Genomic DNA, 72089 nt, shown 5'->3' on the forward strand with positions numbered 1-72089 from the left:
TCAATTTTCCACTTTGTTACCCCATTTTGTTTTTATTATTTATGCTTGTTGCTTTATAATATGATGACATGCTATTTTGTGATATTTAACATATAATATTGTTTATTATATAATAGGTTAATTGGCATAGCCAATTTAATATGCTGCATAATTAACTAGGGTGTCAAAAAAAATTTCTTATTTCAAAATTTGATTTATTACTCTAATTCCTTTGAATTTTTTTAGTTCATAAAAAATTAAATAATAACAATTAATTATATGAGTACTTCTCTATCTCCAATAATACTTTTGTGCAGTGAGTATATTATTAATCAGAAGCTTATTTTAAAAAATAAGTAGCAATCCCACTTCTACTATTAGAAATTGGGCTCAGCCTGGCCTAATATTGGGGTGCTCATCAATTGGGTTCGATCTCACCTAGCCCATATATTTTCAGCGTTTCAGGGTCCAGAATTGCAACAAGCTTGGTTTTTCCTCTAATTTTCTTCTCTCAGTATTGGTGGTCGTTGTTAGTGTGAGCGACAGGCTCGTTCTTTTCTTCTTCTTCTTCTGGTTTCTCGATTTTTTTTTTTTTGGGGGAAATCAAAGATTTCACAATTTCAGTTAGGAGTGAGGACGGATTGAATAAGGGTTTGATTTTCTTTGTTCTGTTTGGTTGATATCAATGGATTTGATTTATAAACTTTTTTTTAGGGGGATTTGATTTATAAACTTGCACAAACAAAAATAGCTTTGATTAACCGTGGACTGCCAAAGAATTAACTTCGAGATACATTCGAAACTTTAATGTAACCCAATACTCTTCTCAAAAAAGGAAAAAAACAAAAAAAAAATGTAATCCAATACAATTACATTTGATTTTAATTTGACCTTATTATCATCTAGACTTCTTCAATCTATTAGAAATTAAATGGTCGAGAAGTGTGGACTTAACTGTTGGATTTATACAAACCTTAATGGAGAGTGTCATTTTAATGAATGTTAACTGTCAAGGGAGAGTGATATAGTCTACTCTAGATTTTATTTTATATTTCTTTAAACTTTTGGTAGTAAAAGTTGGGGTAGAATCTTAAAATTTTTGAAACTTAGATAATAGAGTTTTGCCAAGAGAAAACTACTCTAACAACCAATGAGCCACTTATATGTGAAATGAGACAACACTTAAGTAAAAAAAAAAAAAGGGCAAACTTTACTTTTGATTCATTTTCAATTGGACAAAGCTAATGGCTATAGTTCCACTCACTTTTTTTTTTTTAAATTGGACGTGAATTTTAACAAATTCATTATTGTATTATATTTTCTTTCTATATCCTTCATGTTTGCAAAATTTCTAAAAATAAAAAATCAATAGCTATATTATCAATCAAATGTTTAAATTTCAAGTTTTTATAGTTTAAAATTATGCTTAAAAAATACGTTGATGGATCGAATATTAAATAACATTTCATTGACACGAAATTTAACATGTGTATGAAGAACATAAAAAAATATATAATCTAATGGTTAGATTTTTAAAATATATAATCCTATTAATTTGTTTTAGTAGAAGCTATATCCAAACTTTGTCCTTTTCATTTTTTTTTTTTTTTTTTTTGAGAATCTTGTCCTTTTCAATTTGATCCTTCCAAGTTCTAAAAGTAGAAATCAAATTCTTAAAGTTTGTAAGACGATCCAATTTGGTCCGCACGCTAATGTAAATAGTAATTTGTCATGTGTTGGTGCGTTTATAATAATAAAAAATAAATAAAAAATTGTGTTGCCTAAAAATTAGATACTAGTTAAAAGTGCCACATTGCCACCATGACTCACTATTATCCTGAAAAATTAAAAAGAGAATCCTACTTTTCTAAAATTAAAATGGTTGTTCCATCCCTTAAAAGTTATCATGATTTTTTAGTAAAGTTTGTAAGGTCCCTTTATATTAGAACTTCTTTCTATCTCCTTATATGTTTGTTTCTAAAAAACAAATGTTGTTTCATAAGCGTTTTTAAAACAATTTTTCATCACTGGAAATAGAAATTAAGGTGGAAGTGGAGCCCGCATTAAATGCTTGCTTGGCTCATAGCTCTAGTTAACTAGAAAAGAGAAGACCCGTTGTGGGTATCTCTCCCTCTATCAACATAGAGAAACGCATGAGACGTTACTCCAAGAGGCTGTAACAGCCATTTGGAGTATTGGTCGGTGTTGTTCAACTTGGAGGTGTGGCTATAACAGACATAGGAAATCTCTCTCTCTCTTTGTATTTGTGAGTGTGTGAGGTATCTAGATTGTGGGAATCTTATATATCACTCTTGTAGTGTACACCATTGCCGAGAGAAATTGATAGCAAAGTTGAAACTGTGAGAAGCCGTGTAAGATGAAGCTTGAGTCCTTAGTCCTCTTAAGTGCTAGATTGTGGGGAGAATCATTCTACGTAATGTAAGTGACAAAGTTTAACTACAAAATTGGTTGTACCCTAAAACTACAATCTCCTTTAAAAAAATTAACATTACTACATATTTTGTATCAATCGGATATTATTTTCTATATGATCTATAAATTTATATTTTATGTATAATTTTAAACTACAAAAACTTGTAATTTATGAGTTTCTCTAACCTAGGAAATGCTCCCAAAACCCTAGCAGTCAGTAGAATAGAGTTCCACCTCTCGTAGTGTGGTTGTTAACGTTGGGATCAGTATGAGTTCGAATAGTTTTGTTTCCTGGTTTCTTTTTACGAGGGGAGTTATGGAGGCTATGTCAGCTTTATGGGAAAAGCTATCTCTCACGGAGTCAGAAGGAAGTCAGTATGTTGTGAAGGATGAACCCGTTGTGGGTGAATACCTTTTGGCTGTGAAGTTCTTTACCAGGTGAGTTCTTAGTCTAGCGGCGATTGCTAAGACTTTTAAAGTGGTCTGGAGGACTAAAAAAGTTTTTGAAGTGAGAGATATGGTTAACCATCTAGTGCTATTTTCGTTTTTCGATTCCTCGGATGTGACAAGAGTTATGGAGGGAGAACCTTGGTCTTTTGATAAGCATTTGGTAGCCATCAAACCAATGGAAAGGTATGAGGATATCACCTCCCTGGACTTTAGCAGAACATGTTTCTGGGTTCAACTTCATGGACCTTCTATTGGACGTATGTCTCATAATACAGCAATGGAGATCTGTTCGGTAGTGGGAGAGGTGAAAGAAAGTGCGAGCGGTGAAGGGGAGAGAAGGGGTTTCAACTTCCTTCGAGTTAGGGTGAATGTCAATAACTCACAACCCCTATGTCGAGGACGACGGTTATCTTTGGCAAATGGGAGTGAAAGCTGGGTTCGTTTTATGTATGAACGACTCTCGAACATCTGCTATTGGTGCGGGAGACTCACTCATAGTGACAGGGAATGTTCTCTATGGATAAGCAGCAATGGGACACTAAAGGATGATGACAGGCAATTTGGCTCATGGTTACATGCAATGACCCCGAATCCATCACGCAAAATGGTGGTAAGAGTGGGGGGTTTTGAGGAGGAGTTTCTTTGCAATGGGCATCGTGGTAGTGAGGTTGATGTTACCGAAGCTACAGAGGTGACTGGAGGGGATTTGGGTAACATTCCAGCACCATCTGCTGATCCGATGACGGTTATGACCATTGTTGGAGTTGACTCTGAGAATCCTGTTTTGGAAAGGGCATGTTTTTAGGGGACAGTTGGCGATACTCTTTCAATTAAGAGTAATGCGTATCCCGTAAATGGTGCTTCAAATTTAGAAAAGGGGACGAATGACGTTACTTTCCAAAACCAGTTGGCAGATATTGATTCTGAGCTGGCAAAGTTTGAAGTGGAAATGGGCCCGAGTACCTTGGGTGTAAATGGGCCAAGTGCTAGACTTATTGATGCCTTTCCTTTGACCAACGGCCCAGTCCTAAACCATGGGCTCACTAAAACTTCAAGTCAGCAACCAGTGACTGTTAAGAATCAGATTGTGTATTTTAACCGAGTCCAGCAGGAAACTTCTAGTGCTGACCCTGTTAGCTGTCAAAGGATATACACGGCAAGGAAAATAAAATACTCAGAGAGTTTGACAGAAGAAACAGAGGATGGGAGGCGACAAAAGAAGGAAGCTTTGGAATCTTCAGAACCAACGGCGGAGGCTGGCCACCAGCCTCGCTAATCTCAATGAGTGCTTTGGCGTGGAATTACAGGGGTTTAGGGACCCGCTGTGCAGTTCGAGAGCTTGTCGAGATGGTACAAGCGCAGGGTCCCAAGATCGTGTTTCTCTCGGAAACGTGGTCTGATATGGAGCATATGAAAAAGGTATGTTATGATTTGGAATTTGATGTTTTGTTTACTGTTCCTAACAATGGTAGAGGTGGAGGTTTGGCTATGATGTGGAAATCTGAGGTAGTTGTGTGGGTGGACAGTTTCTCGAAATTTCATATAGATGCGATTGTGAATGGTGGTAGAGAAGATGCTTGGAGACTAATGGGGTTTTATGGGGAGCCGAAAACTAGCAGAAGGAGTGAGGGATGGAATATGTTACGGATGCTAAGCTCGAAACCAAAGTTGCCGTGGTGTTGCTTTGGAGATTTTAACGAGCTTTTAAGGGTTGAAGATAAGAAGGGAGGTGTGGCACGTCCTCATTATTTGATGCAAATGTTTTGGGAGGCATTGGATCATTGTGATTTTGTGGATTTAGGTTTCTCAGGTCCAGCCTTCACTTGGTATGGCAGAATGTGGGGGAAGTTGATTTGGGAAAGATTGGATCGTGGGGTTGCCAATTACGAGTGGCTTGCACGATTTTCGATAGGGAGGGTGCGGCATTTGTCCTATTTTACTTCGGACCACAGACCGATTCTCTTAACATTGGATGCTAAAGGAGAAAAACAAAGGTGGAGACATAAACCCTTTAGATTCAAAGCAATGTGGATGACTGATCCGGGCTGTCATAATACGGTGGTTCGTGCACGGGAATCCAACCAGGATGGTTTACCAATGTATAGAACAACAAAGAAGCTGAAAAAGTGTAAGAAGATGCTCAAGAAATGGAGTATAAATCACTTGGCAATGTTACAAGGCAGATTAAGAAGGTAAAGGAGCTTTTGTGGAAAGTAGAGGAGGAAGCAGTCAGAACTGGGGATATTCAAGAGGTAGTGAGACTGAAGTCTGAATTAAATTTGTTGATAGAAAGGGAGGAATAGATGTGGCATCAGCGGTCTCATGTGAAATGGATTCAAAGTGGGGATCAAAATACGAAGTTCTTTCACAGTACAGCCACTCAGAGGAAAAGGAGAAATTTTATAGGGGGTATATGAGATGAAGGTGGGGTTTGGCAGAAAGATGAGGAGGTATTCTCAAATTTGTTTATTGATTATTATACTAGATTGTTTACTTCATCTAGTCCACGAGAGCTAGACCGAGTGTTGGAGGGTGTTCAGGAAGTGGTAACAGGGGAAATGAATGCTAGTCTTATGATGGAGTACAAACCTGAGGAAGTGGTTGTTGCTATTAAGGAGATGGCTCCCTTAAAGGCACTGGGTCCAGACGGCATGCCGCCACTATTTTATCAGTCATATTGGCCAGATGTTGGTACGGAGGTAACTTAAGCTGTTTTGTCCTGTTTGAATTCTGGTTCTATTTTAAGGTCAATTAATCATACCTTTATTTCTTTGATTCCGAAAGTTAAAACCCAGAGAGAGTTACTGAGTAAAGCATACGACAGGGTGGAGTGGTTGTTTTTGGAGAAGATACTTCTAAAGATGGGTTTTCAGGCCTCTTGGGTTTCTCTTATTATGGAGTGCATTACAACGGTATCGTATTCTATCTTAGTAAATGGGGAGCCGAAAGGTATGATTAAACCATCAAGGGGTCTCAGGCAAGGCGACCCCCTCTTTCCCTATCTATTCCTGTTCTGTGCGGAGGGACTTAATGCTATTTTAAGGCAGGTTGCTGAAGTTGGGGACATTCAGGGGTTTTCGATTTGTAGAAGAGGACCCAAGTTAACCCACCTCTTTTTTTGCAAATGATTGCTTGCTATTTTGCAGGTCAACACTTGAGGAATGTGAAAAAATTCAGGAATTATTAGCACTTTATGAAAGTGCCTCAGGGCAGATGGTAAACAAGGATAAGACTACATTGTTCTTTAGCAGAAATACTGAGGAAGATATCAAAGAGATGATAAAATTCTCTCTTGGGGTCCTGGCCATCCAACACTACGAGAAGTATTTGGGGTTACCTTCCTTTGTGGGAAGAAATAATAAGGCATATTTCACTCAGACAAAAGAGTGGATTTGGTCTCGTATGCAGGGCTGGAAGGAGAAACTCCTCTTTCAAGCTGGGAAGGAAGTCATGATTAAAGCTGTCATCCAGTCTATTCCGGCATACTTTATGAGTGTGTTCAAACTTCCTATTGGGCTTTGTAAGGATATTGAAGCAATGATCAGAAGATTCTGGTGGGGGCAGGGGGATAAAAAGAAAATACATTGGGTGAAGTGGAGTACTCTATGTACTTCAAAGTCTATCGGTGGCATGGGTTTTTGGGATCTACAGCAGTTTAATCAAGCCTTACTGGCAAAGCAGGTTTGGAGGTTAGTCCACCAAAAAGACTCTTTACTATTCAAGGTCTTTGAGGCGAAATTTTTCCCTGGTGGAACTATTTTTGATGCTGGGGTGCCAACCAACTGCTCATATGCATGGAGAAGTATTCTCCAAGCTAGGGAGGTCATTCTAAAAGGGGCTATTTGGAGGGTAGGTAATGGTGCTTCGATTAAAATTTGGGAGCATATGTGGTTGCCATCAACTACTCACAACAAAGTACTATCACCAAGAGGGAATTCTGATGTAGTTTGGGTCAAGGTGCTTCTAGTACCTAACACTGGAGTTTGGAATACGGGTTTGCTGGATAGGATTTTTATTCCTTGGGAGGTTGAAGAAATTAAAAGAATCCATGTATGTGTTCCTGATCAGAATGATGCTTTTATATGGCCTCTCACACCAGATGGAAATTATTCTGTTCGTAGTGCTTATCGATTGTTGGCAATGGAAACATCCAATGGTGAACCAGCTTCCTCAAATCCGGACTCTACGAATCAGGTCTGGAAAGGTGTGTGGAAGATTCGAGCTCCGAATAAAGTTAGGCACTTCATATGGAAGGCAATGAAGGACTCCTTACCCACGAAGGAAAATCTGAAGAAACGGCAGATTCAGTTGGATGTAACTTGCTCCCTCTGTGATGATTCCAAGGAGAACATGATGCATGCATTGTGGTTGTGTGATCAGGCTCAGTCGGTATGGAAGTATGAAGCTAGCTTTGTCTATCTGTATCAAAGGAAGTTCAGGACCTTTATGGACTTGTTTGAGGCTGTGCTTGACAGGGGTTCGGTGTTTAAGGTGGCTTGGTTTTCCACAATTGCATGGAATTTGTGGCAGAGACGAAACAGAATTAGAGAGAGGCAGCAGACGTGGCCTCTTCATGAGGTTAGTAGACGGGCAAAAGAGATGGTTCTGGAGTTCTTTGAAGTCACTCAAAAGCCTACTCAGTCAGTGAGACGATCTGCTCCTATCTATTGGCAACCCCCATAAGAAGGTATGTACAAAGCTAACTTTGATGTTGCCATCTTTGAGGGTCTTGGTATGGCTGGTCTGGGTGTTGTGGTGAGGGATTCAGCAGGGCAAATCATTGCTGCCCTTAGTCAGAAGATTCGTAGCCCTCACTCTGTGGAGTTGGTTGAAAGTCTGGCTTGCAATCAGGCTGTAGCTTTTGCCCAGGAGTTATGTCTTTCACAGGTGGTGTTTGAAGGTGATAGTCTTCGTATTGTTCAGGCAATCAACAGTCAGGAGGCATGTTTAACCTTATGTGGTCATGTAGTTGGGGAGATTAAGAGCTTACGGAGAGGTCTTAGATTTTCTTGTTTTCAACATGTTAAGAGGGATGGTAACAAGCTTGCCCACTCTCTCGCCCGTAGAGCAATTTCATCTGCTGACATTGATGTATGGGTAGAAGAACTACCTAGTGATTTGGAAGATGTTTTCCAATTTGATTTTTCTCATCAATAAAACTCATTTACCTTTTTCTCAAAAAAAAAAAAAAAAACTTGTAATTTAAACAATTTATTGATGACATAACCATTAATATTTAATTTTTTAGAAATTTTACAAGCATTAAGTATATAAGAAGAAAATGTAATTTAATGATAGATTTGTCAAAATTTACCTCTAATAAAAAGATATTGAGTTTGAAGCTAAACTTTGTCATACCGTAAAACAATTCTGTTTTGATGAATTTTCAAACTAAAAGAGATAAGTCCGAAATTGAAATTTCTTTTGTTCTGCATATAGTTTCCAACATTGCTACTAGGGTAGCTATAATGGTTTTTTTTCGTTCTCTAGTAATGCCTTTGAGTTGCCTTTAAAGAAAAAAATATGATAGCTTAATTATTTTTTTGGAAACAAATTTTCTTTATTCACCTCACATGGCCTTCAAAGCTTTAGGTGAGGTGAAAATAGGGAGGATGGAAAATAGGGAGAGGAAAAGAGGGTGAAAAATGCTATTTTTCACTGTTTGGTTAAGAAAAGAAAATAGGAGAGATAAAAAATATGAGAGAAAGTTTTCCCTCCCGGGCCCACTTTTTTTATCCTCCCAAATTGGGAGGAAAATGGGGAGGGAAAAGTGTTATAAAATGCATTTTACATAAATACCCTTTCACCTACCCCTCACTTTATTCATGACCTGATGACTTTTGCCTCTTCTCATCCTTATCACTTTACCTTCTCATAGCACAGCAATGCCCAGGTTCTCTTCTCTCCTTTTTTTTTTTTTGGTGGGCTGAATGTAGTGTAAATTTACTGACCACGTTTTTTCTGGTTACAAAATCTTTTGCCCAATTAAATTTATATGTACATTATTGTTGTGGGGGGAAAAAACCCAGAGCTACTTAATGGGCCCGAGACACCCTGTTAAGGACTATTATATTTCCGAGGAGCAATAGGTGGTTGGGGCGGCCCATCTGAAGCAGGAAGCCCAGAAGTAAAGGGAGAGTACCGTCCAAAGAGGTCACTACTGGTCCGAAGACGTCTTACTCCTCGGCCACAAATAGCCTTGATCAAACAAACGTGTGGAAGGTCTGAATAATCTTCCTAACAATCTCAATGATAATAATAAGTTCTGGGTGGATCTGGAGATGATCAGAACTAAAAAATATCTAAAGGAAAAGCTGCTACCACCGTATTTAATGCACTGCAACAGCTTTTCTAGCCGCATTTATGTGGAGAAGACCCCTGAACAGTGTAACCTAGGCTACCGCTACTCATAAAGAACTAAAGTAGACACATGACGTGACTGCACTTGAGTAGATATGCAGATGAAGAACAGGTGGACGATGGAGATGATAGGAGAGGATGCTATATAAAGAAAAAGGGTCCCTGATAATAAGGGACGGAGGAGAGAGAAAAAGAAAAAGAAAGAAAAGCTTTACTGTAGCTCTGAATATTGTAATCACTGTTCACTTAATAAAACATCTCTTCTGACATTCATTCATGGAGTTGTTCAGGCATTATTTCATGTTATCATCACTCCAATTAACCTAGCCAACCATTGTTTACTTCATAACCAGCCTAGCTCTTTTGCCCACTCTCTACAAATTTATTGTCCTGAGTACGCTGGGCCTTCAACCCATACCTTTTGGGCTTGGGCTACAAAAACTGACCCTACAATTGGCACTGTCTGTGGGAAGAGCTTGTGCAGGGGTGAAGACAACAGTAGGTGATGGCTGGACACGATCAACAAGAAGCCGAGTCTAGGGCATCTCAGCACGTGGACCCTTTTCTTAACCTGAAGCGAAGACAAGACCGCGAGGGTAGCGTGCACACCGTGCCCCCTGGTCAAAACCAATCACATGGGGGGAGTCACATGTCCCATGCAGAGAAGAATCGAGATTTGCAGCGGGAGATTGAAAAGCTAAAAAGGGAGTTACGCCATGCAAAGAGGAAACGGGCTCCCTCGTACTCTGATGAGGACCCTGATGACGAGCCGGACGTCACTTATCAACATAAATCCAGGACACCAGCCAGCGAGTCCTATACCTATGTAGAAGAATCTCATTACAAGGGGTAACGCAGAAGTCCATCACATGGAGACGTGGGAAACGACGCCATGAGCAGGGCTTTAAACCAGATTTCTAGGTCACCCTTCACGCGTAGGATTGAAGAGGCGAGACTTCCTCGGCGTTTTAATCAACCAACGTTCACCATCTACAACGGTAAAACAGACCCCGTGGAACATGTGAATCATTTTAACCAGAGGATGACTGTCTACTCCAGGGACGAAGCGCTGATGTGTAAAGTCTTTCCTTCCATTCTTGGGCTAGTTGCCATGAGGTGGTTCGATGGGCTGAACCCAAATTCCATCAGCTCTTTCAAAGAGCTCACCCAAGCTTTTGGTTCACGATTTGTCACCTGCCGAAGAGTGGCCCGACCTTTGTCTTCTCTACTGTCTTTGAGCATGCAGGAAGGAGAGACATTGAAGGTGTATTCGGACAGATATTGGGAGATGTTTAATGACATGGAGGGCAATTTTGATGCAATGGCCCTAGAAACGTTTAAGCTCGGCCTCCCTACTGATCATGGTTTAAGGACATCCTTGTCTGGTAAACCCATTACTAGCATGCGTCAGCTAATGGACCGCATTGAGAAGTATAAGAGAGTTGAAGAAGACCAACAACAAGGAAAAGGCAAGGAGAAGGTTATCCCCCAAGAGATGAGGAATTTCAGGTCGGATCGATACACCAACAGCAAATCGAGGAGAGATTTTCCTGCGCAGTCAGGAGCAGCCAATCCCCAGACTGTCAACACCGTATTCAGAGACCCAGTCCATCAAGTTTTAGAAAAAGTCAAGAACGAGCCGTTCTTCAAGTGGCCGAACAAGATGACAGAGAATCCTGACAGACGTAATCGCAATCTCTACTGCCAATACCACCAGGATCATGGGCACACGACTGAGAACTGCAGGAACTTGTGGGTTTATTTGGAACAACTAGTCGACGAAGGGAAATTGCAACATCTCCTACATCACACTAGTGGCCGAGGAGGTCCGATGAGTGCGGAGTCCCGGAGGGATGATCCTCTAAAACCCCCTCTGGGAACTATCAATATTATCTTTGCAGCCCTTGGGAGAACAGGATTCTGGCCATCCAAGGTCATGTCGGTGGGTCGGTTACCTGCGGGGGAATCTGGCCAGGGTCCGAAGAGGTGCAAACTAGATGATCAACTAGTTTTAGGTTTCTCGGACGCGGACAAGGTGGGCACTATCTAGCCTTATGATGATGCGTTGGTCGTCACCCTCAGAATTGGGAGGTATGATGTGAAACGGGTGATGGTTGACCAAGGTAGCACTGCAGAAATAATGTACCCTGATCTCTACAGGGGGCTGAACCTCAAACTTAGTGACTTAACACCATATAGTTCTTCACTGATCAGTTTCGAAGGAAGAGTTGTTACCCCGAAGGGCCAAATATGACTACCTGTGCAGACTGGCTCAGAGGTGGTCGAGGTGGATTTCATAGTTGTGGACGTTTTTTTACCCTATACGGTAATTGTAGCCAAACCTTGGCTGCATGCGTTAGGGGCGGTTTCTTCCACCTTACACCAGAAAATTAAATACCTATCCAAGGGCCAGGTTTGCAAAATTCAGGGGGATCAATCCGTAGCTAGACAATGCCTAGTGGCTGCCATTCAGCATGAGCCAGGAGCCGAGTCGTCAACCAGGGGCTTATAGCAACCAAAGCACTAGTCATCGCCCACTGAAGATCCGGACAAGGGCGCAGGGTGCGAAGATTTGACAAAAGTCATCATTGGGGATAATCCCGAAAAATTCTTTCAAGTCGGATCCCAATTGTCGTTGCAGGAAAAAGAGGAGCTAGTGCAACTTCTTAAGGAAAACCTCGACGTATTCGCTTGGAACGCTTATGAAGCCCCTAGGGTGGATCCGGAATTTTTATGCCACCATTTGAAAGTAAACCCCATGATCACCCCTAAGAAGCAGCCTCCTCGGCGTCCATCTAAGGAACACGCTGAAGTAGTCAGAGAAGAAGTAGCAAAGCTTAAACAAGCTGGGGCTATTAAAGAGGTTTTCTACCCAGAGTGGTTGGCAAATACTGTGGTGGTGAAGAAGAAGAGCGGGAAATGGCGAGTATGTGTGGACTTCACCAACTTAAATAAGGCATGCCCCAAAGATCCATTCCCCATGCCTAAAATCGATCGGCTAGTAGATGCCACCGTCGGACACCCCTGAATGAGCTTCTTGGATGCGTTCCAAGGCTATCATCAGATACCCTTAGCCCTGAAAGACCAGGATAAGACTGCTTTTGTGACTCCCACGGGTAACTACCACTATAAGGTGATGTCATTCGGTTTAAAAAATGTGGGTTCTACTTACCAAAGGATGATGATGAGGATGTTTGAACCACAGCTGGGAAGAAATATTGAGATTTATATAGATGACATGGTGGTGAAGAGCAAAGTGATGACCGAGCACGTGAAGGACCTAGAAAGCACCTTTGAAGTTCTTAGGAAGTACAAGCTACGCTTGAATGCTGCTAAGTGCTCGTTTGGTGTGGGGTCAGGCAAGTTTCTGGGATATATGGTGACTCATAGGGGAATTAAGGTCAACCCTGATTAGATAAGGGCCATCAATGAGTTGCAAGCTCCTCAAAATCCCAAGGAGGTTCAAAAACTGATAGGGATGACCGCAGCCCTAAATCGATTTATCTCTCGATCAGTGGATAGGTGTCGACCCTTCTTTTCCCTGATTAATAGGTGGAAAGGGTTCAAGTGGACAGAAGAGTGTGCTATGGCCTTCCAACAGTTGAAAGATTATCTAACTCGACCACCAATCATGTCCAGCCCTAAGCCCGACGAGGTCTTGTTTGCGTATATCGTTGTAGCTACCCATGCTGTAAGCTTGGTACTGATCCGAGTAGATGGCGGTGTGTAGAAATCCGTTTATTGTGTAAGCAAGTCGCTGCATGAAGCCGAGGTCCGTTATTTACCGTTGGAAAATGTTATTTTGGCAGTGGTGCTCGGTACACGAAAGCTCCCGCATTATTTCCAAGCCCATACAGTCGTCGTTCTCACCCAGCTTTCGCTCAGGGCTATACTCCAAAGTACAGACTACACTAGAAGAATTGCAAAATGGGGGACGATCCTAGGGGCTTTTGATATCAAGTATATGCTACGCACCTCGATCAAGGGCCAGGTGCTTGCTGATTTGGTAGCCGAGTTCACGGAGCCCTGATTAGAAGAAGTAAAGCTAACATTAGACATAGATGAAAAATCGGTTGGTATGATCTCCCAACAAGGCCCTTCCCATTGGGAGGCGTACGTGGATGGTGCTGCAAACCAGAGAGGCTTTAGAGTGGGGCTAGTGCTGATATCCCCCGAAGGAGTCATTATTGAAAAAGCATTAAGGCTGGGCTTCTCGGCAACAAATAATGAGGCAGAATACGAAGCCCTATTGATGGGGATGAGTATGGTCCAAAAGATGGGGGGAAAGGCAGTAAAGTTATTCTCGGATTCAAGGCTGATTGTGGGTCAAGTACAGGGGGAGTTTGATGCAAAGGATGAAAGAATGCAGGGATACTTGAGCCGAGTTAAACATCTGCAATCAGGGTTCAAATCTTTCAGCTTGCTGCATATTCCTAGGAATAGTAACTCACACGCTGACTCCTTGGCCACTCTAGCCACCTCTTCGACACAAGATTTGCTGAGAGTTATCCTCGTCGAGGACTTGCATAAACCTACCGAAGTAGGAAAAGAAGTAGTTCAAGTATATCAGGTCAGGTTGGACCCAGTTGGATGGACCCTTTAGTTAAGTTTCTAAAGGAAGATATCTTGCCTGAAGAGAAGGGAGAAGCCGATAAAATTCGGAGGAAAGCAGCCAGGTTCTGGTTGTCTGAAGATCAGAAACTATACAAACGTTCCTATTCAGGACCGTACTTGTTGTGTATGCATCCTGAAAGGGCTGAGCTGTTATTAGAGGAGCTGCATGAAGGAATCTGTGGAAGCCACACTAGAGGTAGATCCTTGGCTCACCGAGCCATCACTTAAGGTTATTGGTGGCTAAACATGCAAAAAGAAGCCCTGGACTATGTTAAAAAATGTGATCAGTGTCAGCGATTTGCCCCACACATTCATCAGCCGGGGGGACTCTCAACCCGCTATCCAGCCCATGGCCTTTTGCCCAATGGGGCTTGGATATCGTGGGACCATTCCCTAAGGCTGTAGGAAATAAGAAATATTTTCTGGTCGGCACTGACTACTTCACCAAGTAGGTCGAAGTAGAACCTCTTGCCAACATTCAAGACGTAGACGTGCAAAGGTTTGTGTGGAAGAGTATAGTTACTCGATTTGGAGTCTCATGTATTCTCATCTCGGACAATGGCTTGCAGTTTGATAGCAAAACATTTAGGAGTTATTGTAGCGAACTGGGGATCATGAATAGGTACTCCACCCCAGCTTATCCCCAGGGTAATGGCCAGGCCGAAGCTATCAACAAGGTCATTGTGAATGGCTTGAAAAAGAGATTAGATGACGCGAAGGGTAAATGGGTAGAAGAATTGCCACATGTGCTTTGGGCTTACAGAACTACTCCACGCAGGTCTACTGGAGAGACTCCCTTCTCAATGACCTACGGGGCTAAAGCTGTCATACCTTTGGAAACTGGGTTCCCAACGCTGAGAACTAAGTCATTTAGTCCGACGGGTAACAATGAACAGCTAGAGAAGAGTTTGGACCTAATTGATGAAAGGAGAGAATATGCAATGGTCCGACTAGCGCATTAGCAACAAAAGCTTAGACAGGGCTACGACGCCAACGTAAGGCTCAGACCTCTGGAACCTGGTGATCTGGTACTAAGAAAGGTGGTTGGCACTGCAAAGAACCCAGCTTGGGGAAAATTAGGGCCTAATTGGGAAGGACCATATCGTATTACTTCAGGAGCTGGCATCGGGGGCATATTTCCTTGAAGACCTGGACAACCATGTGATACCACGCCCATGGAATGTAAATAACCTCAAAAGGTATTATTATTAATCAAACTTTTCTTTTAATCAGCATATCGATCCGCTACGATTTCTTTAAGTGTTTAAACTTAAATCCATTCATGCCTGTAGTCCTCGGACCAGATGATATGGGTTAGTTAGCACTTTGTCGCTTTTTCTTTAAGTGTTTAAACTTAAATCCATTGATACCTGTAGTCCTCGGACCAGATGATATGGGTTAGTTAGCACATTGTCGCTTTTTCTTTAAGTGTTTAAACTTAAATTCATTGATGCCTGTAGTCCTCGGACCAGATGATATGGGTTAGTTAACACTCCGTTACGATTTCTTTAAGTGTTTGAACTTAAACCCATTCATACTTGTAGTCCTCGGATCAGATGATATGGATTAGTTAACACTCTGCTACGATTTCTTTAAATGTTTAAACTTAAATCCATTCATGCCTGTAGTCCTCGGACCAGATGATATGGGTTAGTTAACACTCCGCTACGATTTCTTTAAGTGTTTAAACTTAAATCCATTCATGCCTGTAGTCCTCGGACCAGATGATATGGGTTAGTTAACACTCCGCTACGATTTCTTTAAGTGTTTGAACTTAAACCCATTCATGCCTGTAGTCCTCGGACCAGATGATTTGGGTTGGTTGGCACCCCCTTACGGTTTTCCTAAGCGTTACAACTTAAGCTCGTTCATAGCTTATTAGTAAGTTTTATACTAGCGGTTTCTCTTAATACTAACTTTTGCTTACATCTTCTGCATGATATGATGAATGAGTTTGGCTATATTATTATCTCAATTAAAAGTAACAGTCATGTGCAGCAATAACGAGTCATAAAGAATGTAACAGGAGGCACAAGAAATAAAAGCAAAAGGGTCTTCATTAATCAAAAGGGAAACAAGTTTACAAAATCCTCACCAAACAAAAAATATATAGTAAACACAAAATGAGAGGCCCCTAAGTCCCTAGGCTTTCCACTGCGTGACCGAGGAGTCAACAGCTTAGTCTTTGGACTCTAGGAGGGTCTTCTTCTTCTCTATCAAAGCTTTGCCTTCATCCTGAGGAGCTTCAACAGGCACGTTAGACCGACCAGATTCCTTTGCAACCTCGAGGCTATCTGGGAGGAGTTGGCAGATTGTGGGTTGCTCCGAAGCCTCAAGAAGCTGTGTAGGAGGAGAAGGATTAGACCCTGGGAGCACTTGGATTTCAGGATCATAATAAACGCTCTCAGGTAACCTCAGGTTGGAATCGAGGGGGACTCCAGCTACGTCCAATGCCTTTTGCCAAGTTACATCACAGTAATCTCGGGCAACTGTGGCAAATTGCTCTGTAAGCTGGTTCCCGACCTCTTCTACCCCCAGCTGGTAGGCTGCCTTCCTCTCAGCCTCAACTGCCTCCTTTGCTAGCCTAGCATTCTCCTCAACTACTCGGGCGCTCTCTCTGGCTTTTTGGAGTTCAGCCTTGAAACCCTTCACTAGCTCCCTTTCGGTCGCCAAGTTGATCTTTGACATGCGCAATTGTTTGCGCTGCTCCTCGGCCTGGGTCTCGGTGGTTTGAAGGCCGGCATTGAAGTTATCCCTCTGCCTGGTCACGACTTTAAGCTGCTCGGACGTGCAAGCATACTCCTCCTTCAGCTGGCCAAGAGCTTTCTCCGCCTCGGATTGAGACTGGGCTGCTGCTTGGGCCTCAAGGTAGGACTTTTTGTTCCATTCCTCGGCCACATAGATTTGCTGAGTAATCTGCATGACAACATTTTCAGTATAAGGTGAAGAAAGGAAGCAAAGCAAATTGAAAACAGAACCCGAATTAAGAGAGTGAGTCCATTTACCATGGTCATTTCCCTCTTAAGGGATAAGAAGAGCTCTGCTAGTTAAAACGCCTGTAGGACTCCATATCATGAGGGAGGAGGAGTGGCTGCTGCAGGGCCTCAGCAACATATCATGCCCTTCCCCTATCATAATTCCTGAGGGATGTATCCCAAGGAATGGAGGCGCCATCCAGCTCTAGCCTTGGGGACCAGATGCGAGGTCCCCCTCCTTGGCGGACCTCAGCCCCGAGGACCTCGTCTCGGCTTTCAGTGGAAGAGGCCCTTTTTCCTCGAGGATCTCTCACCGTATTCTGTTGTTTGTTTGTTTTTGGTGGCACCCCCTGCTCCCTCTCCTCAGGTTTGAGGGGCCTCTTCTTCTGCAGATTTGGCATGAGCTTCAAGCCGACGTCAGGAACCTGAGGAGGCACTGGAGGCAGGGTCACTGTTGGTTGAGAGGTCCCAGCGCCCTTCTGCTCGGTCTTTTGGCCCCTATTCTTCATCAGACGTTTCAAATCCGCCATGTCTTCGTCCGAAGAGTCGTCGGGGAGGGCAGTTACCAAAAATGGGTGGACACTGGACTACCTGTCACCTTTTTTCTCAATGTCCGAGACCTCTACCACTTGATTTGCCCCTGAAGCTTCCCCCTCGAAGTGGAACTTGTCTATTTGTTCTTCTAGTGAGGACGTGGAGGAACTAACCTTTTCACCCTCAACCTTTGGTCCGAGGGGAACTTGCTGGAGTGGCTGGACGAGAGGAGGTATACCCTGAGGGTTTGGGTGTGGTACAGGTGGAAGCTTGTGCGGTGCCAAAAAACCTTAAACACAACGTCAATACGGTTGAGACATTTGTCTCCTTGGATTATCGTGTTGCCGACCGGTTGGAAGTCTTTTAGCTTCGCTTTGTACCCTAGGATGAGGGGAGCCAATCGGAGTTGTCCATCCTCGCTTACAAAGATCTCGGACCGTAGCAAAAAGTTAAGCGCGGCGAAGTTAGTGAGGCTGAGCTGAGGAGAGATGTTTCTTTTATCTGTCACAAGTCAGCAGAGCTTTGTTAGAAACTGGAAAGTAGCAACACAAGAAAAATCAAAAACTGTTAAAAAACGAAGATCCTGAGCCTATGGTTAGTGTGCCTAAGTCTAATGTGTCCCACCTGGCTCTCCTGGCTTGGTTGGACAGTGAGGGCCGTCATGCCACGCGCCCGAGATGATCACATAGTCATCCTTCATCCTTTTATTGGATTTGGGAAGGCAGAAAATGAGCCTAACAATGTCGGACCGGGATTTTAAATAATATCCTGCCCCTTGCTGGCTGTGGAACTCATACATGTGCACCACATCGAGCCAAGTGAGTTTCAATCCTAGGTGACGGTTAAGGTCCTCAATCGCTCCTAAGATCCTAAACATATTAGGCGCACATTGCCAAGGGGTAATCCTATGGTTTCGAAGGTAGCTAATGGTGATAGGGCCCATAGGAATTGTCATTCCCCCTTCTAGGAAGGCAATGACAGGAATCACGACTTCCGCCGTTTTTCGATCAGTTAGTATCTTCTCGGAGGGCAATACCTCACACCCACGTTTGGAGGTATGCGAATTGTGGCCCTAAACTTCTCCAACTGGGCAGGGCTATCTACCAAATACTCGAGTTTTCCCATCACTCCTCAACGGAAAAGTGGAGGTATGATGCAGCAGTGAGGAAACGGTCGCTCAAAGGGGAAAAAGGATAGCCGAAGAGAAAACTGAAGGATTGAGATGATAGAAACTTACAGGAACTGAACTAGACCCCGGTCTCTAAACTCGCAGAAGGATTCTTGAAAACTCTGGGAAGGATTGAAATCGGCGATTGGTAGAGCTCGGAGCGTTTGTGTGCTTGTTCTTGTGGAATGATCTGAAAGTTGCAAAATAAGGAAGAAATGTCTACCTCTGAGATTTTATACGAGGTCAAACGAAGGGGCAGAAGTTATTTCGCCAAAATCCCGAGGAAGAACCCCGTCCGTTGGATCAATAGCCCACCGTTGGATGCAAAGGACAAGGCGCCCCCTGGATTAATTAATGTAGCGCTTCGGGAATACGGAAAACAACGGCAGCAATGATGGAGCGCGCGCATCTATACCTACACACGTGCCAGGCCGAATTTTTGTCTGTTTTCAAGCTTTTACCCCGTGATAAGTCAAAATCTCATTTTTTTTTCTTCGGATGCGAGGGAAAAATTAAGATTTTGAGGGGCTATTGTGGGGGGAAAAAACCCAGAGCTATTTAATGGGCCTGGGACACCCTGTTAAGGACTATTATATTTCCGAGGAGCAATAGGTGGTTGGGGCGGCCCATCTGAAGCATGAAGCCCAGAAGTAAAGGGGGAGTACCGTCTGAAGAGGTCACTACTGGTCCGAAGACGTCTTACTCCTCGGCCACAAATAGCCTTGATCAAACAAACGTGTGGAATGTCCGAATAATCTTCTTAACAATCCCAATGATAATGATAAGTTCTGGGTGGATCCGGAGATGATCAGAACTAAAAAATATCTAAAGGAAAAGTTGCTACCACCGTATTTGTTGCACTGCAACAGCTTTTCTGGCCGCATTTAGGTGGAGAAGACCCCTGAACAGTGTAACCTCGGCTACCGCCACTCACAAAGAACTAAAGTAGACACATGACGTGACATGCACTTGAGTAGATACGCAGATGAAGAACAGGTGGACGATGGAGATGATAGAAGAGGTTGCTATATAAAGAAGAAGGGTCCATGATAATAAGGGACGGAGGAGAGAGAAAAAGAAAAAGAAAGAAAAGCTTTACTGTAACTCTGAATGTTGTAATCACTGTTCACTTAATAAAACATCTCTTCGGACATTCATTCATGGAGTTGTTCAGGCATTATTTCATGTTATCATCACTCCAATTAACCTAGCCAACCATTGTTTACTTCATAACCGGCCTAGCTCTTTCGCCCACTCTCTACAAATTTATTGTCCTGAGTTCGCTGGGCCTTCAACCCATACCTTTTGGGCTTGGGCTACAAAAACTGACCCTACAATTGTAATTTTTACATTATAATAATAAAAATAATAATAATAATTTATAGGTATGATGTGGTAAATTTTATATTATTTAATGAGTACAAATAAATCTATTTCTTACATATTATGTAACAATGGTATAATAATCAATTTATATAAATTACATTTTTCATCCTTCCTTTTTTTCTCTCCAACCAAACAAAAGAGTTTTCTACCCTCCCACTTTTCCACCCCTCCAACCAAACACACAAGAGGGAAAAACAAATATTTTCTATCCTCTCACTTTTTCATCGTCTCACAATTTTCCATCCTCTCACTTTTTCACTCCTCCAACCAAACAGACCATTAATCACATATGGTACTCAAGTGATGAAGAATGAAGGAAACCATTCCACCAAGAAAGTGACGATCCACACGACACGACTAATATGGACACGATTAAAGTTGTTAATCTCCAAACATCATTGAATATCAGTCCTCAACTTCAATGGAAGTTCAATGAATTGAATATGATCATGATTGAGGCCTTAGAGAGACTTCAAGCAAATGGTTAAGGCTTAACGGGTTCGTGTCATATTCAAGTTAACACAATTAACTCGTTTAATAAACACGTCGTGTTCGGGTCCAATCTAGGGAACCCGATTGATTATTTGTGATATATAAGATATACTTTAGTTTTGAATGATTATTTGTGATGTAGTTATTCGTTAATTCTAAATTTTATATTAAAAAAATCTATTTGTTTTGTTTTTCATAGTTTAGAACTTTAGATCAATTGGGTTAAGGACAATATTTGGCTACAAACTTAAATATAGCCTAAGGATACAATTTCACTAAATATCTTTATATTGTATGTGAATATTGACAAATCTACCGTTGGATTATATTATCTTTTTATGCCCTCCATGCTTGCAAAATTTACAAGATATCAAAAATCAATAGCTATGTCATCAATAAATTGTTTAAATTACAAGTTTTTATAATATAAAATAATGCCAAAAAAAAAAAAAAAGCTTATAGATCATATAATAAATAGAATTTGATTGGCACAAAATTTGACAAGTGTGTTAAGAGCGTAAAGAATATGCAATTTAACGATTAGATCTTCAAAATATGTAGCAATGTTAATTTTTTAAAAGGAAATTGTTGCCTTAGGCTACAACTAAATTTGTAGCCAAACTTTGTCCTTGGGTTAATACTAAAATTTGTTTTGTTTTTTAGTTTTCTTTTTTTTGATAAAACATGATAAATAGGTCGACACGACTGACCAGTTTTTTTTTTTTTTTTTAAAGAATCGATTGACCCGTTTAATAAACATATCGTGTTATGGTTTAGAAATTCTGACCCGTTTAATAAATGTGTTGGGTTAGTGTCAACCCATATAGTCGAATACTCATGAGTTGATACGACATGAACTCGACAGTCGACACACAAACTTGAATTAGCACCCCCAATTATAGATGCTATTCAAAACCTTATTGATTGACAAGTAATTTCTCGACCATCATCAGCCCTTTTTATTTGTTCATTTTTTTATTGCATTTTGTCCCTCTTTTTTTTTTTTTCCAGACGGTCTCTCTCTTGGCGAACTTGTCACTATTTGATGTAAATATTGACAAAACCAGTAACCAATTGAGATCTTGACGCCCATTTGCCATAAATCTTAGCAAAATTGGTTGTGGATCTCTGTTTCAACGTTATTGAGTTTTATGGTCGCTAACTTGAATTGGTTGTGTTGACGAGTGAGATGACTCACAGTTGCTTGCTGGGTGATTGATATGCTTCTTCTTGTTGTTGTTTGTGCTTTTTTTTGGAAAAATTGGTTGGTGATGAAATAGCCAAAGAAAAATTGCTTTTGGATTTTTTTTAATTAAACAAGCTTTCATATTTTTATATTCTCAAATATGATTTTAAATAAAATTTTCCAAACACATTTTAGTTTTAAAACATTTTAAAATAGAATCTTGATTTCCATCTCAAAAGCACAAAAGACCAGATTGAATTATTTTACAAATTTTAAAAATTTGAATTGCTTCTTTGAAATTAATGGGACCTAGGCACTGTTTGTTTATTTGTAAAATATTTTCTGAAAACATTTTCAACAGATTGCTACCTCATAGTCATTGTTGGTGCCTCTTAGTGGTGTAGCATCGCCTCCCAGCTGCCATTGGCTCTGCCGACCACTATAAGCCCACCTCTCCACTAAGCACGACAAAAATGGGCTACTGTGATTAAAGATGACAACTTTGCCCTGCCTATCCCACTCTGTCTCGTGTGGGTTTTCTCCGCACTCTCGGACGAGGTGAGGATGGATTTAGGCCCGTCTCCATACTGCCCCGCCTCACACTATTAATGTTAAAGACTTAATTTGTATTACTAAGTACTCAAATGCATTGATATTATAAATTTTTGTTTTTATTGTGATATTTTCTTATTAAACACTTAGAATAATAATATTCAGTCCTTACTAAAAATTAGTTTGATTTAATGTAATAAATTCAATTTGAATTTCAAGTATATCCATACTAACGAAATATTTATTAAGAAAAAAATGTAATAGATGTGGGATGAGGTGAGAAAAATTAATACGAAGTTGAATTTTACTGGGCATAATGGGGCCTCACAAATCCCTAAGGAACGGGGGTGAAGACCCCATCTTTTGGTCTCGCCTCGCCTCATTATCATCCCTAACTATGTCAATCATCTATGCGAGCAAGAAAGAGAGAAAATATGTTTTCCATTTTGGAAAACATTTTACCAAAATTTTTTGTTGTAAAATGTTTTACAAGTTTTTATATAGGTTTTTCAAGTCAGGTAAGTTATAATTTCAATCTGTAACATCCATTTTATGCTAATTACTCTTATTATCAAGATGAGACAATAATCAATTTTTAATATAGGCGGAATTTGAACCTTAAACTTATTATTCAATGATAAAAACCTTTACAAATTACGTTAATTGGAACCCATAAATTTAATCATATTTTACTGCAAAACAAACATTAGGAGAATATAGGCAAACAAATGAAACATTTTACAGTACTTGCCCTAGACAATGAAGTGCATGGTGCTAAAAAAAGAAAAAAGAAAAAAAAGAAGAAGAAGGTGCAGCACAGTGGGGATGAAGCTGACCACAGAGGATCCGGATTCCATAAAAATCTTAGCAAACATTTTAATAAGTAGCAGCCTAAACCCTTGTAGCTTTTGCTTCATCACTCGAAGAGGCCTTCTTCACTCCTGACCTCATTTCCTTGGTGTATTGCATGCCCCCAAAACCCCAAACCCTATCCTAAAACCCTAAAACAGCCTCCACTACCCAAACCCAAACCTACACACACTCTTCTCTCTTTCTTCCTCTGCAAATCACAAAGATGATGACAAGTATTGCATCAAGAAGGTGTTGTTCAGTACTCTCCAAACGCAACATCGCCGCCTTCGCTTCTTCTTCCTTCGCAACTAACAACAACAACAACCTTTCCTTTACCCTTCAAACCCAATACTTTCACCATTCATCAACCCCATCTTCCCACCCTGTCAATAATGGAGACACTGCATACCCATTTCTTTTTCCTAAAAACAGAGCCTTTCATTTCAAATCAGGGCCGTTGAATTTCAAGGCCTCCTCGCCTTCTCTCGCCGAGTACGCTGCCATAGCCGATTACGAATCCGAAGCCTCATCTTCGTCTTCGTCGCCTAAAGCCGATGAAGGGTTGGAGGTCGCTAAGCTTGGAATCGCTCAGGAGATTATCTCTGCTTTGGCCAAGAGGGGTATCACCAAGCTCTTCCCTATTCAGGTCTCTTTGGCTCTTACCCTTTATTTATTTTCACTTTTCCTCTTATGGGTTTCTCTTAATTTTCAGTAACAAGTAACAAAAATCATTTCTTTTTAATTTCAAAAAAAAAATTATGTCCTTGTTTGTGCGGCTAGTGATAATGGATACCCATTTCATAACTATAAACAAAATTTTTGATCTTGTTTTAGAACCTGTGTGCCTTGCCTTTGATAATGGGGTCTTTAAATTAATGAGTTTTTGTAGTGGTGAATTTTAGTGAAGTTTGGCCTTCAATGGCCTAGATTTTATGAGGGTTTTTTTTTTTTTGTTTTGTGTTGTTTTGACTCTGAAGCTTAAGACCTATGTTTTTGTTGTATAGTGTGTTTGTGCAATAAAATTTTTGGTTTACATCTCAAAAATGTTATTTATGGCTAGATATTTTGCTTGAAAATGTGATTTATTCTGTGTAGAGGGCGGTGCTGGAACCAGCAATGCAAGGGCGTGACATGATCGGTCGTGCTAGAACAGGAACTGGCAAAACTCTTGCTTTTGGAATTCCCATTTTGGATAAAATCCTTAAGTTCAATGCCAAACATGGGTTTGTTTTATTTCTTCACTTGCTTCTCTTTGTGTGGTTGACCAGCGTGATCCAATTCCAATTGTTTCTTTCTTAACAATTTCATCATACAGGCGTGGAAAGTATCCTCTGGCCTTGGTTATGGCTCCAACTAGGGAACTTGCTCGCCAGGTCGAGAAGGAATTCGCCGAGTCTGCACCAGGCTTGGATACCATTTGTGTTTATGGTGGTACTCCAATCTCAAGCCAAATGAGACAGCTTGATTATGGTGTTGATGTTGCTGTTGGCACACCCGGTCGCATTATTGACCTTCTTAACAGAGGTGCTCTCAACTTATCAGAAGTTCAGTTTGTTGTTCTTGATGAAGCTGATCAGATGCTTCAAGTAGGCTTTCAGGAAGACGTTGAGAAAATCTTGGAGAGGTTGCCACAGCAACGTCAGACTCTGATGTTCTCCGCAACCATGCCAACTTGGATTAAACAGCTCACCCAAAATTATCTTAAAAAGCCACTAACCATTGATCTGGTGAGTACGCGTCATCGTTTTATTCAGTCATTACTCATTGGTTATGAGTTTTACAGAATGACTACTCTGTCACCACCTTAGACTTCTGTGTTGAAGGATCCGATTCTTTGCTTCTTATGTTTTTAACTTTTCTGTGAATTTGATTTGGTTGCAGTGGTTATTGTCAATATCATTATAGGAGTAGGAGTAGTAGGGATGGAAAAGAAAAGTCTCTTATTTTGTTTATTTCATAATGGTTTTTGTACTTGTTGCTGCAACCTTGAGGTTTGTATTTATGATAATATTATTTTTGAATCCAGTGCACTTATTGCTCAAGTGTTCTGTAGGTTGGAGATTCCGATCAAAAGTTGGCTGATGGAATTTCTTTATACTCAATTGCCTCGGATAGTTATGGAAAAGCCTCAATTATTGGCCCTCTGATAACAGTATGATTCCAAAACTTTTTTATTTTTTTCAATTTTTCTTTCTGTTTGATGTAATTATTTAATAACATTATTTATTTATCAAAATCTTATGAAGCTTCATTGTTTCTTGATGTAAGAGAAACTTTGTATGTATTCTTGTTCTATCGCTCTTTCAATATTGCTTCCATTCTCACCATCAGATTTGTTTGTCAGGAGCATGCAAAAGGAGGAAAGTCTATTGTTTTCACTCAAACAAAGCGTGATGCTGATCGATTGGCATATGCCATGGCAAAAAGCCTCAGATGTGAGGCTTTGCATGGTGATATCTCACAGGCTCAGAGGGAAAGAACACTTGCAGGTTTCCGAGAGGGGCATTTCAATGTTTTGGTTGCTACTGATGTTGCCTCTCGTGGGCTTGATATTCCTAATGTTGATCTGGTAGGACTATTCTCCACTTTTCTTTCTTATTTCCTATGCTATCTTTTGTTTTGTTTTTGTTTTGTTTTTTATTTTTTTTATTTTTTTATTTTTTTATTTTTTTTTTTGGTGATTATGAATTCTCCTTTGTTTGCAATCAACTAGTGTGTTTCTTAATTGACAACTGAAAATAGATTTATCTCCTACATGGTGTGTAATTGATGATGTTAAGCATGTGCTTCTATTCTTACATTTCTCAACGAAATTTGTTTTCCATGTTATACACCAAAATAACTTGGTGCAAAAACCAGAATTTCTAGTTTTCTAGTTGCTATCCATTTTCTGTATGCATTTTTATTTCTCCTGTTGCAGATTAAATATACAGTGATTTCTACTATACAAGACCATTTTGCAAGCAGTTGTGAAAGAACCTCTAGCTGTTGGGTTGACTGACTTTATGTGCCGGAGCTGTTTTTAATTTTATTTTTTAGGTTCCCGTCTATCCGATCAGTTAGTGAGATGTATTATTGTGAGATCAATGAGTAATCATACTCTCTCTCTCTCTCTATTATGTTATTAGCAATAAGGTCTATGGACTAAGTGTCTAGACACAACTCAGGGCGTTGCAGCCCTGCATACATATATTCTTGGTGATTATACTCATTCTGCCCTACCTGTTTATGGGGAGAGGAGATGTTTATTTAACAACGATTCTCTTTTGTTTCTCTGGATTCTCCAACCTGCTTTTCTAATTAGTGGATGTTTTGTTTGCATGTAATTGTTTTCTGGTGGTCCTATTCATTTTCTTGCTCAATATTTTAACTCAACTTTTGCTTAGGTAATACATTACGAGCTTCCCAACAATTCCGAGATATTTGTTCATCGGTCAGGGCGTACAGGTCGTGCTGGGAAGAAAGGAAGTGCTATCCTGATTTATACATCAGATCAGACAAGGGCTGTCAAAGTTATAGAGCGAGATGTAGGATGCAGATTTACTGAGGTCAAGATCCTTTGCCATTTGCATCTTCTTATTTGTTCTGAGTTTAAGATCTATTTGAAAGTTAGGCTGACGCAAAATTTTATATGCATTGATAATGAGATAGAATATAGGCTTGCTTTTAAGAATGCAATGCAAATCTCTGGTCAAACCATTGGGGTTGATATGCCTTAACTCAGAATCATACACACACTTGACATATATATATGTGTGTGTCTGCGTGTGTTGTATTGGTAAAGATAATGGGGAGGGGGAGGTGGGGTTTGATTTAATACAAGTTGAAGAGATTATACATGTTACAAGGTCCGTAAAAAAATGCATATCTGGTAGCGAAGCTGTGTTGTATGATTAGATTGACAAAAGTTAAAATCATCGAAAATATAGCTTGGACAGTATCGTGATAGGATGTTATGAATGATGTGAATTTGTTGGTTTACTCTGAACTAAAAATGAGCAGCAAACTAACTTTTTCATGATCATATATATGCATGTTCAAGTTCTACAAAATGCACTCATAAAAACAGTTATGGCTATGACTGCAATACTCAGCAGTAGAAAAATTTACCACGCTAACAAGTACGTGCCTTTTCTGCATATGACTCTAATCCTACTGCTGGTCTGTCCTACAGCCTTTAGATACAAAACAGAGATTTGCCATCTAAAATCTATAGTGTGGTTTTGATACTGATTTCCACCTACAAAATGTTCCGTGTTAGACTGACTTCTTGATTACTTGTTGATGATCAGCTACCTAAAATTGCTGCTACGGGTGGAAGCATGGACATGTTAGGTAGCATGGGTGGTGGTGGTGGTGGTCGATTTGGCATGAGAGATCGTCGGTCTGGTGATTCTGGTTTTGGCCGGTCAGGAGACTATGGGCGTCCTGGATTTGGTCGTAGTGGTGGTTATGGTGATTCTAGCTCTGGACGCTTTGGTGGCTCTGGCTCACGACAATCTGGTGGTTTTGGTGGCAATAGCACAAACCGACCTGGGAACCGTTCTGGTGGTTTTGGGGACTTTAGTGGTTCAGGTCGTTCTGGTGGTTTTGGGGACTTTGGTGGTTCAAGTCGTTCTAGTGGATTTGGCGACAGTCAATCAAGTCGAAACAGTGGTGGCTTTGGTGGTGGCTTTACTAGTCGTTTTGGCAGCTTTGGGGATGACAAAAGGTTGGAAGTTAATGTAGATTGTTCTAGTTTTGTTTTATTCTCTTGTTTTGTTTAAGTATTTTTATTTATTTATGGAGCAATAGCCAACAATAACACTCGAATGCTTGAAATTGCAGTTAAGGAAAGAAAAGGAGACAGCTCCCAGAAGGAAGAAGATTGCCAAGGGACAACGATTCAATTTGATTAATTGAGTTTCATGGAAGGGGCATGGCTTATAGGATTCTCCACCACAAGAAGTACTAATATTTCTAGTTACTCTTAAGACGTAGCGTCCAAGATATCTTCTTGTTTATATTAAAATTATATTCTTAAATGAAGAGAATAATCTTATGTTGGTAGTTGAGGCCCATGTAATTTATTCTGAAACAGTCTGTTTTCGTTCTTCTTTTTGTTCCCCCCCCCCCATTTTTCCCCCCCCCCCCCCCCCCCCCCTTCTCTATTTTCCTTTTTATCTTAGTACTCAAAATCTGAGTGTACTTCTTTCCTAGTTAATATTTAGATAAAATTATTAAGCATAGCAATGGTTGGAACATTGATTTCACTAAAACAAATAATCCTAGTTTGGATTGTAAAATGGTGTTTGATTCATTTTGAAATTGTTCTTTACAGATAACTGTAATGTGGGATGCAACAGGAAAAAAAGTGAGAAAAATCGACACGGTGGCAAGTTGATATTTGGAAAATTATTGCACGCCAATGGGTTTTATGAATCTCTTAACATTTAAAGACTGGTTGGCCTTTTTGGCAGTCGTGCCTGTACTAGTTGTTGTAATAAAAATAATGTCTCCTATTGTGATTAAATCTCTCATTCTATAGCTAACATTTATTTAACATTCTTAACAATCTGACCAAAGGTTTGAATCTGTATAGGGGAGGGAACAGAATCGATTCCTGTAAAGTCTGGAGGTAAGTTGTGAAAGTCTTTTTTTTTTTTTTTTTTTAAACTCACGTCTGCTCTCTAGATTGCCTACTTCTGAACATTTTATTGGATGCCAATATGTCATTAGCAAAAGGTTCTACTCAAGCTTTGATATTTTTATGGTTTTTACATTCCTTCCAAACTCCTACAAGTTACAATAGAGCAATTTAATTTTGGTCTACTTGCAATCCCTAAGAAGGGAAAAATGAAAGAGGTGGTAACTTGTACTTCGGCTCCCAAAATCATTCTCAAAACCAAGGCATGAACTTTTTCTCTAAACTGATTAACTGATACTATTTCATCTTTTACTCAAGTGGCTCCACTATTATATATTGAAGCAAAAGGCCAACTACAAGTACAACAGCTTGTTTGGCTTGGAATGGAATGGTTAGTAGAGAATCCTAATTCCGCTATATGTACTTGTACTTGTTTGGCTTGGAATGGAATGGTTAGTAGAGAATCTTAATTCCATTATATGTTCTTGTAAGCATTCCTCACAAAAATGAATAGTACTTATTCCTTTAATGAAATAAAGGTTAAATATCAATATTTTCATATCATGAAAATGACAAATAAAGTGGGAATGATATAGTAGTAAAATATCTCTTTACCTTTTATTCAGTCTTTTATGAACTCTGAAATACATTAGAGAAAATATACACCATTTATTTTTTATATAAAAAAAAATGATTTCATTCCATTTTTCTATAAACTTATAAACTTCCAGACATGATGAAAATAACATTTGGGAAACTGCAAACTATCATTCTTTCTATTATTTTAGCCAGTTGCTTGGGCACTGAGCATGACTACGATATTTGACACCAAAACTTCAAATTTTTGCTTCAACTAACTCCCAACCATGATTGATCAGCAAGACTGTTTCTTGAGATCCAATCTGAAACCTTGTGCAGAGAGAACCACTCTACTGCCAATAGATACCTCTTTCCTTTGATCTGATTGGTCCTAGGTTGAACATCTTGAGGTAAGGAATTTGAAGATAAATAAAGTGGAGTTAATGGTAAGTTCATGTGAAAGTAATAATACTCCAATCACAACTTAAAGCCTTCACAAATAGTCAAAAAATCGTAATAAATGCTGTCCCTAACATTGTTCTTAGAAGAGAGCAAACTCTGAAGCCAACACAAGATTGAAAAAAAAGATGCCACTATTAATAACATGCACCATCAGAAGACGTGAGACAATTTACCAAAGAAAGTCCATAAATTCTGAAGAGTTGAACAGATCAGTCACAAAGGGAGAGTGGAATAGGCAAGAGATTTAAAAACTCAAATTCCTCCATATATGAGAATAAGCATTTTCTTATTACATCATTGAGAAAGTAATACAAGACCCTTTTTTTTTTTNTGCCTCTATAGCTTTATGCATCCTTGACTGTGCAATATTTAGTTGACTACTAAACTTTGTGCCTATTCAGTTGAATGGCTTACGCTTTTTCAAAGAATCTGTCTTTCAAGTTTTCGGCTCAATATTCTAATTTCTTTCTTATTCCATGCAGCTTGCATCTTCTCTTGGTCCTCGATTTTATGCAAACATCTTTAAATGCAAGCACATATCAGAAACTGGAGCCAACAGGTATGGGCTATTTTCATTATTTTATTTCTGTTTCTTTTTGATAAAGGATGTTGACATCAAGAAAGACATGTTTTAAGACCTTATGTTTCAAGGAAAGTAAAGTTATATCTTTTGGCTGGCTGGTGGGTTATTTATGAATGATGCCCCTTAAATTTTAATTCTAAGGAGGTTCTCCTCATGTTCAGGGTATATGCTACTCGTGAGTCACATATGCACTTTGAAGTTTGCATTATTTCTACTATTGGGCGTGATGCACTATGCATAACAGTCTATTTCTTAAAATATTTTAGTTGCTATCACTTACTCCTACACTGCCCAGTAGCTCAAGAGTTGTGGAATATGGTGTTCACTATTTGGGGTTCTTTGGGCCATCTTGTGTAGTGTTGTGGAACTTCTAGCATGTTGGTTTGGCAAGTTTAATTGAATCAGAACTAAGGCGCTTTGGGGAATGATCCTTGTTGTCATATGTGGGTCAATTGGAGGGAAAGAAATACACGCACCTTTGAAGGGAATGAAGATCGATTCATGAGCTGAAGCTTCTCTTCTTTAGACTTTGTTTGAAAGGGAAAATGTTTTGGGTGTTTTTACTCTCAATTCTTTGCCTGATATGCTTGATTTTTGTACTTCATTGTTTTCTTGTTGCCTCTAGCACACTGCCTGTGTGCTTCATTCCTCTCTATTTTTTTACCTCTTTTTTCAATTAAGTTTATTACTTATATAAAAATAAAAATAAATAAATAAATAAACCATTCAAATTACCAGAAAAATGTTGACTATGTATTTCACTTGTAAATTGCCTAATTTGGAGCTGCTTGCCTAGACCTTTAGTATTCTTTGCATTCTTTCCATTGTTTTAAAGTTCTTAGTTCCATAGTATGAACAAATTCATGAGAAGAATGTCCTTTGTATCTTTGATAAAAAGCTTTTTGAAAAGTTCAAATTCCCCTTCCCTAACTATCAAATTATCAACAAACAAAAAATCTATTTTTTTCTTGAACGTAATCTTGTGGTTGATTCATGTAATTGCCATGTAAATGAATGGTTTGATGTTTTTGCAGATGCTATTGGACACTCAGCGGTAAAGACAATTCTTCTAGAGATTCCTGCACTTGGTCGACAAGTGAGTTACTGCTTTTCAATAGAATAAGTTTCATGTATTTCTCCCACATGATAGATATGGAAATTCATGTTTGGTGAGAAAGTTTATGTCTGTTGCACTCAACCCTTATCTTTTATTATTTTCCCAATTAAATGTCATATTGTTATATGTTCACTTTTCTAGAGTGAAAAATGTTTAATAAATTTTGACTACTACAGAATTTATAATATCTAATTGATATTCTGATTTAAATTTGCTTCCATTATATTCCATTACAACTATCCACTTTTGTGGGCAACATTCTAATCCAGATAATTCTAGAAGCTCAACTCTATCATTTGGCTGCTAAGCATTGTAGCTCTCATTTGAAAATTCTGTGTACTCTAGTGTAAGGGCAGGAAATTGATAGTATAGATCGACTGGTTATTGTACTTATTCCTTTTCTTTTTGATAAGTAAAATCTTTATTCAATAGAGAGAGAAAATTACATCCACTGTACACAGGAAGTGAACAGAGGGTCTGAAAAATCTAGACAGAGTACATAAATCTAAGAATTCCTGCAGATTAGAAAAAGAATGGCCACTCAGTACAGCCATCCAGTCGTACAGGATCCGTAGCAATAACAGCTTCACATCTGGAATCAAGCACTTAACTCCTTAAAAAATACACTGGTTCCAGCTTCACATCTGGAATCAAGTGCTCAACTCCTTAAAAAATACACTGGTTCCGTTCTCTCTATGTAGTCCACATCACACAGAGAAAAGCATCCCAAATATCCACATAACAATGCCAACCAAAACCCATCTTTCCAACATTCCATCAAAGCCAATACATTCTAAGGCATAACCCAAGCTCCCAAACATGTCAAAAACCATAGACTACAGATCATGAACAAAAGAACAATGAAGCAGCAAATGATCAACAGACTCCCGGCTCAGCTTTCACATACAACAGCAATCCACCACACACAACTGCCTTTTACAGAGATTATCTATAGTTCAAATTTTCTCCGTAGCGGCTGTCCACACCAATCCACCCACTCCACTTGTACTCATTCATTTAAAAACATGGCTTCTGATTGAGTGAAATGGCAAGCAAACTTGTGCAGCTGACTTGGAACAACTGGGTTAATATTGTCATGTGATTTTGGATGTAACAGCACTGACTATTCATGAATGTTTTATAAGTATAGACAAGAAAACGTATCATTTACCATCTGCAAACTATTCTAGACAGTTGGTTTCAACTATCGGATAAACATCAAAGTATTGCATTCATTTGCTGTGTTTTCTTTGACTACATATGATTGTTTGCTGGAGTGTATTTATTGTCTCTGATTATGAAAAGCAAGCCTGTTAAATATTTCATGTTACTCTTTTTTAACAGACATCAGGTGCTGCTAGCTATTCAAAATTTGTAAGCCGTGAGATGAGCAAAGCTGAAGCACTTCTGAAGGTTGGTTATATATTTTGCTTCCTGGAAAGTTTTAGTTTTATTTTCTGATACAAATTTATGTATATTCATTGTTCAGGTTATACTGTCCCCTGTTGATTCTGTGGCGGATACATATCGTGCATTGCTGCCAGAAGGAACACCAATGGAGTTTCAGCGCATTCTGGAGCTAAAGGTTATAGTCAATTCTTTCTGTTCTTCAATATATGGTTTAGTCATACACTGCTGGCTGAATGATTGGTTAACTCATGTACAGTGTCAAGCACCACCTGCCCCACACACCCACCCACCCCCCCCCCCCCAAAAAAAAAAAAAAAAAAAAAAAACTTGAATGGAGATAGGTCAAAGCCATGAGAGCTGACTCAATAAGACTACTGATGGACTTGTGAAACTATTGGGGTTTTCTGAATCCTTGAGTCGTGAGTCTAAGTTGTACATAAAACAATCTTCATGTGGACGTGTTCTTAACAATTGAATTTGTGTACCCCACTTTGTTTTAATTATGCTGGTCAGTTTACCAAAAATATTTTAAACTTCTCTAGGAGTGTTAGGTGCTGGAGTTGAATATATACCTCGAATGAGTTATGCTTTTATGTAGAATTAATTTTTGCATGGCATTTGCAGGGCCTTAAAAAGGCTGATCAGCAAAGTATACTAGATGACTTGAACAAACATGGGCCAGGGATCACACAACCTTCCGTGGTACCATCAGTTGTCCCAGCTGCCCCTCCTGCCCCTATAGCTCCTGCAATACCCAATCTGGCTTCAGTTGGACTAATTGGTTCCCGAGAGGATGTGCTAGCCAGAGCTGCTGCACTTGGAAGAGGTGCAGCTACAACAGGGTTCAAGAGGTTCCTTGCTTTAACTGAAGCTGCAAAAGATCGGAAAGATGGGCCCTTCAGAAAGCTCTTTAATGCTTGACAGCATTAGAATCTCATTAACGACGGTTTTGGTACTAGTCACCGATTTTTTTTTTTTTTTTTTTTTTTGTGGTAATATTTTTTTTGTTTTATCACTGTATGTCCAGCAATAACAAAAACATATTGTCAAAAAAAAAAAAAAGGGTCTTGTATTACAACCCTTGTTGCATTAACACAAAATTGGTGTTTGCTATGTGTCTACAATAAAAGATGTGTGAGGAATTAATGACTTGCTATTAATTTTTGGATTTGGCCTCGTAATGGTATGCACAATGTAGGCCTCAGATCATACGCACATGTGAATTTATGCCAGTAATGTGATATATCCTGTATGCAAAGGTGCAACAGTACTGAGAAATTAAATTTTAAAGATATGCATGTCTATGAAAGTATTTATATGGTACCAATGCAAACATGTATGTCTCCTTGATTTTATTTTGAAACTGAGGTTGAAACTTGTGGATGACTCCTGAGCTTACTCAATCACAAAATATATGAGCTATCATTGTTTATGAACCTACAGAAAGTAGTTGGGTTTTTATAATCTGTGTACCAAAGTTAATGAGAAACTTGACCTTATGGGTCCGTCTGGAATTTTGTTATGGTTACATTCTTTGTAGTTCTTGCTCTCTCTCTCTCTCTCTCTCAATTATTTTGGTCCTTACTATATATTTTTATAACAGGGCAAGTTGGATATGCATCTATTTATGGAGAGTTACCGGAGTTTAAGAGAAACCAGACTTCATTGGTCCCATCTGTTCCATCAGAGAGGCCTTGGGAGACGATATTCAGTGGGTCATCACATAATCTTCCACCCCTCACCAAATTGTGTGCAGCATTTCTGGAATCATTGATGGAAAAGAGGACTGCTGCTGTTGAGTGATCCTTAACTTCCTCTGGTTCAGCTCTTTTTGATGGTAAGATGATGGGTAGAATGTTATACATTTGATTTCATTATTCCCTTTTTGCCTCTGCCGCAAATATATTTTGACAAGACGGAGAGAGTATGCATAAATATAAAGAAGCTGTATAGCTGATATGCAGACATGGTATTAGGAATGACATGTTTGGTCGCCGGTAGGGTGGAACAGAAAATCTATCAGCTTTGTACATTAGCTTCTGGGAAGAGAGATTAATGAAGCCATGATGGGACCACGATCTCAACTTTTAAGATTGGTGGAGTTTGATTTATACTTTAAAAGGCCATTTAGGGAGAGATTCTATATTAAACTGAAGGTGTCCAAGTTTTCTTGGCTCAGAAAATTTTGTAATTGTAAGAGGAAGGATGCTGTGAAAATTTTGTAATTTTATTTTTTTGGTTAAGGTAAATTTTGCATTTGAGATGAGCTTGGTGGTCAGAACTCAGAAGTACTAAAAAACCTCAACCAATTCTTCTTTAAGGTTTGCTGGCAAAAGTATCTACGTAGTGTTTGTGATTCCAAAAATTTCGGATTGTTTGCATTTTTTCTTTTTCTTCTTGTTTATAGTCAATTTCAGTTGAAGTTGACTCTTCAATATGCAACCCAAATGCTATTTCACGTAATATAAAATGTATAACGTGGATTCATTTCAAAGCCCATTATTTATGTTGCAATCTGGTTTTATTTGATAGGTTCGAACTTCGAAGCTCGCCATGTGAATTTATGTGTAACAATACTTATGCAATTAACTGAGCAAGTTTCTTGATATGTTGATTTTCAAATTTATAATTTCATTCAAAATAAAATTAACTATCTTAATCCCCAATGACCCACATTGTGAAATGTATGAAAGTAGAAATTTATGATATATGGTCAAAATAATTAAAATAAATTAATAAAAAAATTATGTTAAATTTATTGAAACTTTTTGGGATAGAATTTTAGTTGGATCGATCAGTAACATTATAATTTAAAACTTAGGTATTAGAGTTTTAACTAAAGTCAACTATTTTAACAATTAAAAAACCCACTTGGTAACATAACCCTTAATGAAAAGTAATTATGAAACCTAATTGCACTCTATGGTTTGTTGTTGTTGTTGATAAGAATAACCCTCTGTGTGCGAACAACAAGAAGGAAAAGCAAAAAGGAAAAACCTCAAAATAAGAAAGAATGAACTTACCTGTACATCATCAACAGAAACAAAAACAAAACAAAAAGTCATGTTGAGAAAACTGAGAGTAAAAAGTGGAGAAGGAGCACCGGACTTAAACAAAAAGAATAACAAAGAGGAAGACAACATAAAATGAGGAAAGTGAAGATAAAGATGAGAACAATTTCAAAAGTGAAAATTTTAGAAATCGAAGAGTTAGGGAATAGAAGAGTCAGAGAATAAAAGCGGTGTGGATGAGAAAATACGAAGTAAAAGGGGAATGAAGCGTGCTATGAAACTTTTTTTTTGTTCTTGTTTTGGTGAGAAAGATGGGGGAAATTACGCTTTACCACCCTAAATTATGCTCCAGATTACACTTTACACCATAAATTATTCGAACGCACAGTTTACACCCTAAACTATTACCATTGTTACACTTTGCACCCCAACATTAGTTTTACTGTTAAGTTTGACAGAAATATAAAACATGTGACTTGCACATGTGTATTACTTAAGTGACACAAACTTAAAAGACCAAAAACCCCCATCTTCTCAATCAATTAAATTTTTTCCCCAGCCCTCTCATGCATACCAGCCCCTCTCCCCAAATCAAAAATCCCTGCAGTCATAAATCCCCAAATCAAAATCATCTTTAGCACTACGCCATTGCTCCACCACCGTGACACCACTCTTAATTGTGTAGCAACACATTTTATTTATCAACTTTCAGATAAGCCGATGATTTTGTAGCATAGCAAGTGAAAATTCCTGAATGGTTTTGAAGGAAAAGCTGTTCGGTGGAGCAATGAGTAATGGTTTTTAGAATAAACCTCCATGCTAGTTTCCTGGATTGCTGTAAAAAACTAAATATGTGCACAAACAACAAAGAACAGCAAATGACGACAGAAAAATTCAGTTGAAAGCTTTGTACATAATCCAATTATTAATACCGCGTAATAGTATCTTCTTGTCCTTACCTAGGCATCAAGATCGAAGAATGTCAAATGCCATCCATATCTACACACTTCCCATCCTTGAAGCACACTACCAACTATATATATAAGAACAGCAAAAAAATACAAAGCTGCAACGAGCATGGAAATCTAGATCATTTTTTTTTTTTTTTTTCCAGAAGGTTATCTAAAACATGAAGTCCAGAGACTGATGCTTCTAGGAATAACAGTAGTGGAGTGGTAGTGGTGTCAAAGATGATTTTGATTTGGGGATTTAGGGTTGCAAGGATTTTGATTTAGGGGAGAGGAGTTGATACGCACAGGCACATGCACATGAGAAACCTGGAAATTTTTTTTTTTTTTTGTTTTTAATTGATTAGGAAGAAGGGGTTTTTGGTCTTTTAAATTTGTGCCACTTAAGCAATGCACGTGTGAAAGTCACATGATTCATATTTCCATCAAACTTAGCTGTAAAACTAACATAGGGGTGTAAAATGTAATAAGGATCATAGTTTAGGGTGCAAATTGTGCATTCGAATAATTTAGGGTGCAAAGTGTAATTTGAAGTATAGTTTAGAGTGGTTAAGTGTAATTTTCCTGAAAGATGGTGGTATGAAACTAAAATGCCGAAATAGAGGCAAAGAAAGAAGTGGGGGATAGGTGGGGATTGAGGATATTTAATAAAGCGCCATGTTTCACTTTGTCATTGGTTGATAAATTTTTAATATTGTTTCCGTTTAGTGAGTGTTGTCCTTATTGTGCCAAGTTGTTTGCATGCAATACAAGTTGTATTTAACTATTTATACGATTATAACCATTACCCTTTTGAATATATAAACAATAGTTGTAGGGTCAGTTTTTGTAGCCCAAGCCCAAAGGATATGGGTTAAAGGCCCAACAAACCCAGAACAATGAATTTGTAGAGAGTGGATCGAAGGTTTAGGCGCTGGCCGACGTTCACGAAGCATGAACTCTTTTCTTTTATTGAAAAATACTTAGAACAATTTACAACTGGGGGATGCTCTTCGGCCCATGGCCGAGGAGGTTTTTTCTTCCCCCCTTCCAAAAAACTCTCTCCTTTACATTTTGCTCACATTTCTTATATATCTCTCTCTTCCTCCTCCTGTTGATCATCTATTGGCCTCCCTTCTGACCGTCCGTCCCATCAGAGGCCATATCCATGCTCCAGTGGTTCGCCCTGATCGATGTTGCTCTGTCAAGGGGTTACATCCCCATTAATGCGGCCAAAAGGGTTAGGTGAGCGTATTCAATGCCGAGGTGACAGTTCACCCAGGGCTTGCCCCTTCTTCGTACTGAGGTCTCGGACGACCGAGGCTAGGGTCATCCTCGGACCCATCATGCGCCCTCGGCGTGGGCCATTTGGGCCTGGGTTGAAGTGGGCCGAGGCTACCCGATTTTTTGGCCCCACAATAGCCCCTCAAAATCTTGCTGCACGCATCCTCGGGCAGGGAGAAGGATTTTGACATCCTCGGCCTTACCCCCCCACCCCCGTCAGTGCTGGGGTCTATTCACCTGCCCATGGCATGTCGCTGACGTTTCAGAGCACGTAACGTGCCCATCATTAAATTCAGGCGGCTCTGTGCTCCCCACGTCTAATGAGGTGTTACCCATCCAACGGTGGAGGTTCGTCTTGCATTTGTGAGCGGGAAAATCCGCATGGTTCCTCGATTTGGGGTATAAATACCCGTACGAACCGCTTCTTCCTGTTTCTCATTTGTAATCGAGAATATTCGTGCGCCCCTCCTGAGTTCAGCCACACTTTCACTAGCACCTCCAGCATAAAAGCTTGTCCGAGGAGCCCTTCCTCTTTCCAGTAAGTCGCTCTGTCTCTCTCTGACCTCTCTTTCTCTTTACCATTTTTTCTACTTCGCCTGTTCTTTCTTAGTTCTTTTAAGCCTCAACTAGGATGGGTAGGTTTAAGAAATACGTCGATACCGCGGAGGCAATAGAGCAATTCATCACCGACCGCAGAATTTCCGACAATGTAGGTCTGAGATATTGTGAGGACGGGGAGTGGCGCATACACAGGCAGGAGGGCGAGGTGGTAATTCCCATAGTCGCCTTCCTTGAAGGGGGGATGACAATCCCCATGGGGCCGGTGATGAGGGATTACCTCATGCACTTCCGGTTGGCCCCCACCCAGTGTGGGATAAATGTCTTTAGGATTCTGGGCTGTGCGGACGCCCTGAACGAGAAGATGGGGCTGAGGTTGACCCACCACGACGTGAACTGGTGTTACAACCTTCAGCTTCTTAAGGGCAAGTCGTATTACCTGAAGACGAGAGACAACAGGGTGCGGCTCATTCAGTGCCTCCCCGAGTCCAACAAGGGGTTCTACGAGGATTTCTTCATCGTGTCAGGGGAGTGGCACGATGGCCTTCACTGCCCAACAACAGAGGGAATACCAGGTGGGGCAGTGGGAGACAGAAAGGGTTTTAAGTTCTCATCTTTTTTCTTTCCCCTTTTTTTTTTTACTAACGCGGTGGTGCTTTCCGTTTGCAGACCCGCACGCCTTTCAGCGTCACTTCCATCTGGCCAACCGGGAAGATTTGCAAAAGGTACTGAAGGCGCCAGTGTATATAAACGAGGACGACAATCAGGTTAGGGCCGCCCACATAATTTTGGGTTATAAACCTACCCAAAAATCGTTCCCGGTTTCGAAGCACATCATCCTCGCCAATGATCCTCGGCTTCAGAGGATTACCGTGACCGAGGACGGATTTTCGTTCCCCGAGGAGCCCTCCAACCAGGAAGCTGTCACACTAGCTGTCCCCTCCTCTTCCCAACCGTTCGCCGAGGCCGCCGAGGAAGCTCCAGAGGGGGAAGGGGACGCGTTTGACGTTTTCGCTCAGCTTGATCAGTCCGAGGACCCTCCTGGGGACTTGGGTGATCCCAATCTGACCGAAGCAGACCTCCTTGCTTCAGAAGCCACTACTCGGCCGTCAATGGGTTACAAGAGGAAGCCCACCACCAACTTGCTGGACCTGATTGAGGGCCAGCTGGGGGAGTCCCAACAGAAACTTCCCACTCCACCTCTGAAGACTAGGTCGACTTCCGCTAGACAGAAGCTTCCTCCTTCTCCTTCTCAGACGTGCTCACCCTCTGGGTCCATGCCTGCCGGCCCCAAGAAGAAGAAGGATAAGGGTAAAAGGCCTGTTGAGGATAAGACGGTGTCCTCGCAGGAGGAGGAAACTACTTTGCGGCCGTCCAAGCAGCTCAAAATAGGCGACAAGAGCCAGGAGAGGCAGGTCATCGACACCACCTCTTCCAAGGCCCAGGCCTGGCTCCCAGCCCCGATGCTCCATGGGGAGCCCTTGAGGGATAACGCCTCCCTCAGGGACTTCAATGAGGGCGAGGGTGCGCGCGTGGCAGATGCGCTGGAGAGGAGTCTGCTGCTCCCGGCGGATATGGCCGAGCTTCACTCTTTGACGAACGAGCAGGTCTTCCTCAGCCTTAAGCGATATGTGGGGATGGTAAGGGCTACAACCTCGACTCTTCTCCCACTCTTTTCCTTTTATTGGGCTTATAGCACATTGGTTATTCTGGCAGGCTGTCCAAGCTATCTTTATGTTGGAAGGGGCGGCAAACGACCAGAAGGAGGCCCTCAAACGGGAGCGTGATTAGCGCTTTTAGGCTACCCGGGCTCTAAAGAATTCCGAGGCTGACCTCGCCAAGGCCCGAGAGGATTTAAAGGCGATGACCAGGGAGCGGGACAGTGCCCTGTCTGGTCTTGAGGGTGCCCAGAACCAGGCCAATGAGCAGACGAGGCGCCTGGGCGAGGCGGAGGAGCAATTGCGGATCGCGAGGGATCTAATCGCTGATCTGCAGGCTAAGGTGCCAAAGGCCGAGGGGTCCCAGAGGGAGGCCGAATGGGCCAGAGACTAGGCTCGGCGGGCTAAGGACGAGGCTGACCATGGCAGGGAGATGGCCGAGAGAGCCAAGGAGGAGGCTGAGACCGCAGCCTACGCTGATGGGATGGCTGCGGTAGAGGCCCTCTACAAGGCTCAAGTCCCGGGGGTGTGTAGGCGATATTGTTCTCAGGTCTGGGCTGAAGCCCTCAAACAAGCTGGGGTGGAGGCCATGTCCGACCTATGGAAGGCAGAGAGCGTGTATTACCCCCCCGCTATCCGCGAGGCCGCCCCTGAGGACCCTAAGGTTGGGGAGATTGTTGAAGAGGTGGGGGCAGCTGAACTGGGGGAGCATTCGAGCGAGGAGGTGCCCCAAGAGATAGTGGAGATCCCTTCCGATGATCCAACCCCCACCACCGAGGAAGCAGCTGTTCTCGCCGTATCCTTGCAGGCCGTCCCCTCAGGCCAGGGCTCGGAGGGGTCAGAGGTTGCCCCTGTCCAGCCTGAGCAAAAAGAGTAAACTCCCCGGCGTCTCGGCTCGTCCTACTTTCACGCTGTTTCGTTTTATTTTGTTGTGCTTCTCCTCTATGTATTGTGGCTCTTGCCATGCAATTTTTACGAACTTATTGTCGTAATGCGAATTTAATTTCCCTTTATATTTATTTAAATTGCTCATTTGTGTACACGCTGCCTGGTTTTCCTTTTTTCCTTTGATCTGTACGATTTTAGCTTGAATTGTATGTCGGCCGATTGCGCTAGTAACGATGATAAGGAGAGAGAACGTATGCATGGGCAGCTCTCTAGTGTCTCAAGGGCTAGGTGGGGCTTGATCCCTTCCTAACTTGGGATACTTTGTAGTTAGTCTCCCTGTAGGCCTGAGTCTGAGGGCCATGCAATGCCCCTGTTCTGTTCAGCACCTAGGTCTAGTTGAGCGGTTAGTTTCCCCAAAGGCTTGAGTCTGAGGACCATGCAATGCCTTGGTTCTGTCTAACGCTTTCATTTCTCTGTAAGTATCTAGTTTCCCCATAGGCTTAAGTCCGAGGACCATACAATGCCCTGGTTCTGTCTAGTACCCAGGTATAGCTGAGCGGTTAGTTTCCCCAGAGGCCTGAGTCCGAGGACCATGCAGTGCCTTGGTTCTGTCTAACGCTTCCCTTTCTCTGTAAGTATCTAGTTTCTCTATAGGTTTGAGTCCGAGGACCATGCAATACCTTGGTTCTGTCTAGTACCCAGGTATAGCTGAGCGGTTAGTTTCCCCATAGGCCTGAGTCCGAGGACCATGCAGTGCCTTGGTTCTGTCTAACGCTTAAAAAAAAAAAAAAAAAAAAAAAGGAGAAAACGCACAGAGGAAACGCGCCGCAACTTACCCTCCTATCCAAACCCATACTCAGTTTCACAACAAACATATTTGAAATATAATTATTTCCTCTGGTTAGTTTTAAACATCCATTAGCAAATATCCTTATTTACATGCTACCAACCCAAACCATTAATATGATCCATGAATCTGTATAAGTGTGAACCTCTTAACCCTAAGACACGCATGATTGTTGCAAAATGGTGAATTAAAGCACCACGCTTTTGCGCTTCAGGAAACAGCCATGATGCATGGGGTCAGTAAGCATATACATAAAAAGGCAAGAGAGCATACATGGCACAAACATGGAGATAAGCAGACATGTTTTAGTGCTCTTGGTATGAGAGTATAAGCATTTTAGAACCAAGAATGGCAAATTAGAATCACTGATTTTAAACTTTCCATGTCACCAAACCCACTAACACATCAAGCATCCAGAACTGTTTCTAGATATCTTATTGACTTATAAGTTGCTAATGTTTCTATTAACACTTTTTTATCAGTAGCATAAGAAATTCATTTAAAAATAAGATAAGTTGGATGAGGCCCAAGTACACAAGGAGTATACTACAGGACACTTACAGAAAAAGAAAGAAGAAACCAAGCAGGTCAGCCAAGATACAAACTATAAAAAAAAAGACAAAAGATCAGAATCAAAGGCAAGGGACTGAGAAGTAGGCTGTTCCTACTCAAATCTATTGCCCAATGCCCACCATTTATGAACTGAGCAGGATTACCAAGCATTCGGTCTTCAAAAATGCAAAAATTCCTCTCTCCAAATAATCTATAGCTACCCAAATTTTTGAATGTTCCTTTTTAGCACATAGACCGGTCCAGCTGATTAATAGATCCGTCACTCTGCTAGGCCTCATCCAACTCATACCTACAAGGCTCAATAGAAAATCGCAAAACTCTCTGGCCACTCTACAATGTAGGACTAGATGGTCCATAGTTTCCTTGTCAGACTTGCACATGCTACATCAATCTGGAATAATAATGCCCCTTTTCCACAAATTGTCAATTGTTAAAGAGTTGTTTTTCCCTTCACAATGACCCTCGTAAAAAACCCGACATGAGGAAAATTGGGTCACCATATTGTTCTCCTCCTTTTCTTATATATTTGATAAGTAATAAAACTTCATTGCAAATTAGAGGAAACAAAAATACATGGGACCAAAGCACACAGTTAGTCTGCTAAGGAACCAGCAAACTATCAAAACTAAAGAGTATTGAAAGTGCAACTATCAAGCAAATCAGCCAAAGAATATTTTTAAAAATTAGCCCACTAAAGCAAAGTCGGAAGGATAAAAAGCTTCAAATCATGGATTGATCTCTCACTTCCTTAAAAAGTGTGAGCATTCATCTCCCACCAAATACCCCACATAAGGCAATGAGGAATCATACTCCAAATCACCGCAGATTTACATTTGTTAAATTTTCCTGCCCAGAGTTTCACTATGCCTCTTGGCATAACCCAAGAAACCCCAATTAATGAAATTCCATATTCCACAGCTCTTAAGCTAGAGGTCAATGTAACAGTAAATGATCAATCGTCTCCCCATCTTTCTTAGACATGCAACGCCAATCTATCACAACTACTTGACGCTTCCTCAAATTATTGGAGGTCAAGATTCTCCCCAAAGCCATGGTCCATAGGAATGAACGTATCTTAAAAGAATACAAATCCATCAAGAAGAATCCCTGGATTCCAACTCTTAAGATTTCACTAAACATTTTTGTCTTAAAAGTGGTTTTCATCAATATTTGATAATGAGATAATATATATATATATATATTTTACTCGGAAACCCCTCAAGGTATGGGCCAATGGGACCACTCCTGAGGGGCAAACCCCAGATGCCTGCACACCCCCACTGAGCAAGCATTAGGTAAATCGTGAAATGCCTAAGTTAGGAGTCGAACCAGAGACTTCTAGGTTTACAGTTAGTCCAAGCACATGATCATAATCATCTAATTTCTTAGGATAACTTCCAAAGATTTTTTTTAACATGTAAGTTACACATGCATGAATGGGTGTTGAAAACATGACCACTCCTAGAACTTATAATCGGAGGAGGAGCTAGTTGAGCTGGAGGCCCTAGAGCCCATTGGTAACTTACAAAGATAACCAGGAAAAGATGGGCCAAACTCTTTATAAATTATAAGTTAAGCAGACACCTGGGCCATCTAGTACCCATGACCTCTACCCTCATCATATGCTCCACCCTATTCTGTGTCCTTGTCCTAAGGGAGTCATAAAGAGCACCTATTTTGTTGATAATAGAATACTTAATTCATGCTTAGCAAAAATAGAGTACTTAATTCATGCTGACCACGACCACAATTAAAATATCAAAAATAATTCTATGTGATGATGATTAACATCATTGCAATAGAGTACATACCAGTCTCGACCAAAAAAAAAAAAAAAAAAGAAGAAGAAGAAAAGGACAACAGACCACGAATGGTACCAAAATAATAAATTCAAGAACTCACCTTGAACAAATTAAATAATGTCTGGTTCTTTGTTAGAGCACTGCATCTCTTTAAGCTCCTCTTGATTATAAGAAACAACTACAAAAGACAACAAAGGTATACTAAGACAATGCACAACAAAAAAACTATTTAGCTTTTAAGTCTACTTCCCTATCAAGACAGGACATGCTTTTATGGATGCATCCAAAACAAAAGGCATGAAGCGAATTGTCTACTGAGTCTACAGGTTATTTTGGCAAAATATGAGGATCTAATCCATTAATGATTAGTCCTTCTCTCTCTGATCTTTTATTTAACAACCTGAATATTCAATGTTGTTCTAATCCATTAATATATCCATCAAAATGAAGTTGTTATATTGCAGCAACTGCACTGGACTATAGTTACTACCATTGAGAAACACCCAGCATTTTTTTTTTATTAGTAACACAAATTTTATTTAAGGAGAACAGCAGGGGGTACATGCAGATTTCTCCTAGATGTTACAATCTAAGATTAAAAAAAGAAAGGAGTCCAAGGAAGACTTACAATGAAGGCTGTCTAGAACACTTGTCCTGTCAGATTTAGAAGGTGTGCCTTTTGCATTTTTATTATTATTAATAATACAGTGTCAAAACATTTGCCCAATTATACAAGGTAACAAGGATCTTAAGATAAAGACTTAAGTGGTTCCGATTAAGCACAATATTGTTAAAGTTTTAATTACTACAGTATCACCAAAATGTCTACATAATAGAAAATGGGACTGAACTCTAAACCTTGCAGCTATCATCACAGCAAAACTTCCTTTCCTAGCATGTAAGCACCTCCACAACTGTCTTAGGCATTATCCAATGTACCACAAATAGGGATGGCACAGATGCTACCATACAATTTAGTAGGATCACAGGATGTGATCTAAAGAGGAAAACCTTTTTTTTTTTTTAATTTTATAATGCAATGAGTAAGTGACGCAGGACAAAACCAAAACGATGCAACAATAAGAATGAAGAACTGAAAAATGAAGGATAGAAAACCTAGAAGTCAGCATTGACTTGTTTGAGTCAGCACCAAGCAATAGAGTACAAAACCTCTAGAAGTCAACACCTAGGGTTGGTTGGAGTCAGCTCAACTCGTAACGTCTCTAATTGTTGAATAAGAGATCTGGAGTTCAAATCCTGCCTATACCAAAAACCAACTGGTTTCTTGGCCTGATGATAAGCCCTAATTCTAGTTGACTAGGGAAACCCTTATTCTAATTGGTTTAGGGTTTGGGAAATCCCACTTATTGGATTACAAAAATAACCTCTATTCCAGGTAATATAATACTAGAAGCTTAATTACCTAAAAATACCTAAAATAAAATTTTAATCGATCAATAAAAATACAATTTACTTTAAAACTTAAATAAATCTAGATTAAATCTTACATAGATCTAAATGGTCCTATTTTGTGTTTTGGAATTAAAAAATATATTTAATTTCTTCATTGGGTAGGAATCCCTTTTAATCTATTCAATCCATGACTTCACCCACCCCCCCCCCCCAATGCAGCGAAATGAGCAGCAATCGCTCATTGCGCAGGCAATCATCCTAGGTGACAATAACTGTTAGGGTGCAGCCATGTGGTTGGAAGCTTAGGATAAACTATAGACCCAAACATCCTAGGTTCAATCCCCACTAGGAGTTCCCTTAGATTACCTGATACATGAATCTAGTAGGTGGGGTCATGTATCCGTGGTTTACTCCCTGGGGGTGGGCCCAAAGGGCCCTGCCTCCACGACGTTCCACATCATAAAATAGATATTAAACAAATTAATCTAGATTAAAATAAATAACTTTGTGATCCCCTTTTCAGTTGGTTTCACTAGAATGACACCTGAGTCCACAATTGAATATAGATCCAGCAACCAGAGATCTACCCGGATTTTAAGGGAGTCTACAAAAAAAATATAAAATAGCTACAGAAATTGCTCTAAATTGAACAGTAATTATAATCTGAGGTAGTGGGCCTTGGCTTTTAGGTCTCTCCAGGGTGTGGATGCGCTGGGCAATGCCTAGAACAGTAATTGAGGTACTCACTGGGATAGGAACTTCAGGAATCCTATAAGAGGCAAATTTGGAATGCTGCTCCTTCATGCATTATGTCAATTTCAATAATGACAGAAAAATGTCCCGTTGTTTACCTGCATGCTACTTGATAATACATTATTCTGACTTCCCTCCTCAATATCCCACGTCTCCTCCTATTTAAAAAAAAATTAAAAATTAAAAATCAACAAAATAAGCACAAGAAAATCATAGAATGTAGTGAAAAAGTAGCACAATCAAAATACCTGAACAAGTTTCTCTAGATTCTCCATTAGTGTCTTCTCTTCCAGTTCTACATATATTATCAAGTGGGGTTCAAAGCAAGACGAAATAATTCCACGGAAGTTGAACTGCCAAATCAAACAATGCAGATAATTCTCAGGACCTATGCTTCATCTGTACAAGCTAAAAGTGAGAAAGAAGACCAAATCTATAATCTCAATAAGAAGTGCTGAATTAAAAGACCAACAAGAATACCCTTGATAAGAACAGAGGAGCTATAATAGCAAAATTCAGAGAAGACCATCCTAGATTAATCCCACTTGCATGATCTATATTGTTAAAAAAAATATTGGCATGTATGAATATCCTTTCCACAATAATTACTAAGAACTACGAATTAGAACATGACAAATCCAAGCACTTAGACCTATTTCAGTACATCTAGTGCTTTAGAGCTTCCATTGGAAAAGCAAATAGGAATTAATTACCAAAGCATTGCAACTCTAGTGACTATATCATAATGTGATAAGGCGTCTTCATTAACATCATAATAATGTAATATAAGGAATTTCTTTCTCAAAGTCAATTTTCATGTTACTTGTTTTAAAGAGATTGCAGGGCTACTAACCATGAACTAGGAATGTAAGTAGCTAGGTTAGAAAATCCTATCCATGATTAAAATCACTTGGATGGATATATACTAAAGAGGTGAATATGACTGAACAAACATTCAAGCCGAATGCAGCATGTAGATTTGGAGACCTTAGATATGTTTCCGCTATATAGCAATGCTTATACTATCAATAAATTACATGCAAGAGCAAAGATAAACAGATAATTATACCCCAGCTCCAGGCACTGACAGATCTTTATTCCGATCATGTTCCTGTCAAAGAAATATCAAAAGGAATAACGGGTGACAATATATTCTAATATTGTTCCAGATTTTTTACTAAAAAAACCTTTACACAGCAATAGTAAGCAATTTATTATGCATACTTCAGTCCCACTGTCTTGATGTGCAGCCAGTTTTCTTTCATACTTCTTTCGAATATCTGAAATGCTTTGACTAGAACTTTGGCCTGTACCAATTTCCTCAATCTCATTACCTATCTCCCTGCTACGAGTTCCTCCCCCAAATTTCTCAGCCAATTCATCCTCAAATTCTAGAGTACGTTGCAGTGCCTAAAACAAGACCCCAGCATGGAAAACGTCAATGTAAGACAAAAGACAAAATAAATTAAAAATGATCATGGGACAGGTTGCAGTATACAATTTATAATGAACGCTTCATGTGATATTTATCATTACAACTATCATTTTAAGCAAAACTGATGGGGAACAACTTGGTTTCCTAGACACAGTGCCCTGTCTTGCAAGGAAAGTGAAGAGGCAACCTCTGTGTTCCTTGTGCATGGAGTAGTCTCTTTGCAATAAAATGCATCTTTATTATCAAATAAAGAAAGTGAAGAGCTGAAAAAGGATGAACAAAGGGGAGAGAGAGATGGGGGGGGGGGGGGGGGGGGGGGGGGGGGGGGTGGTGGTGAGGGTGATGGGGTGGGACTGATTGGACTCTTGTTAAGCTTGCTCCTTTGGAACCAAATTTGGTCACAGATAACAGCTGCAAAGAGTAAAAATTTTGGGGACTCTTCAAAAGAGAGGGAGGAGGGTACATGGATTTAGCAAGAGCATGATCCAGGTGGAGAGGCCAAGAAGAGGAGAGCCACACTGATTGAACAAATGGACATTGTGTGAATAGGCGGAAGGCTATCTTGCTTTCTCCTTTGCAGAAGATGCAGGATTGGTCCCTGGATGTAATGTGAGTTGAAGAATGGCTTTTGTGGGAAGAATGTCCCATGCTATTTTTCTGAAGAATCACTTTGAATCTAACACATATTTTTGCATTCCAAAGAGAATTCCAATCTTTTGATATGAGGGGGCTGGTAGTATTAGGAGTTGGGGTTGGGAAAGTGAGATATGCAGATTTTGTTTTGAATTTTCCTGAACTGTTTGGGACCCAAATGAATTTATCTTGTGATTGTGTTGGGGAAATGTGGATATCACGGATTTTTCTGGCTGTTTGTGAGTTGAATACTGGAAATTTTCTGTCCCATTGGAAGGAATTGGGGTTAATGAGGTCGGACACTCTATGGATGTCATAGCTTGGTTGTGCCGGGTTTGGAATTGGGATGAATCCATCAAGTGAGGGAATCCAAGGGTGATCCCGAATAGGTGTGTCTACCATTACCAATTTTGGTGCATATACCTTTCTTGATGATGAATCTGGAATTAAGGATTCCTTTCCATTGACATGAGCAATTGGTGGTTAACTTGCCTTGCATTTCAAATATTTGTTGTTTAGAGGGAAGCCCATTTGTGCCTGGATTCTGCGGCCATACTCCACCTGGGTTTGGTTTGTTTATATTTCATATCTAGATATTTTTACTATTTCTATAACAGTATAACTTTGGTTTTTTCTAACTTGGGTTGTTTCTATGAATCTTATGTTTATGATGCTTCTGTTTAAGGTTTGTGTTTGAAGTATATCAAACTTAATCTTATATAGTTGCAATTCTTTGATAGTCATTAAACTTGTGTTTTCTCATTATGATTAAACCAATCAATTTCAAAGTAAATCAGTCTTAATTTTATAATTCTTTTTATTAACAGAATAAAAATTTATTTTGTAATTTTTAATTTTGGCTTGGATTTAAGTTCCAGCTTTGCCTAAACCAATCCCAACTGGACCCGAAGATCAACCTATCTTAGCCTAGTATTAGAAGCTAGCCCGACTCCAAACCTGGTCCCAACTTTTTATCCAAGCTGGCTCATGTTGCGTGGAATGGGCTAAAGGACAGGCTGGCTTGGCCAAGCAGAGTGTGCCTGGTTAAAACCTTTAGTTGCCTCCAAACTGGACCAACCGGCCTAGTTGCAGCCTTATTTGTTTTTTCTTTATTGGTAATTACAAACCTATGACTCCATCCTCCACCTTGCTCTTACAAGGGGAGGAGGTGCCATTTGAGATAGAGCATTGGCAAGTTGCAAAGTTGATTAGAGTACCTATCATTTTTTCAGTACCAACCACGAATATTTTGATTTAGGATTATTGATCCTATCCCATATGAGGTTCCTTGTACTTTTTAGTTTTAAGTTGTATTTGTTACATCTTTTGTCAACATTAATTATTGAAGGACATAAATGCAGAACTAAACCAAATCACTAACATCTTGCAAAACTGTTATTAAACACTTAACAATTTGTTATTTTGTCTAGAAAAACTGAATTTTAATCTAAATAGCAGTTCAAAATTAAGTTAGTTTATTTTTCTGGAGTAGTTGAGAACTATACTGAACCTAGTTCTTTACTTGCCAAGCACTTGCTTCCTATGAAGATGCGTGCTTGAGACATCTCTTTGTCTATAGGTTTTTTGTATAATAATCATAAACTGGTTGGAGAAAGAGTAAATTCCCTTTTGGAAGGAAAAGTCAAGGAAGGATAAAAATGGACTCTTTGGCTAGTAATTTTCAGATGCCCACACAGTTTCTATGAGGCCAACTAATTACAAAAGCGAACATAAATTTCTACTAGTCCTACCATCAACAAACTCAAATGTTCAATTGCCCAATTAGAACTGCGAAGGAAGAAAACAATAAGTTTGGATTAATAAGGTGCTTTAGGTGATCTCTGTTGTTGAGGTTATATGGAATGGAAACCTTAGATGGGCAGAAAGTTTCTATTGAACTGCTGCAACCTAATTAACTTGAGTATTTGCCTGAGAAACAATATTATTGTAAATGCTTGTAACTTGTTCTTTGGTGGTGTTATAAATGAATCGAAAGTTGGCTTTTTAAGATTCACATGAACAACCCCCCCCCCCCACCAAACAAAGCCCCCTCCACCAGCTTGCACAAGAGATAAACAAAAAATTTCTCTTCCACATCCAAGCTTGGGAATTCACAAACAACCAAAACACAAAACCACCTCATACCCCTTGGTCCCCACCCCTCCTGGCTGGTTAAAAATCAATCAACTTTGATGCAGCAATTAGGCCAGACAATCCATTCCTTGCTGCAGTGTGTTGTGATCATTTAAGGAAATGTATCTATGCATGGACAGGTATTGAAGTCAGTGGAGATCCATTAAGGGTTGAAGCTAAGGCTGCACTATTAGCAGTATCATCAGCACATAATTTGGGTTTGGACAAGATTATTTTTGAGGGCGACACTCCTTTCATTTTTTGCTCTTTTTCAGCTGTTGTTAGACAAGCCAATTGTGATGCCCATGTCCTTGCTTCGTGGGCTCCTTTTTGTAATAGTTTCAAGGCCCTTCTCATCTCCGTTCTTCCTATCAACATCTTGGAGGCAGGGAGGGCAGGTGGACCAAGCCCTGAACTCTTCTGACATCACTAATACTCATCATTCAGCAAAAAAAAGTATTACATCAACTGATTTGGCTAAAGGGCTATGCTTATGGGTTGAACTAAGTGCTGGATTCAGGTTCAAGGACCTCAACTCTAACCTAGATGGAACTTATTTCTGGCTGAGCCCAAGTCAAACCTAACCTTAAAAGGCCCCAAACCAAGCTGCCCAAGTTCGAATTAGGCAGGGATTGGTACAAGCTAGCTTGCCAAATATGTACCCCTGTGGCTTGTAAATCTGCAATGTTATTGTCAAAGAATAATTGTGGATGCAAAGAAAAAATATTTTAGTGAGGCAAATGCTGCATAAACATCTCAAATATATAGCCCAACTGGCCCCAAAAACATACCATAAAAATTAAATTTCAACCGCAATGTCTAAGAATTCTTAAAGTGCATTCAATGAAGATTTCTAGTAAACTAATCAAATTATATGCAAAGGGACAACAAATATTTCAAATTCCATTTGAGAACCAATTTTAAGATGAAGTTGAGCTGCAAGCAGCAGTAACATAAGATGAATCCAAAAAGGATGCAAACCAAAGTTGTGGAAGAAAACATGATAGAATATCAGTTAATTAAATTAAATCCTCAGATGCATTAAAGTATCTGTAACAATTAGTTAAAATAGCACTTTTACACGTAAAAATTAAGAAATAATTTGTCTGCCTGTTCAATATGGATTTTTCAAGTGGTCAAACCTTAAAAATTGAGTAAATCTATTATTTAAGCTCAAGATAGCATTTGGTTAGTCTAAGGATGTCATAAAATTCCTCATCGAAGAAAAATGGAAAAATATATGAAAAGATTAAATTTATCTAAAAAATTGAGGTATCAATAAACTCACAATCAGGTTGAATAACTGATTAGTGAATAAATCAAAAATACCTTGAAAAATAAAAACAAACAGGCCATAGTAGTATTAATTATGCCCATCATTAAAAAGTGTTTAAAAATATGGCTTACCATCAATAATGTCCCAACATCTGGTTTTTCCTTCATATTATCAAGGATCTCCTCAAGTTGTTTCCTGAAAACACAACCATTTATCACAAACTAGGTTCTACATGATATTACCCTAGAGTAGAAATCATTATCTGATAGTCCTCAAAAGCCTAGATGTGGTTAATATCTTGAAAGCATGAGTGTAAAGGATGGATTATTTTCATAAGTAAAAAGTTTTTTATAAAAAATGAGCAATTACCTAGTGTACACAGGGTGTGTAGAGTATACATAAGGTATCCATGAAAGGCACAACAGGAATAAATTACAAATAAAATGATACCAGAATCAAGGAGATTTACAAAGGAATGAGTAGTACTATGACCCAAAATATGAGACCACTCATATATTGATCTAGTGAAGTACGTTTAACCACTGAAATTTTCACATCTTCAAAAATACAATGATTTCTCTCCTCCATAAAGTCCACAACAAGCACAGAGGGGCTAAGTTCCAAACAAAAAAAATATTCTTGCCCCAACCAAACAGGTCACCCACATTTCTTAACATTGCCTGTTGGATTCCAAATACTGAGAAAACAAGTCCACAAAGCATATGCAAAATCACAATGCAACATCAAATAGTCCATGGACTCCCCACTGTACCTACACATGCAGCACCAACTGACTAATGTAGTGGAATTCAACCAAGAATACGCCCCTCTCTCTATAGGTAGCTCAATTAAGTTATGTTCTAAGATAAATTACAAAGTACTGTCAAGTTCCAGCCCCAGCCTAGAGTCTCCGACCAGAAATTTAAACGGTTCTTGAACAACCAACCTATTGGCGTTTTGCCTAAAACACTATCTTTAGGCACCCCCTATTGACGTTGATTGGTGCTAAAAATAGCCCTCCCTCACTTAACAACCAGACTGGGTCATGTGTTTTGAACCATTGCTTCCGTAATAGGCTGGTTATGGGTTTTAGTAATTACAACTACGGTTCTGGGGACCCAAAATTTAGCAGTCACAAGCCTGTTCCCCTAACTCAGTACGAATAGTTTTTGCCTTTCAAATTTAAATTCCAGATCCTTCTATCGTACCTCCATTCTTTCCCAAAATCTCACAAGTCATACCACCAAATCTTCCTTTGATTATTCCCTTCCAAATTTCCATTCCTGCCTTGATATGGGTTCCCCAAAGTTTTTGCCATTGGTTGTGACAGGTCACCATTGTTTCCAACTTGCCTCCATTAAGTCTTTCTTCTGCCATACTCTCCTTGTTTAGAGTGTGGCTTTGTCGCATTTTACTTGTTTTTCCATTACTGATTTACTTGATCATTGTAATCTTTGTTCTTGATTTTTGCCCCCACAGTACATCCCCAATGTAGTCGGCTTGGCTTCTTTTTTAATAAAATTTTTCATTACCATCAATAAAAATTAATTTGTCATGCTTCCCTTCGGTGGTTGTGCCAAGACAACAAAACCACCCTAACCTATACCTGATCTCCCTGCTGGAATAAGCAAAACTTCGTTCCACAAACCTACCTTTGTTGTATGTCCGAATCAGGATATCAGTTGCCCAGTATCAGTCCCGGAAATTGTCTAAAAAACCTCAAATGGTAGAGCATTTACATTGTGAGTAAAAGGTAAAGGGAGAAATTTTATTTCAACCAGTGTTGGTAAAAACCCGCGTAAGAGAAACTAATGTGAAGAATGTAAATGAAACTAAATCTGAAGAAAAAAAAAAAAGGAAACGACGTGCTATCCACTACATTACAATAAAAAAATCTTATCTCTAATTACATGTTATACTACAAGCAAATGGGACAAAGCATTTAGTTTTCTTCATGCAAATAGGTCAAAAGACTCAAAACTTTGTATAAATATGAGGTGACAACTGACAACACCCATGTTGATGTCCAAACATCACTTTTCCCAGGTTTTGATATTTTAAAGTGTTCTCTTCCAAATATTATTCAAAACTGCTAACAAATTTAAAAAGGTTCTGGCTTCTATGGTAAAGTTTGGAAAATCGTGAAAGTTATTGAGCTATCCATGAAGCACTCAACTCATGTTAATTTAAAAAAAAAAAATGATTTGATGTCAAAGACGCATAGATACCATACCTTGTTTTCTTACAAAACTGGATACAGAGGCGGTAAGGAACATGCCATGAAGGAGGAAAGATCTTCCAAATTTCTTCATTTGTTCTTATTCGGCGCTTTATCCATGCATATCTCCTTTCGGTTTTATCCAACTTAGCTAGTTCTAATGATATAGAAAAATTGAAAAGTTCAAATAAAATGAATATCTGCAGTGATTTCCTCATAAAGAAAGCATAACTATAACTAAGTAGGAAGTAAGACATACCAGCTCCTTCAAAAATTTGTTCATAAGAAGTAAGCTCCCGGCTGCAGAAATTGTTTACCAACTCTTCCCTTACCGATGGCTCCAAAGAATCAACAACCAAGCAAGCATCAGATAGCTGCTGCAGCAAATTAGTTTCTTCTGTCTCTTTTCCAGTACCTAAGCTGAGATTAAAACAGGAACAGAGGAGGACCTTAAAAATTACAGCTAGCATATTTGTAGCAACAAAAACTAGATGGATTCCTGGGAAATTATGTTTATTTAAGACGCATAAAGGGGAGATGATTCCAAGAAGACACTTCAGAGAAAAACTTGTAGAACTAAAATTGCTTGCCAATATCAATATTCATACTGTCACAACTTACATAAAAAAATCAACTGTGGATGTCCCTGAAGTTGACTATCCCTCAGAAATTCTTTCTTTCATTAGGAACTTAAATGAAATATGAATCTAGTAATCAGAGTGGCTGAGTGCACATGAGCGCATGTGTCTGTCCATTTTATGCTTCCCTCCTCTATTATCTTGTTTAAGTAACTAGGTCTAAATAAGTATATTCTGTAATAAGTAAAGATTTTGAAAAATGCAAATGACAAGAATGCAGCTTTTCTAGATAAAACTAGTTCTTAAATATGGGAAGAACCATAACGACAAATTACCTGGAGAAATCAGAAAACACATGTGACTTGAGAATTTGCTTGATATTCTTAAACTTCTCTCTGAGTTCGGTGATCTTTGGAATATCTCTATATGCCTCAAAGTGACTACATAATTGGTTCACAGCCTGACAAGCATCATGAACCAAAAATTAAAACTGTTTTTTAAGAAGGAAAAAAAAAACTTTGTATGAATAAATACTGATAACATCTTCATAAATGCAAAAATTTTATCCTTATGACAAACAAAAATTATAGTGTTTACTAGACCACTTTGCTGCCTGCTGCAAACCAAGCCTGGAGCTTCTAGATTAAACCCCGTAAAAAACATTTAATTCCATGACTACAATTCCTATTATACTAAATGTGAGCCATTCCTGCAACCTTTACTACATCAAAACACAACCAATTACTCCAAATACAATGCTAAAATTCAAATTTCCTGAGTCAAATTAAGAAAAGCACAATCTGTCCTGCATCATATAGTCTGTTACAGACGGACAATAAAACCAAAAGGTTGATAACTATATTTCCAATTCCGGCGGGAAAAAGAAAACCTAAGTTTTTGACATTGAAGTACCACAAAACAATATGCCCTTAGAGAGTGGAAAATTACCAAGCTAGAGTACACCACAAGAGAGAAGATTAAAGAAGTATCAAAAGAAATCTTTGGCCTACAGTAGAGATGACAACAAATCCACTAACAAATAGGGTACCTCCAGTTGTGCAGCTGCCTCCTTATATTGTCGTTTTGAAGCCATAACTTGAAGCTGCTCTACAGCAGAGACTGTCATGCCATGTAAAACAGTATTGAAGTAAGAACTTAATAAATTATAAAACTTCATTGAAAGGAAAAATTAGATACAAAGGGCCAAAGCACATAGGAAGTGTGCTGAGGAAAACCAAAAACATAAAAACAACAAAACTAAGATGCATAGAAAGTACAGTTATCAAGCAAATCAGGCAAAGAAGTAAAGTTGGAAACACCAGATGCATTTGTCCACCCAAGTAAAGTTTGGAAGAAAAGTAGCTTCAGCTCATGGATTCAATTCCCCTCCTGCCAAATGCTCCAGATTAGGCAATGAGGGATCACATTCCAAATCACCCCATTCCTATGCCTACTAAACTTACCTGGCCAGCTGGTTAGAAGCTCTAAGACCCCACTGGGCATAACCAAACAAACCCCAAACAGTGTAAACACCATGCGCCACATCTCTATGGCTACAGGCCAGTGTATAAGTAGGTGATTACAAGTCTCCTCAGCCCTCTTACAAATACAACACCAATAAATAATAACAAGATGATGTTTCCGTAAATTATCATTAGTTAAAATATGACCCAATGCCGTCATCCATAGGAAAAAACTGAGGTTGGCACTTAAGGTTTCCACACAGTCTTCCAAGGAAAAGACAACTGAGAAGGGGATAGTAAGACTACATAGTAAGATCAAACCTCAAAAACCCCCTGGGAAGAAGGTTTCCAGCCCAACTTATCCACCCCCTCCCCTTTCCACACACCAGAATAAAGTAGATCCATGAAAGAGAACCGATTCTAATTCCACCAATCGGTTAAAACTGACATTCCAATGATAGCATTTCCCTAAGAAAGATATTAACTCTGGCGCTGTAGCATATTTATTATGTGTAATACCATACAACCTGGAAAGTTCTCCTTTAGAGGTGGTCCACCACGCCAATGATCATGCCAAAACTTAATAGAAAAACCATCCCTCTCCCCCTCCATTTTGAAGTGGTTCACAAACATTCCTAACCAACCAAATGGTACTTAAAATTCATCTCCCATCCCTCCCCCACAAAAATACCTTTGTATTGCAACTGCCTTTACATTTTCTTCCTAACAACAGATTCTTCTTCTTTTTCTTTTTATTTATTTATTTATTTATTTATTATTATTTGATTGATAGAGTTTTATTAATTTTTTTCCATTAAAAAGGATTTATGTATCTAACTCAAGCAAAACACACACACACACACACACACAATCCATTATGTTTCAATCAGACAAGCTTAGTAAGAAGAAACCATAAAAACTCTCAGGAAAACTCCATGTACAAAACATAAAAGGATATCAGAGTCAAACCTAGCATGGTTAGACGATGAAGAGCTGTAATTGTAGTTGTTACATGCTTCTTTGCAAAGTCCAACTTTTTAATGTCACGGCATATTTCTTGGACCATTGTTTCACTTTGCTCAGCTTTGCTTTTGATTTCTCGGATCTTATACATGAGTTCCTGTTTGACAGAAGATAGAACAAATATCAAAAAAAGGAAACATAGACACCCCAAAGATAAGACAAGAAATGAAAAATACAGCATTACTAAGGCTTAATCATGTGAGTAAAGCAAAATGCTTAAGGTAGATAAACTTCATTAGTGCAACCAATTTTGATAATAATCTGAATAAACATTTAAAACTTCAAATCTAAAAACCAGACCTCCACCGCAAGCGTAGCAGCAGCAAGATCTTCCTTTGCTTTGGTTCCGGAATTACTCTGAAGTCACAGTAGCCAAGCCATCAAAAAACTAAATAAGGTATAATCATGTTTTTTAAAATTGCATGAACATTTTGCAGTTAGATGAAAGTAGTTGCAACTGAATTATTGCCCAACTGATTAAAATATCCTAATCGAATGATTCTGCGAATTCCACATTTTATATCTTCTTTAGAAGTCTAGAATTCTACAGAAAAGTGAGTGGCATCCAAAGCCTCAGCTCTCCGTATTAGAAATGGCAAAGCCCAAACGAGAGTGTAATGCAGTCTAAATACTTTTGATAATTGATAGATTAAGACATCAAAAGACAAACAGGAAAAGATCATGACCTGTTGACGAACAGCTGCCAATATTCCAGAATCCACATGATTAATCTCACTTTTTATCTTTTGCATGAGTGGCTCAACACCAGATAAAGATGCCTCTGAATATTCACCACATTTTAAAATGTCAACATGACAAGTATCAGATAAGGATACATATATTAGCTAGAAAGGATGTAATTTTTTTTTTTTTGTTATTATAAGTTAGTTAGAAATTATATAATAAAGATCTCGAGTATGCAATGAGTCCCAAAAATTAAAAATAAGTCTTCATGTATGCAAACTTAACTAGTAACAACATATACTCTGTAAACTCACTAACAATTTCGAACAATGAGCAACTCCCACCTGGTAGTTGCAAAATTCCATTCAACCAACCCAACCCATATCATGTTTTCAGGATGATAACTGGGATTACATTCAGAAAATAATCCCCAAATTATCTAATATTAGAGATTTTCATATTCTTATAGAGGCCATCTATTCATATATATGTAACTGAATGCATTTTTTACTAGCCTATGCTACATTCTGTAACCCACATACATCCTCTTTTCTGGTTTGTAATACATATGCATAACATAACAAAGAGGTACAAAATTTAGCGCGCACACACACAGCCAGCAAACCTGTAGGGAACATCTGGTTGATGTATTCCAAGGTGCTTGACTTGTCCATCTTTGCTGGTAATAAGAACTGAAAAATTCCGTGCAAAAGCTTGCCCCCTAAATACCAATCAACACAAAAATCCAAAATTTTAAAGTCATTTCATTTTGGCATCATATGTCATAACACATCCACTTCTCTTTCCCAAATGATGCACCCACCTTTCAAGTGTTGTAGACTTGTAGTGTTAATCCCACCCACTACCCACCAAATCCAATTATTTATTTTTGTGATGCATGATCTCTTCTCTCCTTGAAAGAACAAAATGATTCTGTTCATATAGGGTCCTAATTGCATATTGCATCATTCCGTATTTTAGTGAGAGAGATTCATATGGGCAACAAGGATTCGACACAAAGCAAAGTTGCACCACTCTAATTTACACAAGGAAAACTTGCCAAATGCTCTAACATCACACTTTGTGTAATATATATAACCAGTTTATGCTCATGCCCAAAAGCAATAACCATATATCCAAACAGTGTAATTAAGGAAATAAAATTGATGCCATGAAACCATGTCCAAATCATCTATCCGTACAGCCAAAACTTGAACCACTTTTGATTTCTGGTTCAGCCAAATAAAATTGGTGCCCATACAACCCAAAGTAAAAATCTATATTAAAAAAAAAAAAAAAGCTTGTCATCAATTAAAAACAAACAGAAATGCCTACTTTATCATCTTGACTACCTTTAACACAATTCAAGACCCTCACATTAGCCCAATTTCTATGCTGCCCAAGCATTTACACTTGGGGGGAAAAAAAGTTGCATAGTTCAACACCCATTACTATATTGAAATTGTCCCAGTAATGCAGCAGCTTAAAATTGATAAAATGGAAGTGGCATTTGTGAATTGTGATTCAGTTCTAGGAGCTAAGTTTAACTTCATCCAAAAAAAAAAAGAACTTAGTTAAGGAAAAATAGTTGTCTATGAATTAAAAAAAGCGAAAATTAGAAAATCGAAAGAGGGATGGTGAGTAGATCTACAACTGTAAACAACAGATCACAAATAATATAATTGAGAGGTGTGAGCAAGAGAGAGAAAAGAGTAGTACCTGCAACGACAGGACAGGGGGAGGAAGTTGACGCTGTCGTTGGAACTCAGAGACGAGAAGAGAATGGAAACCAATATAAATGTGTTTCGTTTTTTTTTTTTTTTTTTTTTTTTTTTTTTTTTATTATAGTAGAAAGATAGGGAAGTAACTTAACACCAACATTTTAAAAATTAAATGGACACATAGCACAAAATTAAACTACAATTAGAAATTAATTTGATTCGATTTGAATTCTAAAATTGAACTTCAACTTAATAATAATATAATGATTATATTTTTGTCACTTTCAACAAATTAACAAAATCTTAATCCAGACACACTAAAATCTATTAAAAAATAAGAACTGATCATTGAGCTTGGAATCTTCTTGGAGACGCCAATGAAGCGCTAAGAGAGTGTGAAGCAAGGAAGAGTGGGATTGAACATTGTGTTTGAACCTGACCTTACTCTAAGAAATCCGTAAGGAGGAGGAGGGGACAATGTGTGGATCTAATTGGTAGAGGTTGAGAGAGGAAGAGACATGGGATGACGATATGGAATTAGGAGGAGATGATGTTTTACTTTTATAGTCTTTCTCGTTGGAGCTCCTTGGTTCTGGTTGTGGGATTAGAAGAGTTCCAGACTCTATTGAGATCACCCATAAAAGTGTGCAAGTGAGATGTTCTTGCTTAGGCCAATGAGTATTATTATTGTGGTTTTCTTTGGCTTCCGTGTTAAATGTTAATACATCATTTATTTGGGCACAAAATTAAAAATTTAGATATAGAAATACCATGTCGCANTTGGTAGAGGTTGAGAGAGGAAGAGACATGGGATGACGATATGGAATTAGGAGGAGATGATGTTTTACTTTTATAGTCTTTCTCGTTGGACTCCTTGGTTCTGGTTGTGGGATTAGAAGAGTTCCAGACTCTATTGAGATCACCCATAAAGTGTGCAAGTGAGATGTTCTTGCTTAGGCCAATGAGTATTATTATTGTGGTTTTCTTGGCTTCCGTGTTAAATGTTAATACATCATTTTTTTGGGCACAAAATTAAAAATTTAGATAAGATACATGTCACAAAATTGGAGTCCAATTTATAATCTCCATAAAAGTGTGCAGGTAAGATGTTCTTGCTTAGGCCAATGAGCATTATCATTGTGGTTTTTTTGGCTTCCGTGTTAAATGTTAATGCATCATTTATTTGGGCACAAAAATTAGAAAATTTCGATAAGATACATGACACAAAATTGAAGTCAAATTTATAATCTAATTAATTTTTTTTTTTTTTTGAGTTTTGGTTGGGACAAGTGGCGCAAAATTGAGAATCCAATTGAAATATAATTAAATTTTCTCTCTGCTTCACCTATTATTATATATAGATTTCTTTAAGATATTTTTATTTTTTTTGTATATGTTAAAAATACTTAGTATTAAAAAAAAAAAAAAAGACAATAAATGCGTAAAGTAAATTTCAAGAAAATATTATAATTATCTGTTTCCATTGGTAATACTTTATACTTGTACGAATTATAAACCTTATTATTATTATTATTATATTTTTTTTTTGGGTTGGGAAAGAACAAATTAATGAAATTATAACTCATAGGACCAAAAGGTCATTATAAAAAAAAAAAAAAAGACCAAATGGTTAATTAAAAGACCTTCTGGTCTTAATTACTGTCATTTTGGAAGGTCTTTCGCGCGTAAGGCGCATAGTGTTCCGCACAATAGAGCCAACTCAGCGAAGTTTCTCGATTTTGCAGTATTGTCTCTGTCTTCACTCTTTTTGCTCTCTCTGTCTTCACTCTTTGAGTCTTGCTTGACCGCTCCTAATTTAATATATATATATATATATATATGAATCCAAAAATATATCAAATAAATTTCTCTGAGATTAAAAATAAAAAAAAAACAAAATTTATTTTATTAAAAATTAAAAAAAAAGAAAAAAAAAAAGAAAAAAGAAATGCCGGATTGGCTTTGGATAGAAGAAAACCCTAACACACGGCGGTCGAACTCGAGTTGAAACATTCTCCCCCACTCACCCATTCCCACTCGTGAGTCGCGACTCGCACCATGCCAGATTGGCTTTGGATAGAAGAAATTTTTTTTTTTTTTAATATTTTTTCCCGATTACTCTAAATTTTTATGACCTTCAAAAGCAAAGCAAAAGCACCATCTGACTCGGGTTCCATTTTCTAACTGCAATCTGCAATCAGCTCCTTGCATCGTGAACCCAGGGCTCCAAGGCGGCAGCAGCGGCGGCGACAGAAACAGCCAAGCCAAGCCAATAGTTAGTAACTTTATCTCTCTCTCTCTCTCTTTTTGGATTTTTCTTGCCATTGCTGCTGGATTGGAATTTTGGGTTTTTTAATTGGGTTTGCTGGGGCTTTTGTTGTTCGGGTTTGTTAAGGTTTTTGTTCAATTATTTTTGTTTGGGATTTTGCTGCTGCACAGAATGTTTGGGGTTTTTGTTAAATTTTTTGGGTGATAGATTTGTTGCTGGAACTCTCTCTATGTGTGTATCATTGAAACTCATTTTCTTTGCTACTGGAACTCTCTACGTGAGTGTGTTTATGTTTACGGGGAGTTTTTTTTTTTTTTTTTTTTTTTTTGTAACATTTTATACCGTTGATTGGGACGAATTTTTTAAAGGATTTTCGTAGTGCACTTGGGAGTTTTTTTTTAGAGATATATATATATATATATATATATCACATTCAGGGGTAGTTTAGGAATACCGATTTTTGGTGATCCAAAATCACTTTTTCTAATTGTTTTATTCAGATTGTTACAATTTAATCTGAAATTTTATTTGAATTTTCCTATTGTTGTTACTATCATATATTATCATTCCAATTGTTTAATTAGAATCTGAAATTGGAGTCTAATTTTATTATACACGTGTACAATCTAATTATTTTTAACTTTGCTGTCATGTGCAGAAGCCAATGAAATGAAATTAACAACACATTAAACACTTATGTTTTGGGAATCGGTAGTACCAATCTAAATTCACTAGATCTGCTTCGTAATAATACAACTATGAAGGATGTATAAAAACATGCACAAACCCATCTCTCTATAAAAAGAGATTGGAGAGAATTTCTTTTATCAGCAATGGAACTTCAGATATTTTTTCTTCACACAAATGTCCATCATGTTACAAAATGACCCATCATAAAACTACAAAATGAGTACACCTCTAAGGGTTTTTTTTTTTTTTTTTAATAAATTTTTTAAGCTACGAAAATTTCAATCACTAATAGAGATTGAAGATTCAAAAGCGTGAATGGATCTTTTGGATAAACATTGTTACCAAGGTTCATCTTTCTGTGTAAAATATATATATGCTAAGTTTTGTTAATGAAATTTTCTGGATAATAATATGAATTTAGATTTAATTGAGCCTTTTAAATATGAATAAACTCATGATTAATAATATATCCATTCCCTGCGGTAGCACGGAGCTATATACTAGTTGATAATAATGTATATCCAAAAAGACATCATCTTTCAATTAAAATAAACATAATATTTACTTTGAAACTTTTTTTTACTAAGTTGATACTTCGAAACTTAACTCATGGCATTTACCGTCTTTCATAACAACTCAAGTTTATATTAAGTTCATTTTCCTCTTGTACTATAAATTCAAAGTAGTGGGTCAAATTACCACCGCACACTTTTGGTGTAGTGCTCACTCTACAAATATAAATGTTTGTGGGGTGTGAGGGATAAGAGACAGGGTTCAAGTCTCCAGAAAGAAACTTCACACACATATACACTTAGATTATGTTAGACTAGAAATTCTATCTTGTATATAAAAAATAAAAAAATAAAAGTAGTGGGTTAAACTTAAAATTATTTTATTTTAAAATACTCCTTATGCTAATATTATGCTAGTGCGATGCACGGTCAATCAAGAATAATGTGTAAACTAAAGAAATTTTTTTATTAATTTAATTAAAATTAAATAATAAAAATAAAGTAATCTTTTATACATTGGGTTATATAATGAATATATATTGTGTAAGTCTAAGGTTTTTATATTAAAAAAAAAAAAAAAACAAAATAAGTCTAGTAATGGAAGATGATAAATAGCTATGTAACTCTTTTTTTTTTTTTAAGAAAAAACTATGTAACTAATATAAAATGAGATGCCTAAAAAGTATTAAGGGGTTTGCAAAATATATATTAAGCTCAAGCAATCACCATTGCATATATAAATGCAAAACTTGAATTCAATAATTATAAACAATCCAAAAATAATAATTGAAAGCATATTTAAGTGATAACCTTAATTCAATAGTCAAGAACAATCTGTCTTACTAAACTTTAACAAATGAAAGTGGAAAAACTCATATGAGAATTTAATTTTTACAAGGTGAGTTTCACCTAGAAAAGGAAAAAAAAAGGATATATATATATATATATACATAAAAACTTCAAGATTTTTTTTATAAAAAAAAAAAAAAAAACTAAGAGTTAAAACCCTGGCAATAAATTTGCATCAATAATTGAAAATAACTTTTAAATTATGATGAGAATTGAGAAGTAAATAACTTCACTAGTATTGAGGTATGATGAAAATTAAGAAGTAAAACATGTTATAATAATTAAACAAAAATCTATATAATTTGATTATAATAAAAAAAATAATATACAAATACATACTTGTGTAGGTGCTGTTGATAATAATAATAATAATAAAATAATATAGCAAAGTCTGAATGATAATTTTTTTATTTCATGTTTTTCATTTGAATCTAGGAGCTTTAGTTATAATGTTGATGTGTTGAAGTACTGCTGTTTAAGTACTTGGATTTTTTATTAAAAAAAAAAAAGTACTTGGCATTTGAAATCAGATATTCTTACCTTTTTTCTTTTTTTCTTTTTTTTTTTTTAATTTTTTAAACTAAAGGGCCTATCTTTTAGTGCGTTTACTAGAGGATGGTGGGGACTCTTGACAAATTATGGCAGAGAAATATTAATAATAATAAACAATTTTGTTATGTTATATCAATGACAATGAACATGACGATGACGATGAGAATGACGATAACTATAAAAGCTACAATGATAACAATATATATATATATATATATATAAGAAACATTTTTTTGTGTGTTTATTATAATTTTTTTTTATTAAAGTGCAAAACACAATTATGACGTTTGAGAGTATTTGAATTTTACACTTTGAAATTTTAAAAGTTGGATTTTATTTCCTAATGTTATATATCATTTTTTTGTTAGCTTATTTATTAGAAAAATGTTGATGTCTTCGTTAAAGGACACATCACCATGTCATGTGTATTATTTGATCCAAACAAATCATGACACACATTATTGACTAGTCCATGTCAAATTAAATAGCACAAAAAACTTTAAATAATTAAAATAAACTCTTTAAATTTTAAAATTGCATAAAATTGAAACAAAATATAATAAAATATAAAAATTCAAAGCAACTAATAAAAATTATTATTTTTAAATAAAGAGAAGAACACCTTAAAAAATCCAATCTTTAGCTAGCAATCATTAATTAAAAAAAATAAAAAAATAATTCCCCAATGAAGAACTTTCATAGCCCAAACAAAAATCTTCCTCCATTCTCACTTTCCAAGGTACCCGCACATACATACATCCACTGTCTCCAAGACTTGAGGGCCCAACTTTGGTCAATGAAGTTTTTCCAATAGTTAACATATACAGATCCCTCTTCTTCAACCCCACTGTCAAGAAAACTAAATTCCTACACTTCTAACAAAAATAATTTCAACTGCATTTGATTAAGGGTGTCAATGTTCGACCCAACTTACGAATACGACACGAACCCGACAAGGTTTTTTTGAGTTAGGGTTGGGCCTTAATAAGTTTGGAATATAAATGGGTCGACCTGAAAGCGACACTATAAAAAAATGTGTTATAAGCGGTCCAACCTGCATAACCCGTAATAGATACATTTGACACGCTAATTTATTTGTGTCAACTCGAAATGACCCACTTAACACAACCCATTTAACTCATATAACAAATAAATATTTATTTTATTTTAGATTTGTCAAATACCCTTTATATCTAACATATATTTTAAATTTAAAAAGAAAAATAAGTAATTACAAAAACTTACAAGGGATATAATTGGAAATTGAAACTTTACAAACCCTAGATCTCTAAACCCTATAAACCCTAAATTATTTCTAGATGGATGTTATATTTAATATTATGCAGGCTGAAATGGGTTGTGTTACATTCATATCAATCCAACACGACTCGTTTATTAAGCGTGTCAAATGGGTTAGGTTAAGTCAACTCGTCTTATTAACAAGTCAGCTTAGGGTTGAAAAATCATGACACAATTATTAAATGAGTCAGGTTAGGGTTGAGCCATTTAGTTGAATACCCCTATCTCGACACGACACAAACCCGACACACTAACCCGAATTGACATCCCTACATCTGATCTCTTTTAAGGCTAAATTTATGAAAAATTATTAGGTATTTCCAGAATATAGTAAAATTGTACTTTTTTTTTCATGATTTTGAAACCCAGACCATTTAATAAACTGAAAAAAAGAGAGGTTGAAGGATTTAAATATCAAACCAAGATTCGACTGAGGTTGAACCGTGATAATGTCATAAATAATTTAATGATTAAAATAAAATGCAAAAATATAACAAATTTATAAAAATAAACAATCTTGATCTAAAAATATAAAATATTAAATCTCTTTCTAATATATTTTCACAAATTTTATATTTTGATACTTTTAACCAAAAAAGAATGAGACAAAAACCTACTACCACAAGACCCACAACAGATGTCTTTTTTTATTATTATTATTTTTTTTTAATAACCAAAAAACACTATCCCCCAAAATCAGTGAACTCACCATCACTTTTTAACCCCTTCAAATTTAAACTTTAAATTTCAAGCAATAAAGAGAAAAAACCAAAAAAGTCTACAGGTAGCCTCTTATCTAAGGTTGTCAAAATTAGGATCTTACGTAGAATCGTGAGAAGTAGGTGGGATCGTGGATCGTAAGATCAGATCGTAGATTGTAAGATCCTACATATTTTCATATTTAAAGCAAAAAACACATTAATAAAGACTTTGTATATTGAATAATCACATAAATTGTGAATTTATCCATAAAAAAAAATAAAGATTTGTATTATATGATGTAATTTGCATGTCTTACATCGCTACATCTACTAATGAAACAAATATATTTTACATTTTGACCCAATGAATCTAAAAAGTTCAATAAATTTTTAATTAGCAACTAAATACCAAAATATTTATCAACAATATGAAAATATTTTCCAAGTTCTAAGTTCCAAGTTCCAAGTTTAAAATCCGAAATAAGTTATCAAATGGAAACTAGCTAACAAAAATATGAAATCCAAAAGCAAGATTAGTATTAAGGTGAAGTGAACATTTAATTATTCTCATTATAGAGTTCTTATGACCACCGTCCTAATCATCATCAACCATTTTATCATCTATATATTAGAGCTGCAAAGGAAATCAAGATACAACTTCACACTCAACTGTTCAAGTTATACTGCTCAACAACAATTACGGAGCGTGCTCAAAAAAATCGATTAATCAATATACAAATGCAAGTATTCTAATGAAATTATATATAACAAAAACATTTTAGTAATATTAAAACACAAATTAGTATATTGATAAAAAAAAATTAACAACAATATAGCTTAAAATGTAGCGAAGCCAATATAAATTATTCATTTAGAAATGATGAAACATTCTTTCATTTTTATTACAAGTAAACTAAAAACTAGAAAACATTTGCTTAGGTTAACATAATTTTATAAAAAAAATAAAAATAAAAAGTCATATCATCACAACATAGAAAAAAAAAAAAAACCCTTAAAACTTCATCAAAACCAAAAATTTATCCCTTAAAAAAAAAAAACCAAAAACTGATGTTTCGGTAGGATCGGTAGAATCAGTAGGATCCCATACAATCCGATGATCTTATATGATCCTACATACAATCCTACCATTTTTACGATCCTAGTGCGATTCTAAATGTTTTGGTGATGTCAGATCATAAAATCGTGCAATCTACGATCCAGATCACGATTTTGACAACCATGCTCTTATCATACCTCCTCTTATTTAATTTAAACAAATTTCTATTTCCAAAGCAACCCTCTCGAGGATATTTGCCATATAGCAAAATTTCAAAGACTATTTTGTTCGTAAGTAAGTTTTTGAAACTATTTAGGAAACCAGTATCTCAAGTCTTTAAGGCTCGAGTTTGATGACTAACTCGAGCCTTTAAAACTCGGGTTCTAGTGCTAAGGTAGAACAATTTATTCATGTGGAACTCGAGTTTCTTAGACTCGAGTTTTGTAGAAATAGATCAGAAGAAGAAGAAGACAAAAGAAGAAAAACTAGATTCAAAAGAAGAAGAAGAACAGAGCACTATCTAGAGAAGAGGAATAACAGAGGAGGAAGAAGAAGAACCAAGCACGGTTTGGAGAAGAGGAAGAATGGAGGAAGAAGAAGAAGAATAGAGCACGATCTAGAGAAGAAGAAAAACAGAGGAAGAAGAAGAAGAACAAATGTAGATTTGGAAAATGGTGGAACTCGAGTTCTACATGGATTTTTTTCCATGTTAGATTGCCACCACTTGTAACTCGAGTTATAGACATTTGAGATACTAGTTTGCAAAATAGTTTCCCATATGTCATATCACTCTCTCTTCAATAAAACATCAGAACCAACCTATCCCCACTGACCACTCTTTCCTCTTCCCTCTTCATCTTTCTTTTTTCTTTTTTCACAGTTTCACTTTCCATGACCCTTTCTATCCCCATAATCTCTCAACACTGATCCAATCCTCCTTCCAACAAAAACTAAACAGCAAGATCCAATGATGGTGGAAATATGGCCAATTCCAAAATTCCCAATAAAAGTAATAGCTCATAAAAGAGAAAGAGATCAAAACCAGAGAAAGCACAATTCAAAGAGTTTCATATCCTTTCACAAAATTAAAAATTACAAGGGTGATTGCAATTTTAAAGGGGAAAAATAGTAACACTAACGAACCAATGATTGTGGCAAAACAACCACTCATTGGAGCTGAAACAGTGAGCAGCACGCTAGAGTAAAGGAGACCACTACAAACATGTAGACAAAGACCAACAATACCAGAGCTAAGATCCACATAAAAATTATATAATTGGAAAAGCATTATATTGTGGGGGAAAAGCGTACTTATAGATTTGAATTAGCATCACTGAGAGTAGAACTTGATAGTTTACCGTCAACAAATGGACAATTTTTTAATACCACTAAAAATCTCAAAATTGAAATCCCAAATTAAATTCTTCAACTAAACTTTTTTTAATATCTTGTCTAAATAGAATGAATTGGGGTTAAAAAAAGCACCTTTGTAAAATCCTCATAGCAATGTTTTGACTATGTTCACTTCTCTCTGTTACTTGTTTTGTTTTGATACAATGTTTTAACCATTGTGAATTATTTTCTTTTATATTATATTTTGGTCAAACCCTTTATTTCATCTTAGGAAAAAAAAAATTGCCTGCAAATTTCATATGATGACTTTATGTGATTAAGATTTTAGAGTCGAGTAAATTATATAATTTTCAAAGCATGTTGAATAACCATTTTATCCATGAGTACTAATTTGACTAAAAAAATGTGATTATTGGGCACCAAATTGCCCATGATTGCATAGAAAACAGATCACAAATCAAGATAGAGAATATTAATCCATGATTAATTAACATATATCCCTGTTTATGATTATTATTTTATATATAAGTAAATGAGGACGACTATTTAACTCTTTATTCAACTGGAAGAGTTTTTTTTTTTTTTTTTTTTTTTTTACACTCTTTATCCATGAGACGTTCCAAAAACTCTAGACTTAAATGTAGAGTTAATGAGAAACCAGGTTATCCCCTGACCTTCCAAAAACAACTTAATCTTAGTACAAGTAATCCCATTTTGTATTAGTCTGTTCCCTATCACAAAAAGAGATAAGTTATTTTTTTTATTTAAAAAATAAAATAAAAGAGATAAACATTGGTTTCTGCATAGAGCTTATGGAGGTAATATTTTGGTGGAAATTGTAGATGGGCAGAAGAAGGTGTTTGATAAAAATCGTGAAACTTGTTTGCACTTTCGCTTTCCACTTTGCACAATTGTGCGGATCGCTATGCCCCAGCCTTACCGAGCGAAAGAGCTTCCAATATGACAGTATTTTTGGGCCTGTTTGGTATGGTATTTTAAGTAACAATTTTCAGTTTTTAAATAACATTACGCATAATTTTACACACTTTTTTATCCACACATATTTTTAAAAAATACAAATAATGTTACTAGAACATGCCCTTAATTTTTAAGGCCTTTTGCTATTTTAATTTAACCATTTGGTCTTTTATCTTTTATAATGATTTTTTGGTCCTTTGGGTTCTAATTTGTTCGTTTCTCCAAAATAATATAAAATAAAAAGTTTATAATATGTACAAGTATTACTAATGGAAACAGATAAATATAATATTTTCTTGAAATTTATTTTACGGCATTTATTGTCTTTCAATTGAAATAAAACATAATATTTACTCTGAACTTAACTCATGGCATTTACAGTCTTTCAAAACAATTGAAGTTTAAATTAAGTTCATCTCCCTCATGGCATACAAATTCAAAGTAGTGGGTCAAACTTAAAATATTTTTTAAGAAATACTATTTATGTCCTATTTTCTCTCGCCACTAAATTCCTAATGCCTCAATCTTTCCAATTATCTTTTCCCTCTCAATACTTACTCTTTCAGAGTTTAAACTTAAATTTTTTGCTATAAACTCAAAAATTAAATCATTAGTATTAGGTTCTAAAGGTTTAGGAATTTATGTATTTAGAACTCTAATTTGTAATATTGGCAAACCATGATCAAAACAATATGTTTAGTCTTATTTAAGCTTGCTCAAAGTTGATTAATTATAGTAAAGTTGGAATCGAGAGACTGTAGATGCATTGGGGCATTTCGGTCTGGCTCGATCGATCAAATAATAGACTCGATCGATCGAAAGTCGACCAGATTGCGTTTTCTGCAGTTTTTCTAACTCAGTCCTAACTCATTAAACGTTTAGGGTTTTATGTTTTTGCCCTAGATATATAAGGCAAAACCCTAGCCACATTTTTAGAGTTGCTCCAGTTGTATTGTTGCTCATACATTGCTGTTTTTTGTAAATCTCTTGTGAGATCTAGAGGAGTTTTCCTTTACACAAAGCTTAGGATTTTCAAGGTAGAGATTACTTCAACATCTTGATGATCAACTAGGTTACTACTATTGAAGCTTAAAGAATATCAAGCATGGGTGCTTGTAGCTGATTGAAGAATTCAAGAAAGAAGGAGTCCGTGGATTCGGAGTTTGCACGGGGTCGTGTCAGTAAGTTCTACTGGTAGGTAGCATTAGGAAGTCGAGCGGGGAGCTTGTAAGTCCTTTTGTATGAACTTCGATTCTTTCATAGTGAATTCAGTTTTGCCTTAAGGATCGATGGGTAAAATCCTCCCCAGGTTTTTTACCGGTTTGGTTTTCCTAGGTGATCATATCTTGTGTTATTTATTATTCTGCTGCCATATATTCTTGATATGATTGTTTGATTGTTTTAACCTAAAATTGCTTAATTTGACTAAGTAACAACTTGGCTAATTAGCTAGGATACTCAATCTGGTTGTGTGTTAAGGGGTCTAAAACCGTTCAATTAGAAGATTGGAGAAAGTGAAATTTTACATAATTTTTAATAGTTTAAATCATTACAATATTAGAGAAACAAAGTGGAATTCTACTCATTGTTTTAAAAGTAGCCATGAGGCTATATATAACTTTGTAAGTATATTGCTATACTTATCAAAAAAAAAAAAAAGTATATTGCTATACTTTTTGTACGTTTTTAGACTCCTTAAAACACAAGTTGTTTAACCTAGTTATTTAGTCAAGTGATTACTTAAATAAATTATTCAGATCTAGGTTAACACAAGCAAATCATATCATGTAAATAATGCGGAAATATAAAGAACACACAATACGATAACCCAGGAAAACCAAACAAGTAAAAAACCTAGGGAGGATTTAACCTAACTGTCCTCAAGCTAAAACAGATCCACTATGAAAGAATTGAAGTTTATACAATAGAACTTAGACCACTAACATCTTATTGCTACCTCGTGTAGAAAACTTTCTACCACGACCACGTAATAGCTTTGAGTTTATGGACTACTTCTTTCCTTAATCCACTGCAACCACAAGTATTCTCACTTGTGACTTTGAGACTCCACTCAAAGATTTCAGATCTTCTTTAAGTTCTTTATGCAGCAACTGAAGTGATCACCAAGTTCTTGTCATAAATCTTGATCCTTGATAACCTTAAGTGTGTATAA

General features: G+C 37.7%; 3 protein-coding genes and 1 long non-coding RNA gene across 4 annotated transcripts; 3 read left to right on the top strand and 1 right to left on the bottom strand.

Annotated features, from left to right (window-relative positions):
- The first annotated feature begins 23028 nt into the window (after positions 1–23028).
- On the top strand, positions 23029–28073 carry LOC112036204 (DEAD-box ATP-dependent RNA helicase 53, mitochondrial). Its single transcript, XM_024069011.2, has 8 exons — positions 23029–23627; positions 24077–24204; positions 24297–24708; positions 25035–25133; positions 25326–25550; positions 26368–26529; positions 27274–27692; positions 27809–28073. The coding sequence occupies exons 1-8, from the start codon at positions 23205–23207 to the stop codon at positions 27810–27812; spliced, it is 1872 nt and encodes a 623-aa protein (XP_023924779.1). The 5' UTR covers positions 23029–23204; the 3' UTR covers positions 27813–28073.
- Positions 28074–31198: 3125 nt separating this feature from the next.
- On the top strand, positions 31199–33828 carry LOC136070063 (vacuolar protein sorting-associated protein 53 A-like). The gene is made up of 4 exons (XM_065779410.1): positions 31199–31327; positions 32693–32761; positions 32838–32933; positions 33383–33828. Exons 2-4 carry the CDS (start codon positions 32735–32737, stop codon positions 33677–33679), a joined length of 420 nt encoding a protein of 139 aa, XP_065635482.1. The 5' UTR covers positions 31199–31327; positions 32693–32734; the 3' UTR covers positions 33680–33828.
- Positions 33829–33859: 31 nt separating this feature from the next.
- Positions 33860–35123, top strand: LOC136070064 (uncharacterized). Its single transcript, XR_010631298.1, has 2 exons — positions 33860–34595; positions 34735–35123. It is a non-coding gene; the product is annotated as an uncharacterized LOC136070064 (long non-coding RNA).
- Positions 35124–44399: 9276 nt separating this feature from the next.
- Positions 44400–59776, bottom strand: LOC112036200 (vacuolar protein sorting-associated protein 53 A). The gene is made up of 15 exons (XM_065779411.1): positions 59655–59776; positions 58561–58656; positions 57938–58032; positions 57552–57608; positions 57198–57348; positions 55814–55884; positions 55101–55225; positions 54447–54607; positions 54203–54344; positions 52101–52164; positions 47717–47902; positions 47562–47603; positions 46741–46845; positions 46591–46650; positions 44400–44504 (listed from the first exon to the last, which is right to left on the bottom strand). Exons 2-15 carry the CDS (start codon positions 58607–58609, stop codon positions 44415–44417), a joined length of 1398 nt encoding a protein of 465 aa, XP_065635483.1. The 5' UTR covers positions 58610–58656; positions 59655–59776; the 3' UTR covers positions 44400–44414.
- Between the last annotated feature and the right edge of the window lie 12313 nt (positions 59777–72089).

Source organism: Quercus suber, unplaced genomic scaffold (genome assembly GCF_002906115.3).
Source record: "Quercus suber isolate HL8 unplaced genomic scaffold, Cork oak 2.0 scaffold_207, whole genome shotgun sequence".
Taxonomy (NCBI): domain Eukaryota; kingdom Viridiplantae; phylum Streptophyta; class Magnoliopsida; order Fagales; family Fagaceae; genus Quercus; species Quercus suber.

Coding starts and splice junctions, on each gene's coding strand:
- LOC112036204 (XM_024069011.2), top strand. CDS start 23,205: ATGATGACAAGTATTGCATCAAGAAGGTGTTGTTCAGTACTCTCCAAA. Junction 24,205..24,296: donor AAGTTCAATGCCAAACATGG/GTTTGTTTTATT, acceptor TTCATCATACAG/GCGTGGAAAGTATCCTCTGG. Junction 24,709..25,034: donor AGCCACTAACCATTGATCTG/GTGAGTACGCGT, acceptor AGTGTTCTGTAG/GTTGGAGATTCCGATCAAAA.
- LOC136070063 (XM_065779410.1), top strand. CDS start 32,735: ATGAGCAAAGCTGAAGCACTTCTGAAG. Junction 32,762..32,837: donor AAGCTGAAGCACTTCTGAAG/GTTGGTTATATA, acceptor TTCATTGTTCAG/GTTATACTGTCCCCTGTTGA. Junction 32,934..33,382: donor AGCGCATTCTGGAGCTAAAG/GTTATAGTCAAT, acceptor TGGCATTTGCAG/GGCCTTAAAAAGGCTGATCA.
- LOC112036200 (XM_065779411.1), bottom strand. CDS start 58,609: ATGGACAAGTCAAGCACCTTGGAATACATCAACCAGATGTTCCCTACA. Junction 52,165..54,202: donor CAGTTTTGTAAGAAAACAAG/GTATGGTATCTA, acceptor TTGTGTTTTCAG/GAAACAACTTGAGGAGATCC. Junction 46,846..47,561: donor TGTCAGTGCCTGGAGCTGGG/GTATAATTATCT, acceptor TTGATTTGGCAG/TTCAACTTCCGTGGAATTAT.